The sequence below is a fragment of the Eleginops maclovinus genome, chromosome 4 (genome assembly GCF_036324505.1).
Source record: "Eleginops maclovinus isolate JMC-PN-2008 ecotype Puerto Natales chromosome 4, JC_Emac_rtc_rv5, whole genome shotgun sequence".
NCBI classification, from domain to species: domain Eukaryota; kingdom Metazoa; phylum Chordata; class Actinopteri; order Perciformes; family Eleginopidae; genus Eleginops; species Eleginops maclovinus.
In genome coordinates this window covers 10,796,643-10,868,731 of record NC_086352.1, presented here as the reverse complement: position 1 = coordinate 10,868,731, position 72,089 = coordinate 10,796,643, and the positions used below count along the sequence as shown (strand labels likewise).

At 39.3% G+C, this 72,089-nt stretch overlaps 1 protein-coding gene across 4 annotated transcripts; it reads left to right on the top strand.

Moving 5' to 3' along the window:
• The first annotated feature begins 25,026 nt into the window (after positions 1-25,026).
• LOC134863432 (putative C-type lectin domain family 20 member A) lies at positions 25,027-58,258 on the top strand. Of its 4 annotated transcripts, none has more exons than XM_063881950.1 (7): positions 25,027-25,456; positions 55,428-55,603; positions 55,802-55,837; positions 56,323-56,533; positions 56,818-57,144; positions 57,387-57,493; positions 57,717-58,258. In XM_063881950.1, the coding sequence occupies exons 2-7, from the start codon at positions 55,496-55,498 to the stop codon at positions 57,840-57,842; spliced, it is 915 nt and encodes a 304-aa protein (XP_063738020.1). In that variant the 5' UTR covers positions 25,027-25,456; positions 55,428-55,495; the 3' UTR covers positions 57,843-58,258. The 4 variants fall into 4 exon arrangements, with proteins under 4 accessions (XP_063738020.1, XP_063738021.1, XP_063738018.1 ...); XM_063881948.1 differs by lacking the exon at positions 25,027-25,456 and adding an exon at positions 55,144-55,186; XM_063881949.1 differs by lacking the exons at positions 25,027-25,456; positions 55,802-55,837 and adding an exon at positions 55,144-55,186.
• The last annotated feature ends 13,831 nt before the right edge of the window (positions 58,259-72,089 follow it).

Below are 72,089 nucleotides of genomic sequence, written 5' to 3'. Positions count from 1 at the left end.
GCAGTCAAGAGAATCTGGCATAAGGTTATCTTTTGCTTTCATATTGCAGTTGTAAGGCTGCAAAAATACAGCCCACAGCTTTGTTTGGATTCTGAAGAGACTTTCAAAAAGTGAGTGAATTAGGGTCAGTAAATACAACATCTCTTAGCGTCAAGGTAGTGTACATGTACATGTTTCGCAGCCAAAATCAATGCTTCTCTTTCTGCCACGGAGTAGTTCAGCTGCTAAGAGTTAGACATCTTAGTAAAGAAGCTAACTGGATGATCAATAGTTTATGTGTCAGCTTAGAGAGGTAAAGCACACACACTTCGACATGTCTTGCATCCACGGGACGCCTGAGTGGCTTATGTAACAGTCAGGTAGTGGTTCCTGCAAAACAGTGGTAATAACCGACCAAAGCCCCTAAAAAAATCACTCGACAAAAACTGAAACCTTGGGATTGACAGGTGGCACATGAGCCTGACCCTCAAGCTGTAGATCTATACCAAAGTACAGTACTATTTCTTCAGACCTGTACCTCAAAAATACAACAACATTTACGTCCATTACTATTACACCAAGTAGTGTGCCTCATATGTGGAGAAGTGGTTTTGTCCCGTTACAAAACTACCAGCATCTTTTTATTAACAGTAAATATTGCCTTTCTCTATCCTAAACAGTTTTAATTGTCTAATCCTGTCATCGTTTATTTCAGAATACTATCATCTTTCCCTGGTCTTTTACTGTAGGTGCATTGGAGAGAGATGGCAGGAGCAAAAATGTTTCAACATTGGACATAAAACATATATTTAATTGGATATAATCCAAGGTTTGCACACTATGTTGACGTTCTAGTCGCTGGGTTATTCCAACCGGAAAAAAAACTGGGAACTCAAGGCTGCAGTATAGTTTATTATTTGAAAACCCTCTCAAGGAGACCACTTTTTTTTAGATGACCTCACAGAAACAATGATGTGTATGATGCCCACTGAGAACATATATCATCCGAATTGAAATCTAATGTAAACTGCTAGGGAATTTTATTTTTGCAACAAAAATGAACAATGGTGGCTTAGACTGGCAGTCCAAAGAAAGTAAGGACAGAATTGTCATCTTCATCTCATTCCTGGACGGCGTTTCTTGTCTCTTTTTGTTATCACTTGTCTTTGAGAGGCAGAGACAGCGCCTGTCGTTATCAGCGTGAAACAGCCTCTGGTCAATTAATAACCAGCATCGATATTAGCATGTTTGCGTAAGGAGCGGGAGAATAAGGGCATGCATTTCCGAAGACGCCATTTCGTTATCTCTTTTCTAAGTTGACATTTTGCTCCATTGATACTCTGCCGCTTCCTCGCTGGCTAGAGATTCAAAACAAACATGGAGTCCAGTTTGCACACAATATAAAAGCTATCAATCTAATCAGGTAGACCACGTTTCCTTTGTAGATTTTGGATTTGTAATGTACTGTGAGCGTGGGTGTAATACACTGGACTAATTTACCTGCATGACTGTTTTTAGCATTGCAAAGTAAATTATCTAACGCTGTTAAACATGAGGTATGACGCAGGTCAACAGCAAGACAGTGGGTCTCGTGCAAGAAGGGCTTAAGCTAACAGATTTTCTTTGTCTCTGTGTGTGTTTTTGCTATAGTCTCTGCCCGGTCAAATATACTCCATGCCAGCTGACAGTAAAATGAACCTGTGTTAGATATTCTATTAATTATCTCAGTGAAACACATCCCCTTAACTTCCTTTTTTAAATTTTTTTAACAATCATTACATCAAACGTCTTGGACAGGATGCTTCTAACTTATCATTTGAAACCGTCTTTTTGGGGATATGAACTTTCCTTTAGTTTTTGTAATGACCTGCTTTAAACCCCCATGTTTGTGGTGATTTTATTACACATTTGTGTTTATTTTATTCTATGTTTTATCATGTATTTAATTGTTTGGCTTTGATTTGATCTAAAAAATAAATAATGCTCTATATAAATAAAGTTTATTTTTTCTTCAACTATAAACTGAAAGGAATCATCAGCCATAGAACAATTTGAATACGTGCCCTATGAACACACACCTCATAAACAGGTGGTGATGTTCAATGTGTTACACAAGGGAATTAAGTTTGTGCAGTTTAGAGACCTCCTGTAAGCCAAATAATAAATGAGGTATTGAAAAGGTGTTTACATAAAGCTCAGTGCAACTAAATGGGATTATTTCTTTAGGCTTAGTTTAACGATTGTCTGCAAAAATGCACATGCTTGCATTTTTGTGATTATTCTCATTTTCTTTTCTTTTCTTTGTTTTTTTTTCTTTGTTTTTATGACTTCAAAATCTACAGAGAGGGTGCAGAGACTTCCTACAATGTATTTATTGAGCCGATCCACCTCCTGGCTCATTTCTAAAAGCCAACACTTGATCCGAGTAACATCAACATCTATGAAGCTGCCTGCATTCTGCTACCCCATTGAAAATACTCTATGGTAATTCTTCCTGCTGAAAGCTTCCTGGATCCATACCAGCGCCTTTTATACGACTCCATAAGGAAGGAGGGTGACCTTTATGGCTTTTGAATAGCGTAAGGCGTGCATGCTCTTTGTCGCAGCCTAACCGCTTGGTATCGTGAAGCCCAGAAGTATCTGATATGATATCAAAAGACAGCAAGAGAATGTGGAAGGCATCTACGTGTGAATAGGTGAGGGAAGAGGCAGAGTGAGAGGCAAGCTGCAAGGTGCCGTCAGTGCAGAGAAATGGGAGTGAAAAGGATGAAAACCTATAAATGAAAATCAATACGAGAAGGCAGGAAGGCATAAGAACGGAGGGGGGAGGTAATAGAATAGACTAAAGATAAATAATGAGGACAGGAGGAAGGGGAAAGAAATGAGAAGGGAGAGCAGAAAGAAAGAGACAAAGAAAAATGATGGCAGAACACAATCAGTGGAATATATTTGTTATTGTGAGGCTGTCCTTGCCATCAATAGGCTGAACGCAGAAGACGGACAAATGTGTCCTCTAGCTTTGATGAGGGAAAAGTGCTCAAGTCTCCACTGTGCTTTTCTCTTTCTAAATGACTCTGATTGAACATGTTCTTGTGTAGCATTGCACTTTGAAGCTGCACCTATAATTCCTCACTCTTCAATTTGTGTTGATTAATGCAACTGATTATATTGTTTACTCACATTATTGATCTACTTGTTGTGTTAGCAAGACAAGGAGTACTGTACTGTACTGCAGTTCAACCGTTGAAAATGAACACTGCTTCCTGGGATACCATCATGTGTGCTTTCTTGGGATGTGAAAGAAAAAGAACGGAGGAGGATAATGTTTGAGTTACTCTCTCTTATATGTCTTACCTGGCGAATGATGAAGTATGCTAGAAATGAATTAGATTTAAAGTAATATAGGAAGTGTTATCTGAACTTTGTTGCGTGTCCTTTCCCTCATTTCCTGTCAGACAACCTCAAAAGTAAGAAAATCTTCTCAGTATCAACATGTAAAGATGCTCAGTTCAAACTTTGACATCTCACAATGACCTGAAAAGAATAAAACAGCTTCAGTTCTTCAAAACTGAGACACAGCTTCAAGTGTGAATGTTACCTCCTCGAATGGATGGGAAGTTTATCAAAATTCAGAACCACCTTACTGAAATGAAAGCGGATTTAACCTCGGTGCCATGAACTCAATCATTTATTGTATACATACTGTATACATGAGGCAGCTTCAACTCAGGAAATCATTAAAGAGTGGTTCTTCTGACACTGCTTTCAAATCAACAATGTTTCAGACTCAGAAAGCCTTTACTCGTCCCACAGTCGGGATATATGTCAGGCTTCACAGCAGCATGGTACGGTTAAAAAGGCAATGGGAAAAAGAGTACACTGACAGACAAAATGAAATGTTAAGACACAGGTTATTAAGAAATGAACAAATTAGTACACCATGGGGAAAAAAAGGGCCTACGGTACGGTATGGTGTTATTTGCCTCGAACGTTATTGGTTAACATAGGCGTGTAGAGGGGTGAATGCGAGGCCTATTATGTGCACATTACAACGTTAATTTGGGATGTATGACGCCAGGATACTGTGTTTTCTTTTAATGTTGAGGCCAGCAAAATGTATCAATCCTGTTCCAGTAAACCCTGCCGAGGTTGAAAAGTCTTCTGTGTTTAAACCCTGTGAGTGTCTTTAACAGGTCACTCTCTTCAGCTCAGGCTGCTTTGACCTCCCTGGAACCAGTTAACTTCCCATTGAATTACTCCATGCTGGTCTTTGAAAAGACACAGGCTTCCCGTTTTCAAATGTATTCGTTTCCAAACATTTAATTATATGTCTCTTCAATCTCATATAATAATTCGCAACACCAGCGCTGGCATTGCGCAGTACATCAACTGTATGAATCCATTCAGGTGTGTATCTATTTGTATGAATGTTTGCTTGTTCGCAGAGTGCATTTGTGTAAAAGAAGCTATTTAATTGTATTTGGAAACAGAGACGATGGATGTGAGCCTGCAGGCTATTGATATGTTTCTGTGCCTGTGTGAATGCAGCATCTCATCATACCCCGAGATATTTCAACACAACCATCGATCAGCTTCAGCAACACCCAGATCAGATGATACCGGGCCGGGTTACAGGAAGCATGCGTGTGTGTGTTTAGGCCAAGGACAAAGACAGCTGCGAGGAAAGCATCAACTTATTTCCTTATTACAGAATGAAGGAATTGGAAAATGTAAAATTAATGAGGAAGAAAAAGGAGGAATGACGATAATGTTTGAGTGTGTTGATAAGGGATAAGGAGGGTGTCTTAAGACCCTAAACCTAAACCCTTAATCATGAATAAGAGCAGATACTCCACCATCACACTGTGCAACTCTCTGGACGCAGGCCAAGCAGGAAAGGGAGGCTGGCAGCAATTACAGACACACACACACACACACACACACACACACACACACACACACACACACACACACACACACACACACACACACACACACACACACACACACTGATCGCACAGCAGCGAGAGCACAGAGCAGTGAGGCCAGTTCCATCTGTGATTCTTCAAAGAGTTTGGCTGATATTGATTTGGTGCCAAGGTTAGCAGCTCATTCAGGCAGAGTGGAGCTTTCAGGAGCAGCTGGAAGGAGCTGAGACCACAGCCGGAGACGGAGGCTGAGACCTTGAGCTGAAACACACGGCGGCAATCCTCTGTTGGGGCTAACAATGTCTCCAAGCGCACCATCACAATCACAATGCAGACAAAGACAAATAAACACACCGACACATCGGCACACATGCATAGCCTCTCTCTCACAGTCTTGAGCGCGCCGCATTGAATGTCGAGTGGGGAAGAGGGCAAAAGAGTGTGAGAGAGGGAAGAGGTGTTGTGTGTGTGTTTGTTGTGGAGATACAGAGGATTAGTTGTGTTTTTGAGAAAGTGATTGAGGCTCTTAGATTCAGCTCTCGTCCCCAGACGGAGAACCTCTGGGCCGACGCTGTGTATACAATGTTGTGCAACGGTTCCATACATCCTCTGTGGACGTATGTGTGTGGAAGTTTGTGTGTGTGCAACTTTGCTTTGATCAGGCCTGGCTTTTTTTCTCTGATGCGCTTTTTCAACATGCTAATGTAGCTCTGCTAATGAGACATTTTGTGTACGTGCGTCCAACTGCTGACATGTACGTATTTGATACCTTTCATTACAACAACAGCCAGATCGTTTCCCTTCCTGAGCAACCATCGAGAAAACAAATGGAGACGCAGGAAACTGCAGTGCTGAAATATAGAAAATGCCTGCTATGAAAACAATAAACACTTTCAATGTGTTCAAAAAACAACCTGAAATTCCAATGGAGGGAAGTTACAGCCCAAAACAAAGCTCATAGAAAACTTTTCAAAATACTTTATGGTTTCATTGTGCTAAAAAACTGAGTATTACAATGTATGTTACTATGTCATATTCATGCAAACATACATCATCTATATTCAACCCGGTCACATATTTAACCCGAATCATAGCTTACATGCCGACCTTAAAAAAACGTACAAGAGCTGGAGGGCAAGCCTCAAAGCCAAACATTGCATAATACTTTGAAGACATGCTCTTGTTTTGGTCAGAGGGTGTCAGTGTCATTAGATGTATCATTTCATAACTCGAGTTAATGTTTGCAATCTTGTTGAATTGGCAGAAAATTAAATAACATATATCACATGTCAATGAAATTTAGTGCGAAAAAGGGTATTTGTTTACACTTTTTATGAACTAAATGTGCAAATGTATACATCACATACTGTCATAGTTTCTAGTAGTAGATACTGAATAACTTATTTTGATGTACTAAAGATCACACACTTTTCTCAATGTGTCTATAACAAAAACATACTAAATGAGAGGATTGCAAAGGCTTTGAAGAAGTATGAAGTCAGTGGGTAATCATTGGGATACATTCAGGTATTTAGTTTTCTGTATATAAATACAAGATGTTTTCTGGTAAATCTTGTGGATAAGAGTCTTCTTTAATGTTGTTTCCTTTAGATGCTCCCTTTGCACACTTATCTAGCAACCATCCTCCATTAGGACTGCCGTTAAATATAACGCTTCACAGTAGAACATGATTTTAACTCAGAATTCTACCATCTAAGTACAAAGCCATTACTTATAACGTCCAATGGCTGCAAAGTGAGAACATTTTCATCGTCTTGGGAAACGCTCAAAGGGCGACTATAGCTCTACAAGGAAAAGCATACGGTCTGACATTTATATTGAAACACAACGGGGAGATAACACAACTCATGTCAGAGTCAATTGTCGCGTTGCAGTCAGCGGTAAGGAAGAAAGTTGCTGAGCACACCAGCGTTCATCTCAAAAATATGGTGTCAGTTTTTATGTTAGCTCCTGGAAAGTTTACTTTTACATTTACAAGATGTTATTGTGACAGCAGCAACACGTGCACGTGCGCCTGCACACGCTCACACGCCCCCGCACATCACCGCCTCCGCCGTCATCATTCAGACTAATCCCCTCACAGACCCCTCGTGTTGCTCTTTGAACGGAGTACAAAGCGTGTTCTGGGCTTAAAACAGCAGCACAAAGACACAAATAAAAAACCTGCTGAGACTTTTGACCTTTCGGCTGGGATTACAGTTTTCAAACAGTGTTCAAGGAATTCAGCTTTCACATCCACACAGCTTTTCAAACAGCCTGCCTGCTCCCTTCTTCTCTGCTTGCTCGCCAACTTAATGGCCCTCATTTCTGTTAAATACCACAAACATGGTGCAGAGAATTGTTTTCTGGTGGGTTTGGGGCTTCAGGGTGATAAGGTGAAATAATACCCTGAAACCTTGCTGCTTACAGTCCATTTTTAATTGTGTTATTGCCGTCTTTAGGTCTGTTTACTTATTGCAAAAAGAGTACAAATCTGTATTCAAACAACAGCTGTTTTGGTAAAAGTACAACACATGAAACACCAAAAACTGAATGTAGAAACTTCATGTTTTCATGGTGCAACAATCTTAGAAGATCACCTTGTACAACGGAATGAATTCCTCAAAACTACTACAGCAAGGTCAACTCATAATAAAAAATAAACTTGCTCCTGGAGGTATTCACCGTGGACACGATGATAACACCCAAGCACAAGCATATTTTCAGGTTGAAGCACAGTCTTACATGTGTGAAAACTGTTTTACATTTAAAGTGAATCATTTCCCTGCAGGTATTCACCAAATAATTCTCGTATAATTATGGGTGAAACAGCTCCGGGCTTTGTCTTTTGATTACATCACAGACTGGAGCTCTGCTTTTGCTGGTGTCCAGCTTTAGGAGACAGTTTTTCATGCCGGCAAATATTGATTTAATTGTCCAGCATACACTGACTAACATAAGTGAATTCTGTTTTTTTCGGGAAGGATCTTTTGCTTTAACTTGTGTTTGCCTACCAGCGGTTTTCTGAGCTGATCTTGTGATTATCACTCGGGTTGGAGAAATCAGTGTGCTTTTATGAGTAAACTAAACAAGCATATACATCAGAAAACACACTAAAACTATATATTATGAGTAGTCTGGAGGTGAGTGCAGAGTCACAAAGGTCATCACACCTGAGAACTTCAAAAAAACAAAAAACATGAACTGTATTTACAGAAAGATCAGGAACACAGCAGTGAAGGGACTGTCCCATATAGTGTTGAAGTGTGTGTGTGTGTGTGTGTGTGTGTGTGTGTGTGTGTGTGTGTGTGTGTGTGTGTGTGTGTGTGTGTGTGTGTGCGTGCGTGCGTGCGTGTGTGTGTGTGTGTGTGTGTGCGTGTCAGCACGAGTCATTGTCTGGTGATTGTACTCCAACCTACGCTCTCTGCCTCTCTTTCCTCTTTCCCTTACAGCCCATCCCCCCCCCGAACACACATTTTCTTCTCACTCCTGCTCGGCCGTTGACGCCTCTGCAAATCAATACGTGCAATTCTGGAGAAATACTGGGTCACCATGGCAACCGGGCCTCCTGTCCTATGGAGGGGAGAGGTGTGTAAACCACAGAGCCGCCTGGTTTCTGTCCCACCTAGTCCCCCTTTACTTTTTTATTTCACATTTTGGGTTATAGTGTAAAATGGCTGAGTTGTTTTTGCTGTGGGCATGAATTTTCTGTTGTTAATTGTACTGGTTTATTTCTGTTTCATATTTAATGCGAACTAAAGAAAAACTTATTGAAAACTAGTCTTTAGCTTTATGTATTTATTTCCATGTTTTCTATGCTCTTCTGTGGTGTCCCACTCAAGGCCTGATCACATAGACCATGGACTTTCCTCCTGGACAGGATACACAAAACACTGAAGGAGCATAGTGCATGTGATTGATCATTAACTGTGTCCAAACAAAGTAGATTTTTTTATTAAAATGAAGCAATACCTTGCTATGCATTCAATGTAATCAGCCCTAAATTAACACAAGAAGATTTTTTAGCGGAAGCTACAATGACATCAATCTCCTAGAACTCCACAAACGTGTGCCTTTCCTATTAACTTCAAAGCGTTTGGCACCAGTGTGTAGAGTCCTAAAGTACCAGAATGTGGACCTCTTGTTTACCCAGATGAAATTGCAATCACAAATGCAACTGTTGTGCTGTTTTAAGTTAAACTATAAGCTGATTCATTTTGTAATAATGCCACGGTACTGTAAGCCAGAGCGATGCCAAAAAGCAACTTTATGTTTCATCAGCAGCAGCAGGCCAGATTATTGTATTCAATTTATTTTGCTGACATGAGTAAAGAGTGTAATAATAAGCTACAGCTCATTTAAATTCTGCAGCAAACCTACGTAACAACAACTTTAAATTGGACCAATTCACAATCTAAATATGCCATTATGCTCACTCTCAGATCCTGCAATGTGGAAAAACTATGGAATACCATTCCCAAAATATCTGTATCAAGTTTAATGCAACATTCAAAACCATTCATTTAATTCAACTAATTTCATAAATTGTCATTTATTTATCTTACAATTTATCATTTTACTTCCTTTAGGATTCACATTACTTGTTGTTGAAGAGCTTAGAGATATGGTTTACTGTGCTTACCTTGTGTGTCTGTGTGTGTGCGTGCGTGCGTGCGTGTGGCTAATGAGGCATTCTGCCAGGGAGAGGGGGGATCTACCTTTCCAGTGTCCAGTCTCTCAGTCTCTTCCCAGGAGGCCAGCAGCCTGACAAACCTCGGTACCCTGAAGACTAAAGACAGGACGAGCTGTCATGCAGGATGTCTGACGGGAGAAGACCATAATGTTTCTTTAGCGTTTGACACGTAATCATACTATGTCTTACTTACAACATATCTATCTAATATGTTGTTTCAAACATCTTGTTATCTCTACTTCCGTTCGGTCACTTATTTGTCATATCCCTCACCTAAGAGAAGTGTGTGTGTGTGTGTGTGTGTGTGTGTGTGTGTGTGTGTGTGTGTGTGTGTGTGTGTGTGTGTGTGTGTGTGTGTGTGTGTGTGTGTGTGTGTGTGTGTGTGTGTGTGTGTGTGTGTGTGTGTGTGTGTTCCAAGGCTGAGGCCGCCACGCTTGGGAGATCTGATGGACACCAGCCATCAAAGGAAGAAAGACTGTGTGACAGATATGAAGCTAAAAATACACACATCTCTGTCTCACACCATCCTTCTTTTCTCCATCCTTCCTTTCTTTGTCCACTTCCTGCCTGAAGGAAATTTTAACTCAATAGTACCAAAATAAAAATAAAACTCTTGCATTTTCAATACAAAATCAGTTTAGTCTCTTATTTAATCCCAATTAAAACACAAAACGTGTACCTAACATTACGGGTTATACATAAAAACATCATGGAAATATATGTTTGGATTCCCCCATAAAAGAATAATATATATTCTTACTAAGGGTGTTAAATATTTTATAAGGATTATGTGACCAAAAAGAATTCAAATGCGGTTTTTATTTTTACTACCCCCCATTTGAACCGGCTACCTGTAGCTGTGGTTGGCAAATAGCCTGAGGAGAACTGCTTTATGAAAAAGAAAAATCAATGGCAAATTCATGAAGGACATGCAATGACATTCACATTGGACACTCTAAAGGAAGGATTAAAACATTCAACAGTGGCTCTTAAGGCCTTAAGAGAGCTCACACATAGGGGCTGAAAATAAAAAGGCCACAACACTTCGATTAACGGTAGAGTAAGGACGAGTCTGGACCACAACTTTCATGTGAAACTATCAAAACCTTTTTTAATTTCTGAAGATGCTGCACAAAAAAGGGATAGCTAAATCTTCTCTTAGAAAAGTTTTCCAAGAAATGTGCATGAATAGTGAGTTATGCCACACCACCCCAAGTGGACACATAACAACTGGAATTACTCAGTGGCTCATCAAAAGGAAATCAGTCCAGCGCTGTGAGGAAAATCAATGACAGAATCATCAAGGACATTCATGGAGAATCACATACAGTGTGTGAAAGGAGCCTAAAGAGAAAAACAACCAAATACTGGTGATTATGCTGCACTCTTCAAAGTCTGAGGCCGGCTACATACAGTAATGATCAATAATTCCTCATCTTTTTGTTGCTGTAATGCACAACATCTTATAGTACTTTATTCAGGATGTGCCCATCTCAGCATAAGTTTCCTCATTAAAGAGTCGGAGACAGGAAATGTGGTAGTGCAGAAAGGGATGAGGCTACATTTAAAGGAAATCACACAGCACATACAGTACAGCAGCTTTTAAATTAAATGAAGGTACAAATGTTTACTCATTAAAATAGAGAATTGGAAAATGCTCCTCAGAAATGAATTAACAGGTCTTTTACCAGCCGAACAATGAACCTAGGCTCACAGTTATCATGTAGGTTATTAATGAGAAGACTATCAAAATATAGCAATGTTATTAATGGCTACATTTCATCTGGCTTTTCATTATATTTGAAAACATACGTGACTTTCATGCTGAAGAAAATATGAATTAGTTTGGTGTTATATGTAGTTAAGTTCGTTAAGTATTGTAATGTAGTCTGTAAGGCACATCATACTGTGTGTAGTTGTGTAATGGAAATGAATATAAATTAATACTTCAAAGGATTCTGGGGCATATTTTGTTCCTTTTTTATTATTGTCATCAATTTCCTTTAACGTTTCTATAATTTAAAGTGTTTTTCTTAGTGCAAATGAACCTTTTGATGCACATTTTTAGGAGTGGTAGACATACCATCTGGTTGAAGATGTCATTAACCCCATCAGCACCTTACAAAAATGCACATCTTTTGTTCATGAAAATGTATTGAAAAAACAGAATAAGGGCAAATATCACTTAGATGCACTTTGTTCCAGTGGAGATCCAGACAAACACAAAGGCCTCAAGAAAGCCTTCTGAAGCTAATGCCAAAATAAGGATGAAGAGTGCTTTAAATGAATGTTAGAACATTCATCAACATGGAAATGTTCAGATCAACCAGAGGTTGTGGTTATATCATGCATCTGTACATTGGACATGGAATTTGTTCAGGACTGTGACTCCATCTCAGTTAACCCAGTGAACAGCATGACAACATAACAGGTAAGCCTTGGTAAATCCAACTTTCAAAATCAATGACAATGGCAAGAAACAAAAAAGCGACTACAGTGGCTGGTTTCAAATATTACTCAATAATCCTTAATAATCCTCTATAGAGTATTTAAGATCCCATTCAAATACATTGTGTACCACTACTCATCATGTAGTCTAAACTCCAGCAAAACTAATTTCTAAAATAAACATTTAATTGTATGATAGTTTGATTTCCAACCAAGCCCAGGTGACTCTGAAGGCACCTCAGACCTGCAGAGTGAAGCTCGACAGTAAGTGGAGCAGCAATACTCCAGGTTATGCATTGTAACAGCGCAGCACAAACTTGTACATTTTACACGTGCCCATTGCTCTGATTGCCTGGTTATGGAATGGAGAGCAAAGCTACTGTAAGTGAATTGGGTGTCTTCAATCTTCCCCAATCACTTAGAGCCTGTGCATCAGCGCATGTCATCCATCATGTGGACCAGAACATGCCTAGTACAAGTGGTGCATCAGCATTCTGTGGCGCCTGAGAGCTGCGATCGCTGGTCGCAGAGGCTAGTGGTCGAGGCTAAAGTCCCTCTGACCATCCAGAAGAGAGATGACCCTGCAATTACACCACAGTGATATCAGACACCTAAACTGACCTATGGCATTGCTTTAAGAGGGTTTGTTGTTTTGCTGAGTGTCAAAAAGGCTGCACAAAACTGTACCATAATCCCGCGAGAGGACGGGTGGAGTCCTTTTGGGACAAGCTAGAGAAGCCAGAGGAACACAGAGAGAGGAAATGTGAAAGATAGAGTTACCCTAGTGGGGAAGTGTGCAATTATCCCTGTGTGTGCGGACATGCACAAGTGTCTCCAGCATCCTGAGTGCAGCAGGAACCTGCAGCTAGGACAGGGTCAGCCTGGTAACCTTGGTAACATGTCACCATAGGACAGTTGAGCATATTACTAAATGCTTGACCCACACCTCGGCCCTCTCTCAGAGTGAAGGAGCCATCTCCTGATGGCCTAACCTAATCCATAGATGGAAGGACTGTTTAATGGATTACTACACCTCTTCCCCTCTCTTCCACTCTTGCTGCCTCTACACAAAGGAACGCACATACTCAAACTACCCCCCCCCCCCCCCCCCGCCGAAACACACACACACACACACACACACACACACACACACACACACACACACACACACACACACACACACACACACACACACACACACACACACACACACACACACACACACACACACACACACACACACACCACACCTTGATATCCTCTCAGGAAGGAGACTCAGGGAAATGATCAGTAGGAGTATTGAGTGGTTGATAATTGGTTGGCTTGTAACTAATAGTAAATAAAACATTGACTGTGGGGAGAGCATTATTTTGTCTTTTAGCACATTTAAATGCAGTGGTCAGCTAAGCTCTGTTTGGGGCAGCCAGCTGTTAACCATTTGAGATTAATTATGTTTTATTTATTTACAATATAGGCTATATGAATACGTATATATTTTTTCAATGACTCGGAATTCCGCACATTCATTAATCTCTAGCTATTAATGAGTTAACGTGGGCTGAAATAAAAACATATTCTTATCAGCCAACTGATTTAAATTACACATTTTAAATCCATTTGTTGCCCACTGCTTCTGTTTTAATGTGAAGGTTTATTGTGGTCAAATGGCATTCAACACAAATAGGAAACAAATACCAGTCATGACTTGTGCAGACATGTGTGTTTCCTGTTGGTGAAAGAGCAGCCTCAGTGTATGTGTGTCCCTGTGAGTGTGTGACATAGCGGTGGGGATATTAGCGAAACTAGGGGACAACAGTGTCACCCAGAGGAACCTATAGAGCCATACAGTAGCACCCCTGTTTCGACAGCATGCTGCAAAAATAAACCTGGCACATCGCAGCTTTCACTGGGCCACCTGCCCAGAACTGTTATGTGTTTCACTAACACACTGTGGCACATGACAACCCATCATACATTGCACGAGGATACTGTGCAGTATGTAACATTCACACGACTCCCAAGATTTTGACATGTGCTGCCCTGGTGAAAAACGACTTCATGCTGACTAGATTTGTCCCACACACTCACTATTCAAGACACCAAACAGAAGCAGTTTCGGGATTAAGCCAGTGTGTATCAGCGGGTCACATGGGCAAATTGTAGGCCCGTTAGATGGAAGCCCAGCACACGTTCAGACAAAATATTCCCCTGAGCACAGCTATCGACAGGACAAACATCAAGGAGTCCCCCTCATCTGTGCCTCTCTCTCCTCAGTATGTCAAAGCACACCCTCTTGACCTCAAGACTCCAGATCCTCTCCTCACACCAGTGGTCACATCAAACATTCAGAGGCTACAGCTGCCAGGACATGAGACGACACACATCCAGACGTATGCACGCTCACACACACACATATAGGACATATATGTGCACTTACATGCGTGCACAGCCCAGGGGAGCCTAACACAGAAACACACTACAGATGGGTGCAGGGGTCACATGATGACTTGGAGGGCAGACTGTAAACTGTATGTACACCAATAAAGTAGAGAAACTATCATGAAAATGTTACAACCTGTTCTTTCTTGACTGATTGCATTGACTAAATAACAATCATAATTCAGTTTGATTGAAATACAGTCAAATGCTACTTGATATTTAAACTAATCCTCAAGACACACCCAATGTGCCACATTACATAAAGCCCATGGCCACATGGTCTCATACTTGCATTATAGTGCTGTATGACAATGTAATCCTAGTGGAGAAACAGCACCCCCCCCCCCCCCCCCACCCCCCCCCCCCATCTTCATTAGTAGGAGTTTACATTCCTGCAGCCTCTCTGAGCGCGCTCCTCTGAGGGGAACTGTATCCCAAGCCACACCGGAGCAGACGGAGGTGGCGCCTCGGCAATTTCATTTTGTTTAAAAATACTCCCCAAATGTTGTTAGGGCTACATTAAAGGATCCTGTGTTAAAACAGGCAGGAGGGGAGGATTGAATCAGCTCACCGTAGGCTGGCACTCCTCACAGCTCCACTCTGCATTAAAGGCCTGTTGGGTTACACTCTCAGCAGGAGACGATGCTACAGCGGCCCACGCTAACTGCATTAATTCCTCTGTGTTGTTAGATATACAGCACCTGTGGATACAACTGCTCCGATGTCTGTAATTACTGTCTGAACAACAAAGCAATACATGCTGGCAGCCGCTGCCGCCCGGTCAAGACTGAGAAATCTCTCCTGACAACATCCAGATTGTAGCCTGTGATAGAAATCTGGAATAATTAAGGTACTCAGTGTTCGGGTGTCATTGTCAGCTAATTGAACAAATGTAATGTTCTATATGCCAGGAAACTATTGGGCTGCAAAACACCTGTTTGAGTACCGTTCAATCATTCTGCTGAAATGGATAATTTCCTCAAATTATTATATTAGTAATTTACAAAGCAAAATAATTCATTCAAATCCAAAGTAAATTTTATTCTATTACAACATTTTTAGAGAGAAATAGTTAAAAGGCCACTTATGAGACATAATGTGTCTATCTCTTAAGAGATGGACACAGACCCCACATTGATAACTGTGATTTTACAGAACATTGAACTCATATGGTTGCTTATTTTCATTATCTATTATCCTGCCAATTCATTTCTAAATCACTACTTTAGTTTATAAAATGTGTAACACTAGTAAAACATGCTCATTGCTGTATTCAATAACCCAAAGTGAAATCTTCAAATTGCTATTTTGCCTTACCTATGTGCAAAACCCAGCATTATTGTTTTTACTATCATATATGAGAGAGTAGCAGCAAATTATCACATTTGAGTTTCTGCCATGATTATTAACTGAACTTAAAGATTAGGACGGGCAAATAATAAATATGTTGTTCATCATTTAAGGTTCAAAAGACCATTCTCCTTATGAATGTAAAGATGTTGAATCTTTTAGAGAAACGTGAATCCACCCCGGATAAATTCATCTGTATGTGTCGAAGGATAATATTGATTTCCCTGCAGTCTGAGGATGGCAATGCGCTCAACCAGCGCAGCAGAGTGCAACTGGGATTTTTGTCTGTCCTGGCCGCCGTCTATTTGTCTCTCTGTGCTCTGTGAGTTCGGCCTATATCCTCTCTGGGCAGATTTGCATCTGTCTGGCTTGATGTTTTCACTTCTATAGATCCTGTGTAAGTGTCTGTACATTGTTATTTCTTGTTTGCCTGCTGTGAATTGATCAATCCATCCACTGCACTTCAGAAATACAAAACAGTTGTATCACTCGCCGTCGAAACACAACACAAAGTGTGTTTCTAGAAATGACAATATCATTGACATTCAGCTCTTGAACTGAGGCTATTCGTTGTGGTTTAGATGCAGACTAACATCTACTGATTCAACTTTATAAGACTCATCATATCAGAGACATGTCTGCTCTGTCTGCTGAACACATTTCACCAAATTGACACTCCATTACAGCCTCCCTAAGCCTTAAACACGAAAAGGCCAGATAAAAAGCAAATGTTCATTTTGTAACCAGTGACACATGAATGCATCGCCAATAATAAACCAGTGATATGATATATTGTTTTGAAAATGGCCACTTTATTTTACGACTACTTTTAGATTTGGTACTTTTATACTTTTATATATTTCGCTGTGAATGCTTTTGTACATAGATTACTTGTAATAAAGTATTCCTACACTACAGTATTATTACTTTTACATAGTACAAGGTTTGAGTACTTCTTTCACCACTGATTGTAAAGAAGAAACTTGATTCAGAAAGTCAGAATAAGGGAGAACTCCTCTTATTAATGGGTTCAACAGGATTTAATCATCAAAATATCAGTTGGCACATATTTCTGTCAAACATCTCAGTGAAAAGACACAGGAATTGTTGAGAAACCTTTGTACGCCCGCACCTGGCAAAGAAAAAAGGAAGTCTATTGCAGCCATTATTGAGAAAAGGTTTTTATCAATAAGAAAAGCTCCAGAATCTAATACACAGGATAGATAGGCCCCTTTAGGTCACGTTATAAAGGCTGAATAACCTTGAATGTCAGTGGATGCTCAGGGAGCCATTGTTACAAGCATATATAAGTGTGTATGGTTAGACACTGAGAATGTGCTGGATCTATGTAGAAGTAGAAAAAAAACACACATGGAGTTGAAGTATGAGGCCAGTGGTCTGTCTTTTCTTTTGTGTCAAGTCAAGCTAACAGATGGACATTGACCCTCCCCTTATGGACTCCGATGGACTCCTGGAATCAAGATGGATCTCGGCCTTCTCACATTTGAACTCTATGAAAATGCCCCGGGCATTCATCAAAGTGACACACTAAGAAGCCGCGGTTTGTGTATTTCCAGGGCGTTGGACTGAAATTACTGCAGAGAGCTCACCTCAACTTCAGGCAGCTAACAATGCCCTGTTATGAGCAGGATTACCCAAATGATTGATCTAGATAATACACCAATTATGTGTATTTTTGAAAATTAACGAAGCAAAATAGTATTTCGATACACTGACTGAAAGTAGGTTCTCCTGGTATTCATTCACCTTCAGGGTAAATCGCTCAGCTTAATCAGATAAGGCCATTCATCACACCGGAGCTTTTGTTAAACCTATTACGCTTCATCTTTTCATGATTAAGAGGTTTTTAACTGATTTTTTTCTTCCCTACAACGAGCCCCAGGTGGCGAAGGGAGCTGCTACAAACACAGATATTGCTTCTGCATCTTGTAAAGCGTGTGTGTGAGTGTGTCTGGCATTGTGCGAAACATAGAGTGCATGCATTACAGCTGAGGCGAGCAAAGGAGAACAAAACCCGGCTGGTTCCGAATGAGTCCTTTTATCGGGCGATCGGTGACCGGTGGGAAACCTTGAGAGCCCAAACTGTGTTTTAAGTGAGACTGCAACTGCTGGGGCCATTATCCTTTCACTCTTAAACCTTTCTCTCTGTCTGTATGTGTGTCTGTAAATGTGTGCATACATGTGTGTCCACGCCTGTGTGTGTGTGTGTGTGTGTCCTTCCCCTGCCTTGAAAGCCCTCGGAGCCTCAGGGAGCTGTGAAAAATCAATACTCTTCGGCAGCTCTGCCTCTTTATTCATTTAATAACTCACTACCATTGCATTACTGTTCCACTGATCTCCCATCACAGGGCCCAGATTGACACCTTTGTGCTCTTTTACCACACTGGAGTTTGATGTAATCAGTTAAACCTCCACCTCACGCCTGACACATGCATCAAATGGACCTTGAGTATGAACATGGGTGCATCAACAACACTGCAATATGAAAAAGAGGAGTCAAAGAGTATAGCCCAACTGTGAGGGCGGTATCTGCGTGTCATGGCGCCGGCTTGATTGTCTGATGGCGAGCTGCGCTGTAATCCTGGAAGTGGGCGTTGCACAGGAGTAATTCACACAAATAACAGGGGCAATGTGAACAGAGGGACCACCTAGTGTGCATACTGAGACACTCAAACATCAGCTGTGTGTGTATGGAAGTGAAGAAATCAGAGTTATTCATCTATAATAGACAAGGTGAGACATGATGACAGGTTTCACTATTGAGGCCTTTTAAAATGTGTCATGCTGGAAACGTTTAAAACTTTGGTATGTGTCACAGGAAGGCTGTGTGTGTGTGTGTGTGTGTGTGTGTGTGTGTGTGTGTGTGTGTGTGTGTGTGTGTGTGTGTGTGTGTGTGTGTGTGTGTGTGTTTTGCGTAAGTGTGTGTGTGTGTGTGTCTTTGTGTGTGCACATGTACAGTGATTGTGATGGTGGAGGTGGGGGTTGCCTCCCTGTGTGGGACTCGGAGCAGAGAGCAGGTGGGCTCGGGATGGAGCAGAGAATCTGTATTGATTGTTTTTTGTGCCTCAGAGCTGTTTAGCCGTTGTCAAAGCTGCCTCCACCAGCTGAGAGGCAAATTGCAGCATTTACACCGGGAGGCATTTTCTTTTCTTTCATTTAAAAAAAAAAAAATCTATTTTTTTCTTTATTTATTTTACAATGGGAGATGTATCTACAATCTAAGGTGTCAGAGTATTTTGTCTCTGTTTTTTTTTGGCAGTCTTAACAAGATGGACACAATTAAAAGAAAAGCAGCAGTGACAAGAAAGTCAAAGTGGAGCAAAAGCTGTCCAAGTTTTCACTTTGAAACTTCACTCCATATATGTATCCAAATCGGGAGCAAGAGTAAGCAAAAGTCAAAGCAATGTATAATGCAATATAATATTAAAACACAAACATTTGCATAGTTTTTGTCTTGTGACAGCTTTCTTAATTACCATGTTCTGGAGAGGCAATGTGTTTCAGAAGTAACAGTGCATTGATTTGGTATGTGTGTCAACAGTTGATATTAATTATTTGCAAGTGCAGAGCTTTCAATGTGTATTTCTCAGGAATGATTAAGGGAAGAACTTAGGTTAATTATAACAACTGCCTTTCCTTTCCTGAATCTGTGTGCAGACATCAATATGAAGAAATATTAGAGCTGCAAACATCAAGTTTGAGTGCTTTTGATATTTGTTTCTTACTAATAAAGCAAGATGATAATATTGAATATTCTTAGTGTGTCATGACAAAAGGTACAAATCTCAGTTAGGTATTTATTATTCTAGTATTGGCTCACTTTTTGTTGGAGAAAGAGTCTAAGCAGTACGGATAACTTTCAATTCATTTTCTTTGAAAAAATGGTTGATTGCTACAGTTCTGCTTTGTTAAATAATTTTACATCTAGCTACATGAGGGAGCACCATCCTGCAAAGATGGATGCTTTTTGACAATTGAATCAAGAAGAAAATGAGGAAACACGAGCCACACTCGTTGTCACAAAGTCCATATTACAGATATAACCCAACAGCTTATCCTTTATCATTTTTATTTTTTCCAGTTTAATCCTTGATAATCACCTGTTCTCTTCAACCTCAAAGAGCTGTCTTTTCCACTGAATGTAATGATGAACAATAAGTGATGCATCAAAAACAGTCAAATCCAGTTATTAAAAAAGGTACAAATGAATGCTTATTGATGTAGAGATAATCCATCAATCAAAATACGTTATTAATCCCCGGGGGAAATTATGTTTTGTGACAGTGAGAATAAAATAAATAGATATTTATATATAAATATTAGTTGAAGCAAATATACATTTACCTTAAAACTGAAACAATCAAACATGGTGAGGGGATGTTTGTCCTATTCCAGAGCTGGTAACTTTAAAATACTGACCATAGAGAGAAGAAACAGGCAATCGATCAAAAATGGAAAAGAAAGAAATAAAGAGAGACAGAAAGCAGATGTATACATTGACCACAGAGACGCACCGCTCTATTATACAGCTGTTGGTAGACACAAGATAAAGATGCGGGAAAACACAGACAGAAAAGCGATACGTCCCGTGTTTTACCACCATAAAGCTGTGATTTAGACCCACAGATCTTTACAATGTTTTATCTGATAGCTTGAGTCATCCGCCGGTTGAGGGGCTAAGTGTGTGATTTTATGACGGGTGCTCGAGCAGAATATGCACACTGCAGAGTGTTTGCTGATCCAATAACCAGCAGGGAAAGTTAATGACATGAAAGGAGCTGCTGTTTGTCAAACAGAATGAAACAGATGATTGATTGATGATAATCCAGGGAGCCTCAATGCCATGTCAGTCAATAATATAATAGCATATATCTGTAGTATACTAAAGTGGTGCATGAATACAGCCACAGAAACACTCAACAACAGGCTATTTAGCACTAATTGGTGGTTGGAAGTGTTGGGGTTGAGAAGGTGGCTGGAGACAAAACAAGTGGTATATGGTCATACAAATGGCTGGTAAAAGCTGCTTAGAAAGCTCTGTCAGAACCGCCCCCCCTTTGCATACAGCTACCACTGAGATGCTGTCGAACAAGTGCTTCAACCTAAAATGGCTCCAATGGATCTGATCAATGGGCAACATAAAGAAAGGCCAATGGAACACAAGCACCAGGCAGTTTGCAGTTGTGAGATGTGAGGAATATTTAGAAACAGAACATATTCATGCTAAAGATAAGAGATGCTTTAGGAGATCTATTTTATCTTATTTATAATTCCTTATTAGTGACATTATAAGTTGAAAAGAGTTAACGCCGTAGCCCTATGTGAGGTTGACTGTGTTACCTTTGTTACACGGTACACCAGGGTGGTGTTCTGCATTATCTAAGACATTGTGTCACTAGCCATTCTCTTTTATTTATATATCTTATTGCACTTTGGTTTTATTCATGTCTTTTTTCAATTATATTGTATGTTGTTCTGTAAAAAGGGGGCTTGGACTTAATATTTATGTTGCCAATCTATGGTGTAGTATTGTATTGTCCCTGTTTTGAATCCTTTGAAATGTGTTTAAATAAATGTGTATGGCAACATGCCAACATAAAATGACCTTTCTCTTTAGTAATGCTTTTTTAAAGGGTTGAGCAGTCTACTTAAAACTTCTCTTTGTAATTTCACTGATATTCAAGGCAAGAAAACAAGTATTTTAAAAATATTTAAAAAAAGATAGAATATAATAAATGTATCTTGTGAATTGTTTTCCCAACACTTGAAGATTCCCAAATCTTCATTTAAAAAATTGCCTATAAATTATAATTGTTTGTCTATTTCTAAAAGTACTTTACTTAAAGGAACTATCGCCATAATTGATCTGGCATTTGGACCTCATTTGCACACTTGACATTTAGGTGTACATATTTCTCACTATAGAGAGAGAGTCAAAGAGAGACAAAGAGACTCAGAGACAGAAAAGATGGAGAGGAGAGTTAGTGGTTGTGCTGCAGCTTGGCTCGACTCCATGCAGAGAGGCTGACATTAAATCATGCATTGTGCTCGTTTGCGTGCCGTGCATGTGTGTATAAGTGTGTGTGTGTGTGTGTGTGTGTGTGTGTGTGCTTATTGATTGGCTAACACGGCTTTATAGCACTCTGTTGTAAACGTCATGTTTTTACAGGCAACTGTTTGATATAAACCTGATTAAAGTATTTGCTGGCTAACACAGATTGCAAGCAGCAAATGGTTCAAATCAGACGATTACTCAGCAATTAGGAACCAACTAAATGACTATATGGCTGTCTGATCAAGCAACGTAAACAAAGTGTTTCCGTCCTCCCTCCCCCTTGTCCTCCTCAACCTTAATCTGAGTCGGAGTACTTCACCGCTCTTAAAAAGGCTGCATGTACGTATTGAATTTTAAAGCTTTGTATGCTTCTTTTTTACGTAGCCTACATTTAAAACAGTGTGTAACTAGATATAAGTGGTGGAAAGTAAATAAGTACATTCACCCAAGGACTTACAACATGAAACATTTTTTAATAAGCATTACTTTTGCTTTTGATACTTGACGTAATTTTTTTGAAAATATTTCTAGGTACTTTTACTTAAGTTTTACCTCAGGACATAAATTGAATATCCAGGTATTTCATCATTTTATATTCCATGCTCATGCTCCACTCAGAGGAAAATATTGTCCTTTTAACCATATTACATTTATTTGACAGCATTGTTACTCATTAAGTTAGAATATTTGTCAACAAAATATATAACCAAGCTCTAAAATATAATGCACTAGGACACTGGAGATTAAACTACCAGTATTGTAACAGTTTGAGAGATTGTAAAAATGCATTATACGACTTTATTGGTCCCACATGGTTAAATTCACATGATAGAAGCATATAAGAGAACTGAAAAATAACTGCTTCTGAAGGTATAAATAAAAAATAAATACAATAGAGAGATATTGAAACAATACTGTATATTCCAAACATTACATTACACAATATAACAGCTTTTTTAGGATCATTTTGCAAATAAAACAATAAGAAAGAAATCCAGCAGTGAGTGATGATGTGTGCTGGCTCCACCTTAACAAGCACCATCACTAAAAGTCTTGGAATAAGGTACTTCTTTTCTTTTTGAGTGTTTGCTACATAACTGTACCTAAAAGAAACAGGAAAATCTAAAGCAGCATTGTTGCAATCATTGATATGAGGTTACATGAGGTTATAAAACACAACACTTGATGATTTTGTGTAGTGGTTATCGAGTCATGAAAACAAATCTCGAGAAGAGAGGCTGTACTGTTTCCTTTCCATTAGGAAATGACCATTAAGGTGAATTATAGCAACCTTTTCCTCATATAATGAAAAATACTTCAAATATTTTTTATTCAATCTCACGACAATCCTATTTGTTCTTGCTCACCACATACTTTCTTTAATTATAAAATATCCAAACGATCTAACCGAGTTAACACATTTTAAATTAAGTTTGTTTTTATCCACCTGTATTGATAGCATTGTTATTGCTTATAAAGTGAAACTGTGCCCCCTCAGAGATATTGGGTGCACTTCATCCCTGAAGGCATTTATTCCCCATCTAATGACGGAGCTGCTCAGCGACTCTGTAAGAATCATCGATTCGGATTCACAGATGTGTGAATAATAGGCAGCAATGAGAAATAATTGTAGCATTTTGTAACAGCTTGTGATTAAATTGTGCAAAGCATATTTCTGTACCACTGTACTGCGTTGACCAAAAGCATCCCTGATGATAACTGTGGCTTTCAGTTTCAGAGTGCATGCCTTTTACCTGGCTGGTGTTTGGCTCTACTGTGGACTTACAGCTACACTTAGTGGCAGAAGTGCATACGTGCAACAACAAGAGAGAGGGAGAGAGAGATGTAGCACACATATTATATTTTCAATATCATTTCGATACAGTTGATGAATCATCAGTAATGTTCAATTATTTTCTGACCTTGATTTTACATCACATAATATTGTAAACATGTTTTATTTGTGGTCCTGTTGTACCACCTTGTACAATGTAATTTGGCAATACTGTGTTTTGATATGGTCATACAAATAAAGCTTATTTCAATTTGAGAGACGGTTAAAAGGGAGCGAGTGGAATTGTTTGGGAAAGACATTTGAAGATGACACTGATTTTGAGTTGTTGTGAAGCGTCTATAGTGCTGAAGTAAAGTAAGAAACTATGCTTTACATTGATGCCCTCAATCTTGTATAATTACACAAATAATGTGCAGAATAATGTGTACAAAAATGGCTTAAATGCTAAAGGAAATTATACGCTTGGGCAAAAACAAAGGTCTGCAACGTTGAACGTACACAAGTAATATATACAGCCTGACCCACTTATAAGCTATGCATTTTTGAAAAGTTATTTTTTGGTTGAGCCCAATAGCAGCCTCAGGGCAGAACACACGCCCACTCTCCCTCTTTAAATTAAATGCCAGCCTCAGCAGGAGTGTGCTGCTGGAGTTGGCCCCCCTCTAGTCCTCCTCATTTATTTTTTCCCCATGTATTACCTTCATATTCACAAAATGCTTATTCATAGCCTGTGGTTAAACATGTGAACATGTAACATCAAAACTGTGTGAACTATGTTTTAATGATCTAATTAATGCCGGGCCAAGGCAATTGGATTTCCCATGTACTAAACTAAGCTCTAGCAACGCCATTTAGTCAGACAAGCTCTCCTGTGTTACCAAAGCTAAGATAACAGTAGTGTACTACATTGTTCTAAGATTTCGCAAAGTCCAGCAGATTGTATATTTAACAGTTTACTTACTTTAATGAAACCCGTAGCTCTGCCAATTAAAGCTCCTTCTAATTCCCCTGAGATGCAAAAAGGGAATATTTTATTTTGACAGTTTATTTCAGAATCTCATCTCACAGGACACCAAGTTTGAGCAACAGCCCCACCTGCTCGCAAGTTGCAACATAAACAATGTGGTTGTAGTGGTACGGAGTAGGCCCCTAAATTATACATAACATATGATATGGTTGTATGTGGTAATATTCTGAGGAAGTATCATCCTGATCCTGCCAACAATGTGCATGACAAAAGGATGTGGAAATGAAAATGGATCGCACACATTTGATACCACATGGGTTTACCCTGATGCGATCTGATTGGCTGTTTGCCAAGTAGCGTTGTCCTCATTAGCTCGCAGTTAAAGGTTTGTTTGTTTAAAAAAAATGATAATGTTACGACAGTCCCCAAAAACGATACGGACTATAACGTTGTCCTTTTAGAGAATGAAATTAAAGTTGTGGTGCCCAACAGCCGAGAGTTAATGTTAAAAACCAAACTGGTCAAAATAAGCAGATTCGTGGTGTTTCACTAGGAAGAGAAGGCAAAAGTGAACTGATAGCTTGTCAGAACACGTGTTTTTTTTTGTTGCTTTACGTGTGTTTTATCCGATCAAGAACGGCCTTTCAATGAACCAAGCATCTCTCTGAGAGGATTAACAAACAGGAAAGTTGAACATTTTCACCAGGAAAACAGGGTATATTACTACACATCCAAATCGACAGCGCACACCAACAAGAAACTGCGCAGTATGGAACAACAGGTAAGTGCCCAGCATGACTAATAACATCTGTGTGAAACTGTGCGGGATATTATCATCTTTTGCAACTTGTCAAAGTAGGCCTAAGCCTTTCTTTTTTCCGAATCTCAGTTGTCACCCAGGGATTTCAAAGGTATTTTATTTTGAAACTGTAGCTACATCAATTGTCCTGATATTATCTGTGTGGCTAGTGGCTGCTACCATCCCACAAGTGAAATGGGTCTTTGATGGACCGTTTTTAATTGATCTTATCTAAAAACATATAGGGACGATAGCTCGCATATGCGGTTTCAAAGGTGTTTTATTTTGGAAATCATACATCAGAATGTCATGTTATTTTTGGAGTGACTTTCTATGATGGCCTTTTATCAACACCAATTGAAATTAGTCACCCAGTGGAAACGGAAGGTTCCATTTTATGATCAGGTAGGCTATGTCTTTATAAATGTATCCTTAAGTTTTCAATTGGAGAAAGTATTCACTTATGTGGTAGGGAATTATTATTGATTTCATTATTTAGTACACATTTCTTGATTTAAGTTCCAGTATATATGGATATTTTAGGTTTGTTTTTAAGTATGTCTAAGGTATATTTGTTATTGACAAGTAAGAGTAAGCGCTTTTATTTTGAAGGCAGTTTTTACAGGCCTCTACCGTAACGCATGGGATATACCGCAACGTTGCGGCTGGCTTGACCGTGTCTACCAGAGAGGAAGCTGGCTTGAACGAAGTCACCTAAACACTGAACGGCACGCTCATACTCACTGTACAACACGCACCTACACACAGCATATATATAGATCAGGCTACAGCCTTTGTATTTCATTATGTGAAGCACTATGTATTTAGGAAACATATCTTAAAGAGTGTAATGTAGGTCTGTTATATCAGCAGTTGTATTAAAAACACACGTAGCCTAATATCCGGGGGGGGGTGTCATTAGTGAGAAACAAACGGGGAAGGGCAGAAAGTTTGATGCACATTTGACCCTCTTAAATAACTTGTAATCACAAGGAGAACAGTTTGTAAAGCTGTCATAAATCCAGCCGTCATCAGTGTATCCTCGGTTATAACTCCTCCAGAGAGCCTCCTCAATGAGAAAGGGCTCTAGTTGTTGCCCCAACTTTTTTAAACCTAAAAACGCCAGTGGTAAAATTAGAAAATGATCCGTAGAAAGGCTGAATATGTAGGCTAATCGTTTAACTATCAGAATGAAAAACAATTGAGTTGACCATACATGACGTCTATTGCCTCATGGCGACGTGCAGGGTCAGAAACGGCCCTAAAAACTTGATCACAATCTAGTCCTGATGACATTTAGTAACAGTGAATGGCTTTGTTAAACACTGACTTAAAGTGCTCTTGAGTAATTGACTGTGTGGTCGTGTGTGTATGTGTGTAAGATTATCCTGCCTGCCTGTCTTTGAGTGTGCATCTTGCCTGTATGTTGAAGACTCCCTGGGATGGATCCCTGGTGATTTTGTGAATATGCAAGGCTGTCTGCATGCATGATTAATTTCTTGTGCAAATGTCAGTGTATGGGATTAAAATGTAAATGCAACTGTTCGCCTGCAGCTCGTATCATTTACCTTTTAACTTTTCTCTGCTCGTATGTCTAAATGTCTTAATAGTCCAGATATTAAAGCTATTTAGTTTGATAGATTAAAGCATTAGTTACCCATGTGCTGTGACATAATTGGTATAATATATAATGGACTGCAAGTATATGTTTTGTTGTAAAACTCCATAACGATGATTTAGTAATCCATGGCCCTGAGTGTTCATTGTATCATTTATGTTGCTTATACTGTATCACAGCAAGTATGCAAATCAATGCTGGAGTAAATAAAGGATGGAGAACTTGTATGTAATGTATTAGTGCCATCTAAAGTTGTTGCAAGGAAATGCAGCAAACCAGTAAAATAATACTTCCTATTGGCATGTCGGGTTTGAGGCAAATTTGAAGCTTATTAGGAGTAAAAGATTCATTCTAAATCATGAATGGTTTTTTTTTCATACTGACTTTTTTGGTTTAACTGTGGTGATGATACCCTAAGGTTTTTTTTTTCCTTATCACTCCTGACCAGGGAGATCAGAGTGTATGGTAAGCTGCTCAAGATATCGAACCCCCTAAATCCCCAATCACTAGATCTCCAGATAAATGCCTCTGAGGCTGGTGTCATTAACCATTTAAAGGCCCTACTGTAGCCTATTAATGAGCAAAGAAGAGGGACATTTTTGCAGTATTAAAATATATTTTTTATTGAGCTTTAGAACTAGTGATGCACAGCACTTAATAATTGGCATGGCGCAAAAGAAAACATTTTTTATTAGTGCAACACTAGTTATTATATTGCAGAGCCAACCACTCTCTCCATTGATTATGACCCAAAGTAGTGCTTGTTACAAAGAGATTTTCTGCTGTATCTGAACTGCAAATGTACTTGCAAGTGTTTCAATACCTGGCTACTCACACTTGTCATTTATGCTAATTATTTAGAATTGAATTGGATTGCAACCATTAACAGTTTCAATTATCATAACTGTAAAATATAAAACGTGCAATTTCCTATATCGGGAACAGGTTGGGTGTACCAGCTCAGTCGTAAGTCTTTTTATAGATTGTGTAGGCCGAAAGAACCCTTGTAATCAAGCACAGAGAGCCGGGGCTGGGAAAGAAGGCTTGCAAATGAACATGATGGATGAGGAAAGAAATGTATTCAGATGAGAAGAAGCTGCATTACACCAGATCTGTCGATAATGGTGTGAGTGTAATGTGAGGCAGGATAGAGAGAAAAACAAGTGAGCCACACTCCCAGACTCCAATCCCATCACGTTGATCATAAGTGAATCTAGACATCCTTTTTTCACTATCCTTATTATTATTTAACAGGGTTTCCATTACCTGTTATTCACTGGAAAATCTATACTCTTTTGGTCAATTTCTTTGCTAAAGGTCCTTGTACAGCTTGTGTAAAAAATATAAATAGAAGACTGACCTATTTTCACGTTTGTAGAGCAGATCTCGTGGCTCATATGCACTACCTATGTGCTGCTCTCACACCTGGTGTTGCAAGTGGAAGCTGTTGCAGAAACAGCTCCACAAACAGGGAATATCAGCATGTACATTTAATTATTTAACTACCATCCCTGTTAGATAAAAAAAACCCGTAATAATCACAGATGATAGCTGACCAGAACTTTTCAGAATGTCAGACACGTGAACTGATGTACATTTGTCTAAACTGAAACTCTGACTAATGTCCATGTTCTCTTGGATCAGAATCCTTTCATGCTAAATTCTAGAAATGTCATATTTTTATAATAAATAAAATGCTAATAAAAAAGGTAATGAAATTGAAATTAGCATAAAGAAGCAATTGTAGCAACACTAGAAATCTATTGGATATTAAATCACCAACATTGTAATCTTGCTGATGGCATCTGGGGACAGCGTTTCTTTAATTTATAACTATGACCTCTCTTCATTTAAAGATTTAACAAATACATGACTTTGAATGCATTCTTTCTGTCATTAGTGTTACTAAAATACATTCATTTTTTCCTTTTTTTTTAAGGTACAAAGTTTTTTTCAAACTTAAAATAAACCAGTGAACCAGCTACCAAAGAATCTGTGAACAATGTGGTTGTCAGATGATTCACAGTAAGCACAGCAAACACAAATGGGTCAACTATTCATGTCATGAAATGGCTTACGAAGGCAAGAGAACAGTCAAAAATATTGCCTTTGCTGACCGTGCCCAGAATCCACAAGAGATCATGTCAATAACAGCACTCGTGTGATTTATGCTGAAACACCGTCCTCCTTGTCCACCAGAGGACACTATTGTCTTGTCTGCTTCAGTTTCCCCACCATGCACTGCTCAGGGCGTTTTCCCAGGCCAGGGTGCAAGCTTGTACATTGTGAACCTGCTCCTCATCCCGACACGCTGCTGTTTGCTCCCTTTCTGGATGCTCAGGATGCTGCTCTGTCTTACACTCGTAATCACACTGCGGGCGGCTGGTGTTTAGGAGATAGAGCAGCGGTCAACATGTCAAATTGTGCTTGGGCAAAATACTGAACCCCAAATTGATCCTGATGGCATAGCCAACGGTGTTTGAGAGTGTGTTTGTGTGTTTGGAAATGTTTTTTGTTACAAATGAGCAGATAGTTGTTGTTATTTTGCCTCAGTCTCTGCCACCCGTGTTTTTGTGAATGGGTGAATACTGGTCGTGGCAAATACTTGAAAAAGGCACTATATAAATGGGACTGCATTTATATAGCACTTGTATTTACCATTTACTGCTTGGTTTAAGGATTTATGTGCTTTTATATTATAATGATGTAAACAAATGTTGATGGTGGGGCTAAGACTGCTTTTTGCATGATTGTTTTATTGGACAATGGTTGATATTTAACACTGGTTGTATCGCAATGGGCTTTTTTGCTTGTTTGCATCAACGAGTCACATGACTATCTAATGCAAGGTGAATTGGAAGATTGACTGTCCTACTAAGGGTTTTGTTTTATGCCTCCTGCACTCTCTGCTGTTGCATTTCGCCTTGTTCTGCAGAGTATATTTCTTGCTGAGATAGAAACAGCTTGATGCTTTCTCCACCAGCTGACTGGATCCCCACAAGGGCCCAATGACTGCTGTATTTTTTTTACCTTATCCTCAGCTTGATCCTGCAGCGATACAGGAGAGCCCTGCGTTTTGGGCAGAGCAGATGTCTCTCTAAATAAATCCGATAGAGCCTAGGCACCTGCTGAGTCCATATATTTTTCTCTTGCTGCAGGGACTTGTAAAAACGACTGCTTTACCTTTTTTTTGTTCTTTTCTCTTCTTTTCTAAATGAAATCAAATGGAATTATTATAGTACAGTTTAAAAAATAACAGTCAGTATATTATATGCTGCTTTGCGATATGATTTATTTATGTCTACATATAAATTAATTTTCACAGTGCAGAATTAGATAAAGGATCTATTGACAACACAAAGCAGTTGCAAACATTTCATCCGTGTCATCCTTGTCTGAGAAACCTTTACACCTTTTCACACGCCTAGCACAAACTATTTTGGGTCATTCGGTTAGATAGTACAGTTTGCAGTCAGTGGTTTTTGGAGAGAAAAGCTCAGAAAACTGGTACTTTCACTCGCCACAGAAAAGGTTTGCAACTATTTGGTAAACTCAGTCTCAGGCTCTTGGCAGCTTAAGAGCCCAATGCCTCCCTTAGGAGTTAGTGAAGGCCAAAATAGGACTTAAAGCAGAGGGAAAGTTGGACTTGCATTTGCCAAGTGGTCTGATACAGAAATGCTTAGTATTCACGTGATGTGTAAATAGGCAACTGTTTGTTGTATTGAATTATGGTGATTACGTGTCAATGTCATGTTAAAAACTAGCTGGGTAAGGCTGCCCACATTCAGTCAAGGAATAAAGGCTCAGGGGAAAGAAGGCGAGATAAAATCAGGCAGAAAGTCTTTGTTTTGAAGCAATTGCTCATGGCAATATCTCGCTTGCAGTTTCAGTGACTGATGTTGACAGAGAATGAATATGTGAAACTTTCACAGAAACGATATATAATGATAATGTTTGAGATTTAGAATTATTATTAATTCATAATTTCTGATGATAAAGGTATAACTCGGGGTGTTTGATGTTCAACATGATGATGATCAGATCTGTGAACACTCCGAATAGAACTTTGAACAGAACCACGATTGGAACATTCCATGGAATGGCTTAAAGACATCATAGAATGTTCGGAACATTCCTGAAGTACTCCCTGTCACTCAGATCATTCACAGTTAATTTACCGTAGCAGCGAGTACTCTCAGAGAGACTTAAAGATGAATGTCCAGAGTTCGTGTCCGTATGGCCTGAAGAGTTTGATGGAGTGTGTTTCCAGAGCCACACTCCTCTCACAACCTGCCGACATCCCTGACTTTTTACTGCAATATTTGTCAGAACTGATCAGTTTCAGAAAATCTCATCCCGAAGATGATCCGAAGGTTGTTTCCTTCAACTTCCAAGAGATGTGGGGTAAGCTACTGTTCGAATAGCTCAAATATAATATTTAAAGGGATGATTTATGATGTCTGTAGCTAATTAGATCATGTCCTTTTTGTCAAGAATCACTGAAGTTTTTACTATTTCATTAATTTCTTAAATTAACAACAGACAATCTATCCATTTTTTTCAAAGAGCAATAGCAATCAGCTTTGAATTCATGATAATATGATTAATATTATTATGTATTAGGTGTTACCTGGTCCTCAACCAACACCCCTAATGAATATAAAGGAAAACCAAATAATCAAGTGAACCCTACAAACCCCCCTGTAAAGACGTTATAACTACTAAAGAGAATGAAGTGTCATTTTATGTTTTTGTAATTGCCTTACAGAGAAGAAAGTGTTGAGAAAGACAAATACACCAATCGCCACTATCGAAACATGCGTTCCATCTCAGAGCGAGGTGCAGGTTGCTCTGAAGGTGCTCTATACAGATTTGGCGTCTTCTGCGGACCAAAAGGTTGTTAAACTATCTAAAAAGAAGCTGCCTTCTGCAACTCCTATGCACCCAACACCAGCCCATCCTCCTCGTGCTGGAAAGAAGGTACCACCACCCTCTCTGGTGGTTGAGGGAAAAGGGAAGCCTGCACCAACTCCCAAATATGTCAGCATTAAAACAAGTAGAGTGTCCAAACTGACGGTTCCTTGCCAACAGCAGAGTAAAGGAAAAGAGGATGATGCAAAGAAGACCCCAGGAACATGCCGGCTCTTACCAAGACCAACCCCCCAAAAACCAACGCCTGGAGGTAAAGCTTCAACATCTAGGGCCACCAGCCACCCCTCCAAAATGGCAGTTATCCCAGTACCAGTTGTTAGACGCAGGCTTGTTCCTCCACCAATCCCAGAAGAGAAAACCAGTGGTGGCCGGGTATCAGGTAAGGATATGTGCGAATATGGATACAAACTCAAAGGATTTGATCAGGATTAAATCCAAATTGAATCAAAAGTGTAATATAGGTTCAATGAATTGTATCACTACTTTTAAAAAGGATTAAATGTTACTAATATTATGTTTTTGTAAATTTGCCTTTACAGATAAAAACATCCTGAGTAAGACAGAGACACCAATCGCCAAAATCAAAACATCCGTTCCACATGCAGATCAAGCTTCAAAATCCAGGGCCATCAGCCAGCCCTCCAAAACCCGAGGTATCCTAGTATCAGTAGTTACACGCAGGGTTGTTCCTCCACCAATCCCAGAAGAAAAAACCAGAGGTAGCAGGGTATCATTAATCGATATGTCCCGGAAATCCAGGAAAGGGTCACCAATGAACCGAGAGGCGGAATCGAAAAAATCTAGCAGAAGGTTTCCAGCTCGCAAAACACTTAGGCCCAAAAAGGTTAAACCAAAACAAAAAATAAGCAGCGTACCGAGACCAGAAAGTGCCAAAGAATCAAAGGAAGTAGGGACAGAGAGCAACAAGCCGGAAGCTGCAGCAAAGGTCCAGCACTCGGAGAAGTCGAGTCAGCCTAACCAATCACCAGACAGGAGCAGAGGAAATAGGGTTCTGTGGATACAGAGGGAAAGGGTTAAACCAATCCTTAACTTAGAGGTTGGAGGTGTTCAGGGAACAGCGTTCCGTAGACCAGCTTTAGTAGCAAAGGGCACAGGCTCCCTTAACCTTTCTCATTTGTCAACTCCAATCCATATCATAAAATACAGACGTATGCAGATTACAGCCTCACCTTTTGGCCAAAGTAGTCCCTCAAATCACCCATATGTATCCTAAAACGCCCCAATAAGCATTCTGAAACTTGAGGGGCCAAGACAGACTAGAACAAAAGCAGATAGTATTTCAAATATTTTTTGTAACACATACAATTTGACACTACCCACATTTCGAACTTAAAATACCACTCACCAAACACTACTCTCAAAACATGCAGGTTTTGTATGACTTCATCAACATAGGAAAATTCTCTCTGCCATAGTGCAAAGCAATTAATAAGAATTGTATCAAAATCACTATAGATAGACTAACGTGTGTCAAATGACTATTTTGTATTAAGTACTGTGACGGGTTTCTGAGATTTCTTTGCCCGCAAATTATAAATTAAGACGAGCAAAGTTGTCGGAAAAAAAATCTCACTTTGGTCATTTGAATATTTTTAAGGAAAATAATGATCTCCTTCAAAACCATCACATCAGCAATTCATTAGAAATTGATCAAAATTGCAAAATAGAATAGAACATAACATCGTTTCCGTGGCAACATAGCTAGTTTGAAAGAGCCACCTTCAACACACCTCGGTAACCCCCTAATCTTGCTTTGAAGTGCACCTTTCTAATGTACTGTATGTGTTGAACTCTTTTTTTATTATATAAATGCAAGTAATTGATTTGGATTAATTTAAAAATAAATGTGAAAAATAATTTAGATATAATTTTGTGTTTCAGTGTCTGCTCTTCCTTCTTTAAATCGGCATTGAAATGAATGCACATGTATGTATGTATCGCTAATGCAATATTTCATCTCCTTCAAGACGGGGATATAACACGGAAAACTCCCAGGACAGCAGGACCTGTAATGGGTTATCAAGAGGTTAATTATTCATCTTCTACATGTTCTCCTCCTGGTTATATACTGTAATGCCCTGGAAATATGGTCAATATTGGTAATGGAGATATTAATACTCTTTTGCTAATCTCACCTCCCATCAGAGCTCTGAGACATTGCCAACTGATCAACACGTGATAAACCGGCACAAACAAGGATATGCATCACCTATTTGCATAACTGGCTATGTGTTCCTTACACTCACCAGCGTTCCAGGAACATGTTCAAACCTTCACAACAATTGTCACAGCAGTATGTAAACAAGGCATTGCACATTATTTTTGAAGATCACAACAAACAAACAGTAAATATTTACATATCAACAGTATGAAAAAAATATATACATATTGAGTCAAAGAATAACAAATATCTATCAAATATACAATATAAACCTACAGAGTTGAAGTCAGTTTACAAGACAATGGACCAATCTACAAAATGTAAACATAGGATACTATTCATATTAAAGGGGCCCTTTTATGCTTTATTTCAGGTTTCTCCTTTGAAGGCTTCAATCCCAAAGTTCTCCACTTGTTAAAATTACCTTTTAAATAATGTCATCACTATAGAGGCACAAAATACAAATGTGAAACTGAAGATTTGCTTTGGAAAACATTGTTTTGATTAAATGCGTAAGGTACAGTGTGAGAACAACACATATGAGTAAATACGGGCTACTGAAAGGGAACCAGTTAAGAAAAGAGCAACAAAAGAATAAGAAATTAAATATTTTCCTCTTACAATTATTATAATATCTCACAGGTGCATTTTCCTAACCAACGTATTGATCTTTCCCACTGTCTTCTTTGGCTTGACTATCCCCCACTTAAACTAAACAGTCCACCTTCAAAGGTCATAAGTATAACTTGGCTTTTCCTACATGGTTTCTGACCTTGTCTTCTTTGGCTTTACATATCGATCCTTTAGGTTTATTAAGAAACAGGACTATTCTGTATTTACACAAGTGTATTCCTATTTGGATTCAGTTTGCTGCATGCACAAGCACAATCTGTATCGTTTGACTTTTTATTTTAGGCCCTAAAGCAACAAGAGGTCTCTATTAAAAGGCTCACTTCAGCCTTGTCATAAGTTGTTGGGAGAGAAATAAATGAGTAGCCCGGGGTTATTTGTGTTGGTTTTCTGTGTATGTGTGTGTGGAAAGGACCACACACACACACACACACACACACACACACACACACACACACACACACACACACACACACACCATCTCTTTGTTGTGAACCATCTGTTTCTGTCCTCTTAGTCAATTCTAGGGGGAAGTTAACCTTTTCTCTGTTGACATACAAAACATCTTGCTTTTCACACATATGATTAAGCATTGAACATGAGTTACTGTAGGTGTTACTCATTCTGACATGAATGTCAAGTGTGTACACACACACACTCTATCTCTCTCTTTGCTGTGCACCTATGTACTGCAGGCTTCATATAGTCGTGACATCACCAATGTTCATCTTTTTCTACAACGTCCCAATGGAGATCATTAAGGTCATGAAAATAATTATGGTTTCAGATAATATTATCAGATCTGATCTAACATCATTTAATATGACATAATATAATCCCACACACACACAGAAGAGCAGTGACATTCTAATTTCTCTGCAAATGCAATAGAAGATTCATTTAGACGGGGCGTGAGTGGATTTCAGCGCACGTGTAAACACCCTGTATGATATGGAAACTTTTCCCGTAAAGAGAAATCCGACTCTAATCTCTTTGGATACTTGTATCCTTCTTTGTATACCTATCCTGACATAATCTTAATGCAACTAGGATTTACATGTCAAAGTAAGATTAGGCATAGGTGTGTGTTTTTGGGAAGATTTCAGTCTTTGTATTTGCATTTTTAATGCAAATCTAGAGCATGCACATTTGCATTTTTAATGCAAATTTGTATAGTCTCTTTCCAGGCTAGCTGCCTACATGTAATTGATTTAATGTGTTGTAGGATGGAGAATGTGTCATCCAATAACAGACTCCCTCCTGTAATTTGGCTCTGGTTAAAATGTCATTAGGAAATGTGAGTATAATATCAATTCAAGGAAAACGGCGTGATCCCTCTCAAAACTCCTACTGTTAGGGAAATAAGGGGGCTTAATGAGGAACATTTTTTAAAATCGAAGAAAACTGCATTTCAGCGGCTTCTGTATGAATTGGTTTTCTTAAAGAGCTATATGTGTTTGCACCAGATGCATTCGTCTGCACTTGTAAGATAAAGATTCAGCCTCCTTTTGGTTTATTCCATCTTCAATCCTCATTTAGTAGATTACTAAAACTTGTATCCTGATTGTATATCAAACTATTGGTTTTGTTATTTAGCATCATGGCAAAAAAATAAAGCCTTATTGCATGTATCGATGTTCTCTCAAGACAGCTCCTCGCAAACGCATGCCTTTAACTTGATTAAAGTAATTCATTAAGAGCTGAGCTGAATCCCGTAAATAAAACCCTCTGCTCTATTACTGCAGGCTGCTGGGTAAACATTTAAATTGACTTGTCTTGAAAATAATTCACATGAAGATAATATGTCTGAAAGCTCCTTCATTTGTTATCTTTAGATGTACAGAAACTGTGGTACAGATATCCTTGGTGCCCTAATGCTGATCCTAACATGTCAAAGTTTCAAGTGAATTATCTCAACATCTCATAAAACCTTTTGGACATTCATGATTCCCAGAGGACATTTCCAACACCTCTCGTGATCCGCCGGCTTGTCCTTTAGCCCCACTCTAAACTTAACTTTTTTGGTTCAGAGCAAAATATCTTGACAACGATGAGATGAATTTCCATGGCATTTGGCACAGACGTTCATGTCCCCCTAAGGATAAAATGTGACAACTTTATTGGTCCATCGGCTTTACATCTAGTGCTGTCCTTTAATGACATTATTTAATTGTTCCAACTCTTTGGTTTATGAGCAGATGCCTGCAGGTACAGCTTCACAGAGCTGCTAGCATACTGTAGATGTTCAGCCTGCACACGTTGAACAGGGGAGTTGAATGGGTTTGGGCTGTTTTTGCTTCTTTAAAATGTCATCCTACACTTCAGACTACATATCCATCAAGGTTTTTTACTAAGTGTGTCTGTTTTTGTATGTAGATTCCTCCCTAAGTTACAAAACACAATCTTCTCAATGTAAATAATCAACTGGGGAAGATTCATTGCGATATCTATTAGTTAAGGTTTTTACTATATTCACCTGTCTTGTATAGAATTGTATTTATACTTTACTTATTTCTCATATTCTCAATCTCTGGGCCATAAATGTCCACTTTGTATCACTTAAAGTACAAACATTAAAGGTAAACCAAAATGAATCCTGACTATCTAACTATCTGACTATCTGAAATCTATCTCTGGTATTATTTAGATCTAGCAGCATTAGTATAAAGAAAGGTGGCAGATGGTGAAATCATAGAAGAAGCAGCAGCTACATTTTCCACAGTGTAGTCGAGGTGTAGATCACAGTTATAGGGCTGACCTCTAAAGTGTCCCTCGCTGATGCTGAGGGCTTTAGGGAGTCCCTTTTTTAAGGCTATTTTTATGTGTAGGAGTTTTTCTGCACATTTCTCCCATAACTGGCTCACACATATTCACTTTGATGGGATTACAGCAGTGATTTGAAATAGATTTTTAAGCTGATTAGAAAACTCTGGAAATACTAAAATCAGCACCTAATTTTCTATAGTTTTTCCGGTTCTAAGAGACAATTCATAAACTCAAAGCTAAATATAGACAGGATATGTAGTCCCTTCAGTAAATGTTGGCAGTCATCATTGATTCAAATGTTGGTATGTTGTATTTTAACCCATTTAAAAAAATACATTTTAGCTTTCTTTGTTTTATAGACACTTCACAATACAGCCTAAAAAAACCCTGGAAAATTAAGTGTGGAGTGTGGATATAAAACCATCATGCTAGCAGACCTAAAAAACCTATTGTAAATGACTTAAGGAGCTATAAAGAAACATAGGGGTTTTAAAAGTTATGGTTTATAATGTAATGACCAAATGGATAAGTAGCCAGGGTTAGCAGGCTAGCACTGGGGCAATGTGGAGAGTGCGTTTGTTCCTGTTCAGTAATCTTGTGTCAGATGTCATGACTGTATATGATGGCCATGTGTTTTGCTGCTCTTAAAGGCTAAACCCTGATTTATCTTTATAATAATAGGGTCGATCAAGTTGATGTGCCTAAGAAATGTTACATAATGGTGGAACGATTTCTATGTGAGTTCAGAAAAGGATGTCATACACCATTGCTGTGTTACAATATTGTTACCCGGTGAAAGCATTATGAAATCCTCTTCTGGATTCTCCCTTAAGGCAAGGCTTTTTATGAAGACTGAAGTCTCTGTCCTTGACTTTTGATGTACCTGCTACACACACTGTCTTTGTTCATTGTGTAATCCTCAGTCAGTGTTTGTCTTTTTTTCAATGTGACTTGGATGCATTATGGCCTTTTCCTTTGAGAACAACACAGGGGAGTGCTTTTATAGCTCTCAATCCTTGAGGTTGTCTTGCTTATAGACCTTCCTTTTTTAAATCCAATCTTCTTCCTCTGTGTGGTTGTGGCTGCATTTCTGAGAGGAAGAGGGATGATGGACGAGAGAGTGAATAAGGAAGAAAGCAAAATAAAAACAGGAGGAGGTAGTATTACCTGCTACTGTATGACTACCCCAAGCTGATGCTGGACTGTGATGGGAGGCGACACCTTTCTGAAGCAGTAAAACTCCCTATGAATCACACAGCGCTCACCCCTTTCTCTCTCTCTCTCTCTCTCTCTCTCTGTCTCTCGTTCTCTCTCTCGTTCTCTCTCTCTCTCTCTTTGTCTCTCGTTCTCTCTCTCTCTCTCTCTCTCTCTTTGTCTCTCATTCTCTCTCTCTCTCTCTCTCTGTAGATCTTACTCTCGCTATTTATCTCCCTCCTTCTCCCCTCAGGGACCGAGTCTGTCTGAGTGACTTTCTCTCTCTCTCTCTCTGTTTGTTTCTCTGGCGTCACGTACCTGTCTCAGAGCACTATTGGCAACATGGGATGTGCCGGAGAGAAATTAAGTGCATTTGTCACTGTTTTCACATTCATACACTCCCCCTGCCACATGCAGTTTTATCTCTCGCTGTGTCTTTACGCCTGTCTTGGTTTCTTGGTCTATTCCTGCCTTAATGCTGGGTCTCATCACTGCAGTTGGTCGGTAGTCAGACAAACAGACTTTATCGGATAAAAAAAAGACAATATTCTTTTGAGCTTTCCATCTTTCACTATTCAAACAGGGAAACATTTGCGACAGAACAATTAACTATCTCTGTCAGGAGCTATACAGAGATCACATTTTCTTTGGTGACAGATGGTAAGTCATTGAAGTGAACTCAGATTTTAAATTTGATTTCCATGTTTTAATGTTCCAGAAGCTCTATATTTTTCTCATACTGCTTGTGCTGCAGCACCTCTTTTCACCCTCTGTCTGAAACCAGAGCCTCGGATTGGTTAGCTGGCCGACTTTGTTGTGATTGGTCAACCGCTTAGAGATGTCCCACCCCTTAGCCTACAATGTGTTTGAGAGCTTGCTAATAGGAGTGCAAGTGTTACATAGTGATGTCATTAATGTCATCATGTTTCAGACTTAAACAAAGGAGTCCAAGGGAGTCCTGATACAGTTTCAGGCAGGTGGGGAGTGTGGTGGAGACAAACGCATTTTCATGCACGTATATTTATGTCCTGTAAATTATTTTAAATATATTTGTTTTAATAATAGTTTTCAAAATATCTTTTAATAGTAGTTGTACATTTGCTCCTTTTTTTTTACAACTGAAGTTCTCTGATTGTGTTTATTTATACACCATTGTAAACCAAAGCATATTCCTGTGTGTGTAAACCTACTTGGCATTAAACCTGATTCTACATACATGGCAGCATAAGCTGCACACAGAACCTCCACTTTCCAGCCATGTGTGGGGGACGTAACAGTGTATTTTTCATAGTGTCACATCTATATGAACAGATTGGAACTGATACTATTGAAATGACAAGTCTTGGCAAAGCCTGTATTTGTGTACTCACATGCAAAGAGGAAAAGCAGATCTGAAATAGAATCTACTGAAGCCAGCAGCAGACAGTGCTGATAATCGGAGCCGACACGCTACTCTGTGTGGGCAGGGGCAATGGGAAACCCGTACTTAAGGCTTCTGTTGTGTCAGTGCGTATGTGTGCATGTGTGTTTTTGTTTGTGTGGCTTTATGATTTACTGTTTGAGGGCAGAGAAAAGCCTACACCAGGGGAGAGAGGAGGGAGACATTGATTGATATGAGGAGATGTGCTCAGTGAGCAGAAATAAACTCTGTCAATCCCAAATTCAGCCCTAAGATTTCTCCAGTGTTTGACCCTTTCACCCTCAACATTAAGTCTCTGTTGAGACCATGGCCCTCTTGTAAGAAACAGGTACCAGTGAACGTCTTATGTTATTCTGTGAACTGATTGTAAGCCTTCCCAGAAATCAACAAAAAGTGTACAGAATATTTTATATATGAACATAAATGTATGTTCAATTGAGTGCATGTGTGTGTGCTGTGTGAGCTTATACAGTAGCTCCCTTTTGTAATGCTCATACAGATTGGAGATCCCTGTGTGGATTCCTTGTTTTGATTTAATTAAAATGCTTTTAGAACATTTTTCCAAGCTAATTATGTATGTTCCTTTGGGCCTGTTGAGCAGATCAGGTGACTCCTTCTCTGTGTCTCCACTCCTGACTCCGTTCTGAATCGCAGCAAGCTTTAATTCTCCAGAGCATGCCCAAACAGACTTGAGGGCTTAAGGTAATGGCTTGATTGAGAAACTCCAAATTAGCCTTTTGTTAGATGCTCATGCTCAGAAGGTCAGCCACAGTTGTAAACTTCTTCCATGTTCACTATGTGCTTACTCATTTATGCTGAGGTGGGAAAGAAATCGACAAACATCCACAGGTTTATTGCTCATCCTCCTCACCCTGACATTTTATAAAGAACTGGCAATGTCTCCACTTGTTCTACGTGTGCAAGGCCCGTAAAGCTGCGTTAACATAATACATGGTAAAACGGTTGTAAAAGTTGTGTTCGTATGGAGAGAGCCGTGCCGCCCAAGGCAGACGGGCTACCCTTGGTGTCACGCACCACTCATTAATGTCGCTGAACAGTGTGCTCAAAGTTCAAGTATTTCCGCTTTGACCTTCTACCCCACTGAACTTTCAATGCTGCAACCACAACAACATAACCGGTTGTTTTCACTGCAAGGATCTAAGCCCAACATCGCGGTGAGCAAAGAGAAAATGGCATATCATGTGAATTCAGCGTAAGTGTGACACACTACCTCAACCTGCACATTATCAAGTCACTACGCACTGGACAGGGCTGGTTTGCCTTTGTTCAATCCAAAAGGACAGCACTAGATGCCACAAACACAAACATCCATAATCAATCTAAGCAACAAATCCATGATCCAACTGATTCCCCAGGGTTGTCTAATGTAACTCCTCCAAATTAATTAGTGGTTTAATTAAAAACAACATGGGATCAAGAAATACCAGCGTCTGCCATTTCATTAGTGTTTCTGAAAGTTTCTCTGTCTCCAAATGCTTGATACCATTTGAGTTGTGAGTATTTGATCGAGAATGACTCATCACAGGGGTCACAGTTGACTCAGGGCTTGTGATCTCAGGTTAGGTTGCTCATCCAGAAGCTGAGGGGGGACGATGATGATCGATCCTCTGAGAGTGTATTGAACAGCTGAGACAGGGTTATTGTCTCTTCCCACTCTCATCCACCCTGTCTTTCTCGTGCTTCCTGTCCTGCGCTCCCGTAGGACTAAACTGATGGGAAGTCTACTAGACTTTGTGCAGCTATTGATACAGACCATTGTCTCTGTCTGTAGGTGAATACAACCGTTTCGGTCTACCTCTGTGTCTGCCGGTGTCCCTGTCTGTTTCCGTCTATCCTGTCTCCTCATTCCTCCAGTTAGTGTAGTCTAACATGCAGGACTTTGCATGCATTAACATAAGTAATAAAGACCGTGCCACCTTAATTATAATTTATAGTGAAAGTTCCTTCTGGTCTGTTTTTATGGTTCCTTCTATTGTCCTTTTGTTTACTCTTCGGAAATGTGGATTTCTATATTGCCTTGTGTTTCTTTTCTTAATGGCTTTTATGTCTTAAGTAAAGTGTGTTGACTTGCGTTGTTGTAAAAGGTGCCATAAACTTGCCTCTTCTTCGAAGTTTGCTGAATTGGAAATCATAATCAAACCACAAAAGTTGGTAGTCACAAAGGGTTGTAAACTAGACACTCAATCTCGGGCCAGATGTCAATTATGCTTCGTGCATTTAATTTAAAACCTCCAACCCTTAACTCTGACTCTGCCTTAGAACTACACAACACATTATCCTCTCCAAAAAATATTCTATCTTATGAAATGGCTAGTATGATTCACTTAACATTTGAATTTATTTTTCTTTAAATGCATACATTTTACTCGTCTAAAACGTTGAAATCACCTCCTAGGGATATGTTAGTTTGACCACCGAAGCTTATACCTGTAACGATATGTGGAGTCCTCATAGGCCTCTGTTTCCCAAAAGCTAATCAAATACTCTAACTGCCACTAACTGCAACTGGTGTTACTCTACATAAACATACTTAACAATATGTTATAGTTCCCACAAGAGCAGTGTTGCTGAATTACGGATATCAATATAACAACATACTGTAAATATGACAGGAGGACATTTGAACGTGATGTATTGTTCTTGGTAGGGAGTAAAGATGAATAATGTAAGATTGATTCAAACTTTAAACGCCCATATATTTAATACTTCAGATATCTTGGGTTAGATGGATTGCCTTTGTGTTTAGGGCTATGGGCTTAGCTAGGGCTAATAGTGTCACATCTCACCCCTATACATATCATAGTTTCTACCCACTTTCGCCACAGTTTGAGTCATCATTTGTAGCATGAGAATATCTTGAAGCCTAATCTATTTATTCCAAACAAGTCCTTATATGTGCAGAAGAACCATATCTACATTGTGTTGTTCTTAATCTTTTGCTGTCTTCAAATGTAAACAATGCATTCATTAGCCACGGGCTAATTTTACAGATAAAATGCACATAATGCATATAATTGCATAACCCTGCTGCCCAGCCCTGGGGAAGTATGGGTATTTGTTTCCTAATCCTTGCCCAAATACAGTATGAAACTGTTTAGCTTATTACTGCAGGAAGAGAAAGGAGGAAGACAATTGCACCGAGGATAGAGAGTAGTGAATTTAGTGGGTGTAAGCAGAACAGAGCTATAAGTGTCAATATTTCCTTCTATTTAAAGGTCCACTTTCTACATCACAACCCTCAGTACTACTTGTAATAAAAAATCTGCTCAATGTGTTCTTCTTTTATAGAACCATTATACTCTTATTTGTCCGTTAAATTCATGGTACAGTTTTCATTGGAGCATAGTTGATTGAGAGGAATAACAAATCAAAATCCTTGAGATTGTTTTATCTGATGAAAAAGTATTTGTACCATTGCATTACGACCATATTAATATATTACCTTACATGCTATTCATTAAATATGTGAGCCAGTTAGACACCTGACAGTGAGTCTGATGAGCATCAAGAGGCTTAATTGATAGACTTTTCTTATTGAAACCTCTTCATTATAACCAATTATTTTGATGTATGCTTTACCTTCTTGTCAATGACTGTGTTCTTTCAATACTTACATTAGCACCTCCAAGATTAGCATCTGCATTTTGGATTCATGAATGGCGAAAATACTAATGAAAAACTCATTGCCAGTTTAAAAGATTCACTACTACTGAGTGTTTCTTCAAATGGAAGAATATGTTTTAGCAGAAAGGTCTGAAAAAGGAATACTATTTGCCCTTAGCACATGATGGGATTATCTGTGCTGTCTTGAATTTGTCGGTAGGGGTCTGAGTGTATTTCTGTGTGAACTGAAGGTGATATTCGTATGTGTGAGAGGCACAGGGACTAAGGGAAGCAGGCCATTGAGCACCACTGCTGCAGAGGGTATACAGTCAGAACTTGGATGATAAATTCCTCGTCCATTTTATTACACTGGAGCTGAGCCCTGGAACCTGCAGGCGCTAGGTGGAGGTGCAGATTGATTCTTCTTTGATGCTCTGCAACTTGGCAAACCTCCTCTTTAGTGATGAGAATATTAATTATGTCCTTCCTTTGCATTAAACGTGAAACTCCTCCAACTGAAGTTGACTTCTGAGGCGTACGTGCTGTTGTCAAGACATGAGGGATTCTTTTCATCTGTAATGCTACTGTTCTTTCTCTGCTGCAGTGTTCTCAATCTTAAGGGGGAATCACCTAAAATGTTAAATATATAACATTGCAAACTTATACTTTCTATACTTTCTAGGGTCAGCTAAACACACACAGTGAATGGTTGCAGCTGCTGTTGTCTTAGGTGTGTGTGATTTCTGTGAGTTGTTAGTCCTCATCTGCCCTTTAACCTGGTGATGGGTCATTAGATCTGATCTCAATTAACCAAACATTGTCTGCACGATTAACAAGGTAAACACTGATTGGCTAAAGGCTAAATCTTACTTTTATATGGATAATTCCAAGGGACAGGATGGACTTACCTGGGTAACATTAAGGTGTTGTTAATTAGCATTATTATATGACAGTACTCTTCTTAAGGCACAACTGACAATTTTGCTTCTCCTCACGAACATGAGTTTTTATTGTTCACTGCCAAATTATTTTCAATAGCAATCAAGCCATCCAAACTATCAAGTGCCATAAAGTACATTTTCATGCTGGAACTGGTACTACTCCCAGAGGAAAACCCTAGTTTTTAGTCTCTCTGCAGGCTTAACATGTTGCTGTAAAAGCCATTAATTCAAGTTGCTGAAAACAGCTGTTCTCTACGAAGGATGAAACCGCCTCAAATTTGTATCTAATACCTAAAATATTTTATAGCTTTTGGAGGATTGAGACTGTGGTCGCTTGTTTGATTCTGTGTAAGAAGATTAAACAATATTGAAAAGACAAATCGTGTGTGTGCGTGTGTGTGTGTGTGTGTGTGTGTGTGTGTGTGTGTGTGTGTGCGTGCGCGTGTCAGGCTGTCGGAAAGGCCTCTCAGAGGTGTCCCACAGCGGCCCGGCGCTCTGAGGCATGACCAGGTGTCGCTGCACCGGGAGGCTGTCAGCACACCGTGCAGAATATTAACAAGCCTGACCACACACATACGGGGAGACACATTTCTTTTTTGCACATGCACCAGGAAAAAAAACACATGAACACACATTCAGTACACAAACAGTCATTTTCAAATACTGAGACACAGTCATCATGCGTGCTTATAAACATTATACAAAAATGATATGGAAAAAAAACAAACAGTTTTGTAAATGTCACCCATGAAAATGTCATACCATAGGCACACATTTGCATGCAACCATTTATATATGCATAGACACACACACGCACGCACGCACGCACGCACGCAAACACACACACGGTCAAGGATTAAAAATGAAACCCCTTCTCACATTGTGATAACGTAGTGTGTGGAGAGGTTTTTCCCAGCTCTAGTTTTCTGTCTCTGATTGATGGAGGAGTGAACGAGAATACCATTTAGCCGTCGGTATCTGCTGCCAGAGTGCTCCTCCGGGACATTTATTCACACAAATAGGAAAACTGGAGCATACTAACGGGCACGCTCATACTCATGCACCTAACGACAGACGTGGACATGATGTCACAAACGGGGACAGACATGTTGAGTTCTACACCCACACAAACACACAGAGTTCAGACAACGACTTAAAAGGGCTGAGGCTTTACATATCTAGAGTATATGTATGTCTTAATGTATTTACAGAATATCTATGTTTCATATGTGAGGTATATTCGTGTTATGTCTTTAAGTGTTTTCATCATGAAGAAGCAGCATGACTTCATTACTGCCAAAGGCAGCTATAGCCACAGATTACAGAAAAGCCTGTGTATGTTTGTGTGTGTATAAGCCTTAAAGCATGAACATGTGCACGTGTATTCTACAGTTTGCCGTGCTGCTGTATGTGTGTTTGTAGCTTTCGGTGTAAATCCTCAGTTTGTAGGTTGGAATTACTCAACATCTCCTACATGTAAAGGGATGGTGGGATTAATGTCTTGGGATTATTTCTCCTTTAGATCCTTGTGTGAGTGTTTGAAATGCAGACGTGGTTTTCTGCACATGTACCATACCGTGTCCTTTGTTAGGTAATTGTATTGATTACCCAACATATATGTCCTATTTTAGAAACTTTCTGGTATTGTTTCTAGTCCTTATCTGAGAAGAAGATAACGAAAACAATTCTGCGTTGAATAGCTCCTAGTCACGCCAAAATATCTTAATTGCTTTTTCCAACAAGGTGATTTATGTACACATTAGCTTTAAATATACACACACCAAGTATCATTCCTATACAGCTCAAAGTATACGTGATGGAATTTGCTAAGGTGCCTACAAACTCAATCCCTGAGGGTATAGATTAAAGGGCTATTCCAGCGAATTAGTATTAGACTTCTGTAAAGCTGGGTAACTGGCAAGAGAGATATCACAAAAATAAATTGTCAACATTGATGCATTGCGCCCATCAACTCCAGGAATCCTGGATCTACACTTTTCACAATACACAATATTGTCTTTTTTCTAGACTTGCACTGGCTAGCCACTTATTTTAAACTCCAAATATCAATGTACATAATTGGCTCTTACAATTTTCCTACAGTTGCTAGTCTGTACCAGAAATCCATGTCGTTTGAACTTGAGCTGCTATGTGTGCAACACACATCTAGGTTGCTAATGTGCTTTGAATCAACCAATCATGCAAGCACCAGTAAACTCAAAATATCTAACATGCACACCAATGTATTAGTTGTACAAATAATGCGAAAACAGGACACTTTCTAGCATTTTATCACCATACACCATGTCTTTGATGCACATGTGAGCAATTTCAAATACATGCAATATTTTTCTGGGAGAATGTTAAATTGTGCTTCAATTATTAGTGTCTTCTGAATTTTCCTACTTTAGGACTAGTCAAGTAGTAAAACATGTATTAAAAAAACATTGGAGATGTCACGTAACGCTGCAATAACTGACAACCTAACAATAAACTGACCATAGACTTTGTTTTTGAAGGAAAGACTGATTTACTACATTTGTAACAGCGCATGGCCACTGGTTTCGATTGGAGGGATAATCAAAAGATTTATTTGACGGATGAGCTTGTATAGTGGATTGACAAACTGCCATGTTCTCTTTCCTTTTCACATAACAGGGAATCAATAAAAAGCAGATGCATGGTAAAATATCTGTTCCCAACCATTCCTAATCATCCCAAACCCATCCAATGCATGCTTGTATTCTTCATCTATGTCATAGTATTCAAATCCCATACAAGACAAACAAGATTTAAAGTAAAGTAATGATTTCTGACAAAGCCACCTGTTTCAGCCTTAAGAGAACCATCTATTGAATGAACCCAAAGCGGTAAATCTTTCCGACAGTAATGGTGCTCCCAGGGTCTCTTGTTGATTGAATTGACAGATTGATAGGCTATGTGCTTCTGTTTTGAGGTATAATTGATACTTTAAAGAATAGTAATTCCTCTTTACATTGATTTAGCGAGGCAGATGATATGCAAATGTGTGCATAGAAAAAGGCTATGCTCCCTCTGGCATTTCTACAACATTTATTTAGATTACATTCATATTTAAAAACTGTTTCTATACTTACTCTCACTCTCTCATGATAAATGATGATCCCAGCTATTCAAAACATTCATATTTTACAGGTAATTGGTTAAAAAATGGAGTCAGCTATGCTCAGCACAGTTTGAAATTACTGTAAAGAAGTATTTCTGCTCTCCTAAATGGCAATGGTGAATACCTTAGTCTCCTGAATTCAGTGAGTTTACGGTTTTTGCTTCAGCTTGTGTTGACATTTTAAGGAGTTAATAGTGCCAGACAGTAGATGTCACAGCCTTTAGAAAATCCAACCTACCCCACCTACATGTACCTCCATAAGGTTTGTAATGTAAGTTTTTTTTTTGTTCTTTTGGCAGATCTTGTCATAACAGATTTTGTTGATGTTGGATTCCAGTGAAGGCCGCACTGCAGAACTTAAACAGTATTGTGCTGTAGCCATAACTCTTGCCAGTGAAAATAGCAAACCTAGTACTGAGGATAAATGATCTGGTTTATCTTTGCAGTGTTACACTCACGTTTGATATTTAATTGAATAAAGAGTTTAATTTTATGGGATTGTGTTGTTTGGTTGGATGCTATAAGGCCTATGTAAAGCTTTTATGTTGAGAATAATAAACTTCTCATTGAAGATTATAGTGTTTATAGTTGAAGTACAAGCAGCAGAGGGGAAGGGGGTATACCATAAGAGCTGTGTATGTAAACCCCTGCTAAATGTCAGATACTGGGTCATGGGTAAGATATTGATTTCCTGGCAACACTGGGCTGGTCCACAGGGGCATGTTGGACATCAATATAGGTGTTTTGTGTCTTTAAATTAAGAGTACCTTTTTTAAAGGAACATCACATAGTAAAGATCGCCGCGATAAATAACGTGTACATGGTACCAGTTTGTTCGATTGTATTTAATGAATTGTGAAATTATCCGGTTTACAAAAGGTCACATGCAATTTTGCTAAGTCGACATTTGGCACAGTAACCCTAACCGTGACCTAGACCTAAGCAGTAGAACGGAGGCTCAGTGTTGAGTTACAAAACAATAAGGTCTTCAGTATGAACACATTTAAGGTTTGAACGGTTTGTGATTTTCCCTGTCTTGGAATATACAGTACAACTATAATACATTATTTTCCTCAAGTATGTTGACAAGTTAGCAGCACTATAGCATGTGAAATATAAAAGACAAAAGTGTGATTTTTTTAGATATTGTGCTATGTTTGTTTACAATTCACTGTAATACCAGTTTACTGTTATAACACTATGATTGTTGTTCATCAACTGGAAGCAGCAAAGGGCAATATGATCATGGACTAATGAGGGACGACTAAGTGACTATAGGGTAATGCATCATGTTACTATGCTGCACAAAAAGACTAATTATTAGGTAATAAGTTATAAAGGAGATGTTCATTTCCATGTATAGAATAGTCAGTATATTCATTTTGGACCAAACATACATTTCGGTAACATCCAACCATTGCGTGTCTTGCTGTCTGATCGATAAACCACGTCGTTGTTGTTGGTCTGTTCACCAGTGCAGAAAGACATTTTTTTCTTTAGCAAATTTGCCTTCAGAACATGATCATAGGATATCCTTTAGCACAATATAAGGTTTGGACATCGCAGTAGCCATGCTTGCTGTCCCTGCATTGTGACACTGTTTCCAAGACATGTACGGCCTATTCGTGTGAGTGTGATTGCACTGGAACTCGTGTCTCTGGTCTACACCCCGGGTGATGCTATCGAGGATAGGATGTCACAGGACGTTACATCACTTCTAATCCCCTTAAATCTCCTTCCATGGAGTTGAGGAAGTGTAGGCGGTAATAATGAGGAAAGAAAATGCCACCTCTAACCAGGAACACGCCTGAGGCACAGTGGTGATGTCTCACAATGGAGAGTTGACCCTAACAGAGTCAGCTTCTCACCTCCCACACAATTACAGTAATTCACAACTGACTCTTGTTTCCATCTGTTGGTTGCACATTTACAGTCAAAAAGGCTGCAAATTTAAATGGGAAGAATGGAACTCCTTGTTAATGTAGACTTAGTGTCAGATATGTTAACAAAATGATTGGTCTAGTCAATTTGAGCCCCGATAGATATCTCCCTGTAAAAAGCAAAGAGTTGTTTTTACAGTTCTGATTTTGCATTCTCTAAAGAGTAGAAGATAAAACGTGTTGGTTGGTGGATTTTGTTGCCTCTGGACAGAACCAGGCTATCAGTTTCCCCAAGAAAGCATATCAGCATGATTCACAAAAATGGCAAATTATGCTGATTTAAGTTTGTAGATAAATAAAAAAACTGCATTTACATTTGGAGATGTAATTTTGTTGGATAATATTAAGAAAATATTTGCTGCACTTTGTTCACCTGCAAACTTTGTATTTCTACTGCATACTGAGTCAGTAGCAAAACCAGAATTTATAGAGCTTTTTCAATTTATAGAGCTGATCATTCAACAGCTGATGAGAGTGAACCAAAACAAAGATGGCTAAAAGAAACAAAATAATAATCTATAATACTCTTAATGATGATCTGTAGAGCTGGGGAGAACTGCAGGGTATGGTGGTGCCATTGTTAATATTATATATTAATAATATGTATTATCCCCATTATTCACACTACCACAGGTCACATGGCAAGAAAGTATAGTGGTTTATGTTTTTCACAGTTGAAACCAAATTGACAAATGTTTTTCTCTCTGGTACCCATCTCAGTTCCAGTTCAGATATAACCTGCAAATTGGAACATTTAGCACTTCAAAGGCTATGATAACTCAGAGCTATGATACCCCCAGTATATTTGATGGGTTTGATGAGTCGACTATATTTAAATTATAATCATCATGTACTGTAACTGCTATGTGTGCGCATGCAAAGCGACCTGGCTTTAAAATGCACTTTCAGGATAAGAGGGAAAGAGTGTGCATGTATCAGTTACAATATGTGCTGTATGTCTTTCTTTATATAAAAAGAGAAAAACACACTGCATCCCTGAGAGCTGTACTTACAGGTGTAAAAAAAAAGACTTTTCAATCAATATTTGTCCCTGGGATATTTGAAACACTATATCACACTCTGGTTTATGGGTGCAACAAGTATGCAGAACAAGCAAATTAAACAATAACACATCATCACTTGCTCAGTGAGGTTGATAAAGTATAACTCCGCTGACCAGGGGAGTTAATGCGTTCAAAACACATTTTATTGTAGGAGTGATCACATTATAAAATCTCTCCTTCAGATGTGTTGAGAAATCTCCCTGAAATATGTTCTGCAAAACTCAATTGTGTTGTTTTATTAATCTTTACTTTAATTAATAAGGAAAACAGGATTCTTCAGTTCCACGCTGCTTACATGTTGCTGCTACACTCCTGCCATGCTGCTAAAGTCTGTAGCCATCTGTCTCTAATTCAAGTTTTCTGCAAAGGCTCGCTTAATTTCCACTGTCACAGGGGAGCAACCAAAACAATGATGAGATGGTGCAATGCAGCTGCAAGTGTTACATTGTTGTTACTTAATGATCTGACCATGAAAGGAAGCATGTTTACCTACTTCTTCACAGCGTTTTCTCTAAAGAGGGATTACCAGCAGCATTGCTTCCAGTCTAACCTCTTTTCCGTTAGAAGGTCACAAGGCTTGAATGTGAATGTGGGCCGGAAACTTGAAACCCAGAATTGTTTGTTTTTTGTGTTGCCTTACATAAAACAATGTATTGTTGACTTACAGACAGAGGAGCATTACGGCAGTTTCTTCTAAAAGTAAATAAAATAAAAATAATTGTGAACCTTTTATTACATATTCAGTTTAGAAACACATGTCTGCTTGGTCAATCAAAGGACAGGTCAAATGACTTTTTGTGTGATGGGTTGGGGAAAGGGATAACCGTACCCCCATGCTGGATTCAGTGTAGTAAATACTCTCCACACACAGTTGCATTACCATTGTTGCTAAACAGGGTTTCATTGCTGCGCCTCAATAGATCTGCTAAATTAAATAAACTACAGGTCTCAATTTTCTACATAGAGAATGCTTTTGCACACGTTATGTCAGAAAAAGCACTTTTTATATTTGTAATTGCACCTTAAGATGCAAGGCCGACAAACAGATATTCACAATATATCTGTATAGCTGCTGACTATCAATAGATATGCAGTCACCTAAAAATACTGGTTTTGATATGTTATAGTTGGATGACTACACAGTTCTTTTGTGCTGCTTTGTTTTCGTCACTTGTCTCATCATATTTTATGTTTGCAAAGAGGGTATGGGAGAGCTAGTGTCGTTCCAGTGATGTCAAAGCATTGGTAACACTGACTGCTCAGTGATTGTTCGGAGTGCAGAGCGGTACACTACCACCACCAACCTGCTCAGCCCCACAACAATTATCTCTGGGTTTTGTTAAACCTCCTGAGTGAATGATAATGCGGGTGCTGGAATGATAAACATCAGTAACATTAGATGATTATGACGACTGACTTATTTAGGGGAATCCACTGGGTGATATATTGTTGTTTTCCTGCATATGTTGAAATCATTGACTCCCGACGAATCTCTTAAATTGGAAGCTGTTCGTAAACTTTCCACTGCTGCTCATGACGGGACAGTGGCAGCTATGATGATGATTTGCAGTAAGCTTTTCAGAGCCTTTTTTTGAGCTGATCCACACTGATTGGATACCCAGACTGACCTTATCTAACCCTTTAACAGGAAATGGATTGTCCATAATGAAATCCGCACTGAAAAAAAGACCCAGGCATTAGGACTCATTGACAGCCGTGCCTGAGCACACTCACAGGGAGTCTTTTTCCAATCCCCCACAGTCATGCTTTGGAAACCATTACTGCAGACATGCCTCAGATGTCTCAGCGTTTCCTTGGAAACAGTATTACACAGGCTGCGCTGTCAGGACCGGTTGCTTCTGAAGTCCATGGACAGCTCTCTCAAATTTTCGGAAGTCTCCAGAAACAAGACCTCGTGACCATTGGCCTTATCGAAACTGCTTAAAATAAGTCTATTATCTAACCAAGAAAGATAAACTTTGGAGACTAATAACAACTTTCTATTACTGAAAGTCCCATATATGTGTTACATGCTGGTTGGTTGCCTGCAATTTGATTCAATTACTTAGTACATTTATTGAAAGGAATTCAGATAAGACTATGGAAAGGTCTGTGTTCAAACAGCCTGAATGCCAATGTTTAAAAGTATTTTTATGCATTGAACAAGACAGTTTTGAAGTTTACATTGGTTTGTTTTTACAACAACACACATCAACCCCTTTTCAAAGCCCATGTCTAAAAAAAAACACATAATAGCTTAAGTATTTACATGTTCTGATGGCAGTATTTAACATAATTACGCATAAAACAAGACAGACCTCAAGCATTATTACACATCCTTGCCACTGTTTTGACCTGCAGTTATATGTGAGAATATGAAGCACTATCATGTGAAACTGAATTCTATTAATCCACCATCGACTTTGAAAACGGGTATTTATACTGACATTACACCACGTTCCAAATTATTATGCAAATTGGATTTACGTGTCATAAACATTACATTTTTTGTTTTTCAATTAAACTCATGGATGGTATTGTGTCTCAGGGCTCTTCGGATCATTGAAATCAATCTGACACCTGTGATAATTAGTTTGCCAGGTGAACCCAATCAAAGGAAAACTACTTAAGAAGGACTATCCACATTATTAAGCAGGCCAGAGGTTTCAAAGCATAATGGGAAAGAAAAAGGATCTCTCTGCTGCCGAAAAGCGTCAACCTTGAAAACATTAGATATTTCACGAAAACTTAAGCGTGATCATCGTACTGTGAAGAGATTTGTGGCTGATTCAGAGTACAGACAGGTTTGTGCAGATAAAGGCATAATGAGGAAGGTCTCTGCCAGACAAATTCTTTGGATTAGGAGAGCAGCTGCTAAAATGCCATTACAAAGCAGCAAACAGGTATTTGAAGCCGCTTGTGCCGCTGGTGCCGCTGGAGTCCTGCGAACCTCAAGGTGTAGGATCCTCCAGAGGTTTGCAGTTGTGCATAAACCTACTATTCGGCCACCCCTAAACAATGCTCACAAGCAGAAACGGTTGCAGTTGGCTCAGAAATACATGAAGAATAATTTTCAAACCGTCTTTTTTACTGATGAGTGCCGTGCAACCCTGAATGGTCCAGATGGATGGAGTAGTGGATGGTTGGTGGATGGCCACCATGTCCCAACAAGGCCGCAACGTCAGCAAGGAGGTGGCAGTCATGTTTTGAGCCGTAATCATGGGGAGAGAGCTGGTAGGCCCCTTTAGGGTCCCTGAAGGTGTGAAAATGACCTCGGCAAAGTATATAGAGGTTCTGACTGACCACTTTCTTCCATGGTGCAAAAAGAAGAACCATGTCTTCAGTAGTAAACTCATCTTCATGCCTGACAATGCACCATCTCATGCTTCAATGAATACCTCTGTGTCATTGGCTGCTATGGGCATAAAAGGAGAGAACTCATGGTGTGGCCCCCTTCTGCCCCTGACCTCAACCCTATTGAGAACCTTTGGAGCATCCTCAAGCAAAAGATCTATGAGGGTGGGAGGCAGTTCACATCAAAACAGCAGCTCTGGGAGGCTATTCTGACATCCTGCAAAGAATCCCTTCAATCAGAAACTCTCCAAAAACTCACAAGTTCAATAGATGCAAGAATTGTGAAGGTGATATCAAAGAAGGGGTCCTATGTTAACGTGGGACTTGGCCTGTTAAGATGTGTCTGATTGAAATGGCTTTTGATTTCAGTAAATACTAACAAAACTCACAAACTAACAGAATGCTACAATGGGATCAGTATAACTATATGACAGTATATCTACACACCTCTGACTGTTCCTGTAGCACCACACGGTGATTAGTTCATTATTTAAATATCATGACAAACTATTGGATGTGTAACTTCATGCACACATTTATTGTCTCCAGTAAATGAACTTTAACCATTTGACCATTTTCTTTAATGTTCAAATTTCTCAAAAAATGGTTTGTTGCTAACTACCAATTACCAAAACCTGCTTATTATCAGCATTTTAGGTAATTTCTTTGTACAGAATATATTGTGGCGTGTTGTTGTAACCATAATCAAACTTGTATTTCCAGCTACATGCGTGTTATTTTCCTATGCAAACAATCGCTGCATCTGACCTATTTGCATGAAGTCAGATGACAATGGCTTACTGTAAACTATTTATGTGAAACACTATCAGCTGTAACAACAGTTGAAATCAGAGAGCAAACAAAGATGGACATAGTTCTACTGTTGATCATTGCTGCCGCAGGCAAGTCTTTTATGTGTTTGGATATCTTTTTATTAAATCAAATGTCTGATTCTTGATAAAAAAGAACAATAATTGTATTGCAGGCTGTACATGTGTCATTGTTTTTATGGTAATCTCTTAAAATGCAGTTAAAGTTAAATATTTAATTGTAAAACTGTATAATGATGATGCACACTATTACCCTAAATGTGTTTTCTTTAAAGACAAGTCATACATGTACAGTATGTTTGTGTCTCTACAGGGCTGAGAGCTGTCTCATCACATACAATATATCATCGCCAGTACCATTTAGTTAAGAAATCAAAGAACATGACCGAAGCACAAAGATACTGCAGAGAGAAATACACAGACCTGGCCACTGTAGACGGCATTGAGAGTTTGAAGCGCCTGCACAACGTTGGAGGCAAATACAGAAATGTCAGTCCCTTTTCTCTCTCTTTAATTTCAAACCTATGACTATTAGTTATAATAGTATTTAGGTTTGAAAGTGTTCAAATCTGACCCTACATAAAACACTAATAACTGAACTAAGAGACTAAGATGAACCTGTAGTGTGAAATATCCCTTTGACATGTAGTACAGTAGAAGTATGAAACCGTTTTTTGTGTTTCACAGGACAGTGTTTTACATTCAAGCTGCAGTGGAGAGACGGTAACCAATGGGGGATATTTTGTATTAGAAATACTCTAAGTCTGGAGAATATCCACGGGTAGCTTAAGCCTCATGTGGACCTATAACAAATGTTTCTATATATTTTGTATTATGTTAAAAACTATACACAGAACTAGGACTAGTAAGTGAGGAACCTCCATCACTGCTAAATGCCTTACAAAGGGATCTCTTACAGTCCAGTATTAGCTGGAGAAAGGCAGAAAAGGCAAACGATAAATCAATTATAATATTGGCATCTGAATAGAGTTTTGAAACAGTTTGAAAAAAATGTTTTTGAGTGGTATAGGATCTGGTAAGTAGTATCAAGGCTGTAAAATAAAAGTTGTATGTGCTATGCACCTTGTACCAAGGCTTACCTCATGAAGCCAAAAAAGTATCTCTTAATGAACACATAAATTTCCTTGAGCAGCTTTAAAAGCTACATCAGGGTTTGATATTTATAACACAATGAATATTGCTTTCAGTCAACCTGGATTGGGCTTTACATTGACGGCTGGAGGTGGTCACTGTCGGACACAAACTTCTACAAACCTGGGGAGACAGAGTTCAGAGGATGGTCGACTCATGAACCATCCCACACTTTGAATAAACGATGCACTATGATATGTACTGATAGATATTGGTACAGTGATTATTGTTCAAACCACAAAAAGGCAGCCTGCATTGATGTCAAAGGTAAGAATGTTAACTTAGAGGTAATATTATACATTAAAAAATGATATGAAAAACTTCTGAAATATGAAGATATTTTTGTATTCATGAGAAGAAATTGTTCAAAAATACTCAATATATTTTTTATGATTTGATTAAATTCCATATTTTAGATGTTTTTGATTTATTGATGTCGTTTCTTATGTCTCGGGGGATTTAAAATATATATTTTGTATTGTAAAGACATCAATACCACCACAGGTATTGATGTCTGTTTTGTTGTGGTGTCTACTCTGCTCCATTTTCAGGGCCGAATGTGACGTTTGTCCAAAGTGACGACACCATGAACTGGACTGATGCCCAGAGCTACTGCAGAAAAAAATACACAGACCTGGCCAGTGTGAGAAACTTGACAGACAATCAGCTGTTAACGGATATGACAGTTGCAGGGGGAAATACGTGGATCGGCCTTTACAGAGACTCCTGGAAGTGGTCGGATGGAAGTTACTCCACCTTTAGGGACTGGGCAGGAGTTGAACCTCAAGGTGTTAATATGTGTGTTGCTGCAGCTTTCAACATCGCTGGAAAATGGGAGAGCTTGGACTGTGGGTTGAGGAAACCGTTCATTTGCTACAGTGAGTCACATTCACACTTATGACAAAGCAAGTGATGATATTGAATCTACTACAAAAATAAGCCCCCCTGTAGCGTGTCGTGAGAGATGTCTGTTTTAGTGTTATACATAACTATACGTTATACAACTGTGAAAAAATGTAATCTGATATCTGTTTAAAATCACCATAAATAAAGTGGGAAAAATTTAAAAAATAAGCCCACCTAAATGTTGTGACTGATGATTTGTTTGTGGTTTTTTTAGAAAATGTTGTGCCTGTTACAATGCAAGTGATCAAAGTGAGGTTGCGGAAAACAAACTCTGCTGTGGATCCGAACGACCCCGCTTTTCAGGACGAGATGTTGGTGAAGGTAAATCATCTTTTCCACTTTTTTATTCAACAACAACTAGATTAGTTTTTAAGAGAGCATGCAATAAGGGAAATGTATATTCAATGAGAGCAATCTACAGAATAGGAGCCACCAAATGCATCAGGAAAAAGCCTTTACAGTCGAAGAAACAAGAGGAAAGTCAAAAACTACCATTTAATCTGTTTTTATTTGAATGATAAAGATGAGGGGTTTTGTGTCTCAGATGAAAAAGGAGCTAATGGACCAGAGATTGGATGAAAACAGCAAACTGACCTGGAGGAAGCAGCCAGATGGACAAGTCTTCCTTAAGGAGAAAGAGGAGAAGAGGAAGAAGAGAAATTACCTTTAGAGTTGAATTGCTGTGTGGGCTTTTATCAAAGAAAAGTGTGTTTATTTCCTCAAAGTCCTCATTTAACAGAATACAGCGGCAATAATGAGCGGATTCATCTATTAGTAGCAAAATAAGATAACATATTTAATGCTTTTTTTTGTCCAATAGGGTCTTGAAGTTAATGTTTTGGGGTGGTCTGCGGAAAAATGATAGCAGGCCTTTTTTGCTAGCTTTTTATTTGTTTATTCAAGATACGATTATAAGGAATTGCAGTACAGTATACGTTTTAATTGAAAGCAACTCCAGTGAAATCATATTGCCAATAAAGATCATCACCTTTAATGCATCTCTAAAAACTTCTTCCTAAAATGTTTTTGCATTGTAGTTTAATTGATGTACCTGTTCAAATAAAACACTAATATATCCACCAAAAAGTGTTGCAACGACATGCATTTCTGTTCACAGGTAACAGTGCTGTAAAGTAACTAAGTACATTTACTCAAGTACTGTACTTAAGTTCAATTTTGAGGGTATGATTTTAGAGTATTTCTCTTTTTGCTACACTGTAGTTCTACTCCAATTCATTTCAGAGGTAAATTTTACTCGAGTAACATTTTGATTGCAGGACTTTAACTTGTAACAGAACAGCATGCCTGCCCTCTGGTACTTCTACTTTACTCCTTCCACCTTTATGCATTTTCAACCTTCCCATGTTAAGTCATCACTGGCATCTCCCCAAGCCTCCTTTTTCTGAACACTTTAATTTGTAGTGTTGGCTGTAATATAGTGTGGTTGTCTACCAATCGGAAGGTTGTGGTTTTGATTCCTAGCCCATGCAGTCGACATATTAATGTATCCTTGGGCAAGGTACTTAACCCTGAGATGGTATGGCCAACAGTGTGTGTGAATATTAGTCTCCCTGAGCAGGTGGCCCCTCTGCTGTGTATGAATGTACTCACTTGCACTGTATATGTAAAAATGCTTTGAGGGAGTTCTAAAGACTGTAAAAATGCTTTGAGGGAGTTCTAAAGACTTTAAAAGTGCTTTGAGGGAGTTCTAAAGACTTTAAAAGTGCTATATAAATGCAGTCCATTTACCATTTGTGTGTAATGAACTGTGCAGCCTCTAGGGGCTGCGAGCAGCCATTTAGATTTTGTTGTCTTTATGTTTCTCTTCAGTCTAAATAGCATCATGAGCTGAAACCATATCCATGCCGTCCTCCTGTGCTAACCACTATAGTGGTGTAGTGGGGGGAGGGTGAAGAGCAACAGGAAACCAGAGCAATGATCTGCAAACCATTAATTCATCTTTTCCGATTTGAATACCCCTTGTGAAACAGAGAAGCACTAAGCTGGGCCATCAGGGATTTGGGAGTAGCATTTACAAGCTTGAGGAGTTGGGAGGCGTAAGAAGAGGGGAAGTGGGGGAAGAACAGGGAAGAGAATTGTTAATTTCCCATGGAGCCGTGGAAGAGACTATCAGGCTTTGGGGAGTGTGCACTGAGAGACATGTTATCACCTTTCATGTTTTGGTCTTCTCTAAACAGTGTTTTCTTATCACCACTTTCTCTACATCTTGAAATGAAAAATCCTTTTTTTGCATTTTGAAGAGCTGCATTATAAAGCATAGCAAATCCATTTACACTGGCGCTGTGCTTAAAACAACTTAGCAGAGCAGCAACCCCAACCCTTCTCCTTGTGTCTGTCTGTTTTTCTTTCCATTCTAATTGTTGTGTGCTCTTACTGTTAGTGTGTGCGTGTGCGTGGGAAGCACCACGTGAATAGTGATGCCATGGAGTTAGGGAAACAAGATGTGGGCGAGTGTCATCCCGGATTACCCCCAACCGTACTCATCACTCTGGCACCCACACAGCACAAACCTCTGACGTAATGTAAACAGTCATACGGCCTAAGGATGAAAACTATACTCATCTTCATCATTATCATCATTTTTATGATCGTAATCTTCCCACCTCAGTGTTTTTGTTGACTTTAGGTCTCTTAGGCAGAACGTAATAACTCAACAGAAGAAAGTAGGTTCTGTTGACTGGAAAAAAAAGGCACTAAAATGTAATATTACATTTATGTGAAATTACACTTCTCTTTGATCCCACACAAATACATAATGCAATAATGCTCAAGCAGCTCACTTTCATTGGAAATTCAATTCCACTTTAATGACATAAACTTCACAGAAAGGAAGAAAAATATTAGCTAAAAAAGCATGTTTTGCTTGATTGATAAACACATGGTAGAGATCTATCAAATTCTAGGTAAAAAGTATGTATTACATTGAATGAATGTATAATATAATAATTGGAAAGTGGTTTCCATGTTTTTTAAATGTTCCATGTTGTTGACTTGAGTTCCTCCTCCGACATCTAGCTCATATGTTAAATGTGTATGCATGTAATTTGTGCATAAACAGCTCCGGAAAAAGAAAGCACTCCTAATTGTTCTCAAATCTTTATCTCTACATATATGGCAGCCATTCCAGTGTCTGCTGAATTCCAACACAGAGAAAAAGTGTCAGTAGTTTATAGAATTAAATACAACAAAATAAAATAATAATAATTTAACTCAAAGACAAAAAACAAGAGAAACTGATGATGCTGAAGTGTTCTCTTAATGTATGTAGTGCTTCCTAATGAGGATCTTTTTTTATTAACTGATGGTTTTTGCACTCCTGAGACAACCTGCAGGTCTACTAAAAAGCACTATCAGCAACAACATGGGCTGGTGGGATGTTGAATATCAAAAATATTCCCAACATCATTGGCAGCTCCTTCCTCTACTGTTATATACTGTAAACTGTATGTGGCCTGACACAGGGGAGTAGAGCATGCACTGGGCAAGTCTTCCTCTTCCTGCCCCTCCTCCATAATTGGGGGTAAGGGAGTAGGTGAGTGATGCTCAACATCAAAGCAAACTTTTAGTATTGTGACCAAATATCCTGCGTCATGAAGGAACATCAGACAAATGACTCAGTCATTGGCATGTGGTGATGTTTTCCAATGGAGGAGCAAACTGGGAATATACTATATGGTGTCTGGGGCCTCCTCCAGGAAAAAAAAGTAATTCTAAACAAATTGCTTGTGTTTCTTAACCACCTTGCCTCCTGGAATAAACTCAAGAAAGGGCCAACTGCACTAGTCTTTAAAAATACACGTTTTAAAAGTGAGTTTTTACTTTAAAAACAACTATTTGATAATGATCCTATGCAAACTTCCCATCTTCACAGCCAAACACTGTACGATCAACTGCTAAAGGCATTTTGGTGACACTTCAACCCTAACATTTTTCTGAACACAGTGAGAAAAGCATGTTCATCCAACATACTCTAGTTTTCAAAGTCCTAATGACTCCTGTGGGGATTGACAACAAAGCATGCAAACAATCAGTGACATGTTCAACAGGACAGAAGATCATACGTATATAAATGCAATCATGCAGGTGTGCAGATGCATATGTGGGCCTATATTGTCTGCACAGACTGGATCCCATTAGTAAAGGGTGATAATAGATTTCAGCCCAGAGAGAAAAACCATAATTTGTTTACATAGGTAGCAGGGGTATTTGATGTTCACTGTTGTATAGGGATTAAGAAAAGGTTAGAAAAAAATGCATTAGTATTGATTGCCCTTCTAAGGAGTCGAAGCCACTTTAACTGTCTTTGTTTAATTCCAGTTTGTCCCTTTCAGCAGTATGTGCTCTTTACTGCAACCTCTAATAAGTGATGTCATCAGCCGTCACTGCTACTGATGGGAGGGCGCTCCTTTGGGACAGCCCTGTCTCGTCATTTGCAGTTAGAGAGGAACAAGGAATGTCCTCTCCCAGGGCCTTGATTACCCAGCTTCCTTTGCATTTGCAGAACTAACCAGGCCCATGAGCAATTTAGCTTCTCTCTGTCTCTGTGTGTATGCATGTCTTTCTCTCGCTCTCTCTCACACACACTCACACACACCCACACACACACACACACACACACACACACACACACACACACACACACACACACAAATCGTCACAAACAGGGTTATGTAAAACCAATACATGAATATCTTTATCATGAATCATAAACAACCACTTCCCTGGTGCATGCATACCCACACACACACATACACAAAACATTTTCATTCACACGTGCATATTTAAGTCTCTGCATGCCCCCGCTTACCACACACAGACATGCAGAGACAATCTCCCACTCACATCCAACCCAAATTGACAATTTGTGAGCTCCAGCAGACAGCTTTTGTGCTTAGAAACAAAGCGAACCCCCAGCTGTCACCCACACAAACAAACAAAACACACTCAGTGTGATTTTCCAAAAGTTAAACAAAAGGGGGCAGCATGCAGACATACGCAGTTTTTGCAAAAGTTTTTGGGTGGAAATTGTGCAGACTGCTATGATTTGAGCAAAAGGGATGTCACCTTACTGCGATTGGTCAGTCCTTGCTTGGTCACATGTGAATGTTATGTGTGCAGCAGATCTATTATCACATATGATACATTATGTGACATCAGGGTCACAATCTATTCATGCATCCTTCATGTCTCTTAATGCACTCACACTCAGAGGGGAAAACAACGTTAAAAAAAAGAACATATGGTATTGTGTATTTACCAAGGCATCAACAAGTCTGGGGCATTGGTCTATTTATCCTTCACAAGTAAATTCCTTATTGTTGTGAGTAGCCAAGCATGCCAATAGTTCAAAGCAAGACAGTATAGGTTATGCCACTGCAGTTGTTGTGACAAGGAGAATAATTGCGTCATGACCAGCGTGACGTGCATTTCAAGGAATGAGTATTACAATTCACAAGGTTCAATGGTCAGCGCTGGTCTCACAGACAAGATGCTCATCGATGCTGAAGAAGCATCAACAAACACGACAGCCACTGAGCCAAGCTGAGTCGCTCGATAAGAGCACTATGTATTTTATCACTTGGTGCTACGAATGAAGAGTAAAAAAGATTGTTTGAATTTGGGGATTTTTTTTAAGGGTCCAAAATCAGATGACAAACGAAGTCAGCATCTCATAGCAAATGCCAATCTAAGAAATCCTTTGTCAAAACAAAGCATTTTCAGCTTTTACAATATCAAATTTGAAGCTTTATGTGACATTAGGGATCATCAGGGTTTTTCCTGCCCTGTTGTTTCTCCATTATCCCATGCTCTTTCAGTAGCCATGGTGTCTTTTGTCTTGCAGCTGCCTGCTCTTGGTTAGCTTTGCTGTGTTGTTTTGAGGATCACAAACAACACGTTATCAATTGAAAGCCGTAGTTAAACATCTGCTAGGTCTTGTGTTTTAAAGTGCAGCTTAACTTTACAAGACATATTTATGTAAAGAAACTAACTTATTTTTTGTTGTTGTTCATATTACAGATTCAGCTACATCGGGTTTTATTCATTTCTTTTCAGCGTAGACTTGAGGGATGCATACTTTAAAAAAATACTGAAGTATAACAAAATCCACGAGTTAATTCATCATCACTTTTCCCCAACTCTTTATTGAACAATACAATATTACCCACAATAGCTTTCTTGCTGCAGATGGCATCATCTCCCAGCTCCTGGTATAAGAAAGATTTGAAACCCATTACAACTGCCATATTTGTTCATGTGCTATAGAGTGTTCAGAGTAAAAAAAAAAAAAAACTTGCTTGAGTGTGAATAAGGAAGATGTGGTGAAATTGCTGAAAACGTTCCCTGTTTTAAATGTCTTTAACTGTGAGTCCAGTTACTTACTAACTGTACATTAGCATGCATGCCTCTGAACTCACTGACTCACAGATCAGGCTCTCTTTAGCCCAGTCACTCTCCATCCTCTTTAAATCCATGACAAGCCTTTTGGCTCTAATTGCAAATCAACAAGCTTTATGTGGAGAGGATCGTTGTGCTTATGTATGTGCCTGCATGTTTGTATGGTCATCACATTATAGAGCTTACTTTGTAAATCAAAAAGTCCTAAGGGTTGCTGATGGGTTGTATTGCAAAGTGAGTGCTGCTGAAAACACCAGGTTGAATGTATAAAATACTAAAGCACTGGTTATTTCCTCAAGACCCAATAGCCTTGCACTTGAATACAGGAATGGGGCTTGGATTTAAATGTATCCCATTCAAAAGCGCTTACAACGGTAAGACTTGCCATCCATCCATCCATCCATCTTCCCCCAATTCTGCTCCAATTCTCCGGCCCATGTCACGCTCCATTGTTCCCTCACTCGAGAACAGGACCCAAGATACTTGAACTCCTTCACTTGGGGTAAGGCCACATTTCCTACCTGCAGCGGACAGTCCATCCATCGGTTTCCTGCTGAGAACCATGTCCTCAGATTTGGAGGTTCTGATCCTCATCCCAGCCGCTTCACACTCGGCTGCGAACCGATCCAGTGAGTGCTGAAGGTCACAGACCGATGAAGCCATTAGGACCACATCATCTGCAAAAAGCAGTGGTGCAATCCTTAGCCCACCGAACTGCAGACCCCCTCCCCCCCCCACGACTATGCCTCGAAATTCTGCCCATGAATATCACAAACAGGATTGGTGACAAAGCGGAAATTGGTCCGACGTGCTGCCGAGGACTTGGACACAGCTCTCGCTTTGGGAGTACAGAGATTGGATGGCCCTGAGTAGAGACCCCCTCACCCCATATTCCCGCAGCACCTCCCACAGTATCTCCCTGGGACCCCGGTCATACGCCTTCTCCAAATCCACAAAGCACATGTAGACCGGATGAGCGTACTCCCAGGCCCCCTCCAGGATCCTTGCGAGAGTGAAAAGCTGGTCCGTCATTCCACGACCAGGACGAAAACCGTATTGTTCCTGTTTTGTTCAATCTGAGGTTCGACAATCGGCCGGACCCTCCTTTCCCGCACCTTAGAGTAAACTTTCCTGGGGAGGCTGAGTAATGTGCTGCCTCTGTAATTGGCACACACCCTCTGATCCCCCTTTTTAAAAAGGGGAACCACCACCCCGGTCTGCCACTCCTTCGGTACTGTTTCCGACTTCCACGCAATGTTGACGAGACGTGTCAACCATGACAGTCCATCAACACCCAGAGCCTTCAGTATTTCTGGGCGGATCTCATCCACCCCCGGGGCTTTGCCACTGTGGAGCTGTTTAACTACGTCAGTGACTTCCCGTGAGATTGGAGTTGATCCCCCTTCATACTCCAGCTCCGCCTCTAACATAGAGGGCGGAGTTGTCGGATGCAGGAGTTCCTCAAAGTGTTCCTTCCACTGCCCTAACACACTATCAGTTGAGGTCAACAGCATCCCATCCTTACTGTACACAGCTTGGATGGTTCCCTGCTTCCCCCTCCTGAGGTGCCGGACGGTTTTCCAGAACAACTTTGGTGCCGACCGAAAGTCCTTCTCCATGGCTTCTCCGAACTTCTCCCACACCCGCTGCTTTGCCTCGGCCACGGCTGAGGCTGCTGCCCTTCGGGCCTGTTGATACCTTGCAACTGCGTCAGGAGTACCCAGGGATAACATATACCGAAAGGCCTCCTTCTTCAGTTGGACGGCTTCCCTGACCACCGGTGTCCACCAGGAGGTTCTGGAGAGGTGTCAGTTCACCTCCTGGACCCTGCCAAGGTGCCCTTGAGCAAGGTGCCAAATCCCCAACTGCTGCCTGATGCTGGCGAGACTGGCAGCCTTCGCTCTGGCACCTCTCCAGATGCATGTGCATGTGTGCAACCTACAAAAACTAATATGTGTACTAAATATGCACATACATGTTTGCACCTACCTGTATGTATGCATGTAAAACACATAGTGAAAAATAAAGGTTCTTCTTCTTCTAAAAAAGCCTCACCATCCTCGATTATTGTTCACAACATTGTTATTATGAAACTTTACATTTTCTGCTCATCCATCGAAACAAAACAAATGACCCTCATTATTTCAGTGTATTTTTTGTATTGTAGATATTTGCTTATTAACTACATTTCGTGTCATTTTTTCCTCTGGGCTGATAACAACAGAGTCATTTTTGGAGGTTGAATTAAAAAAATAATGACTGAGATTTCTGTACATAAAGACTTGCATGATTCCCTCCATTTCAGGCCAATTAAAAATAAAATATGAGAGCACTTCAGTCTCAAACAGCCTGCAGGGAAAATCTATAAAAATATAAACGAACAGACAGTTTTTACTGGATTAGCTTTTTATGGTGCCAGTGTTATTATATTGTAGCTTTGTGGGCATTCTTTCCTTTGGACATTTATGATAGCTGAGCGAGGTTGTGCAGGGCTAAGCTGCACTTGAACACACCCCAAAGACTGAAGAGGATGGCCGTAGAATCTGTTAACTGAAATATATCAGCAGTACATTGTTTTGTTGGTGTAGCCTTTCTTTGCACTTGTCTTTAAGTTATTTCTGTTCTATAGGTTATTGTATTGCATATCAGTCTACTTTAGTGTGAAAAGGTGCAAACCAATGCAGTTGAAATGTGTGTACATAATATTTAATCATCTGCGTTGATCAGGCTTTTAATGCTGTACAGTACTTTAAATCCACACTGTGCAAACATTCACACACAGGATTAACAAATGTGAGGAAGCATTAATACACTCTTTTTTTTGCTGCTGAAGGTAGAAGTGAAAACAGCAGTTTTTTTGATTGTTCAAGAATCTTAATCAAATACATTTACACCAAGGAACTTGACTGGGTGCAATGTGAAGGTCATTGTTCAGGCCACAGTGCACATGCATCCATCACGTTAAGTGCACTATGGTATATGAGCTGGTGTGTAGGAAACATTTTTCAGCTGGATCTTATGTGCTGTAGTGTTAAAGTATGTTGACTTCTTGAACTGAGTCAAAGTGGACGATCAAAGCTTTGAAAAAAACAAAACACATGCAAAAGAAGAAATGCTTTAATTAAAACATTTGTATTTTGAATTTTGAAACAGATATAGTGTAACACACTTACTCCGCTGATTTAAAAAAACACTTATCTCCCACCTCTGGTGATGATAGTTGTGTACGTATTGGTAATTGGTTTCAAAGTTATTTGCTAGGAAAATGGCAGGCGAAATGTGTTTCTGTTTGACATAATTATAACAAGTTTATTTTTCTGAAAACAAGTTTTGTTGTGGCCTCATGCATCAGTGGTTTTAATTAAAATGCAAAGAAGTTTCAAATGATTAATCATAATTTAGATTGTTAGCTCCTTCAGTAAGTCTCTATCAGGAGTTGGTTTGGAGTCGGAGGCTCAGCAGGCACCTTTATTGGGATCTTCCATCCTCAACGGCGTACAGCATCCTATTTAGTTCTTTCTTTTTCTGCAACATTACACTGGAGCTTCAACAATCAGTATACTTTGACAAGGGGAGGTTACACCTTCAATGAACAAGCTAATTGCTTTTTACTCTTATGAAGAATGCCTTACATCTCTTGTTGTATAAAAAGAGCTGCTCAATGGCAGGATGATGATAACAAAACACGTTCATACTTGTTGAAATGAGTCACCTTTAGCTAAGCTTGAGTTGGAAAGGTGAAGGTTATGTAATATCAGCTATTGTTAATAATTGTAAAAATGAAGCGTTCATGATTTTTCTTATTGGGAATAACAACAAGCAAGTACTATTTGATTGTCAACAGTGCCCCGGAGCTCAATTGCTTTTCAAGGTTCCTTAGTTGCAAACAAACAGGAAGCGAATATCCCACTCAACTGTGATCCTCCAACAGGCGTTTTTTAGTATGAGAATACTGGCAGTGGATATTTGTGTGTGTGTGTGTGTGTGTGTGTGTGTGTGTGTGTGTGTGTCAATGAAGCCTATGGACGAAGTCCAGAGAAAGGCCATCTGTTTCGATCTCACCTCGCCTTTCTGCCTTTCCAGCCCCTGTTGTTTACCCTCCCACGGCCTGCTCTTCTTTCTATCTCATATAACCTCGCTAAATATTGCCTGCAAGAACTCATGGCAATAACAAGCTTTCCATATTGAGATAAGCAATGAGGGCAGAGGAGGACCAGATGTTGTCAGATTTCTGAAATGGAGTTTTATTGTCTAATATTTGGTTCAAAGGTTTAAGGTTCATATGGTGATATGCACAGCTACAGTGCAGTTATGCCAGTGGGAATATTAAGTCCTGAGCTTCTGCATCTATGCAAATTATAAAAGACAACTGGATTTACTGTTGTTTTATTGATGCGTTTGCCAGTCTGAGGATTCATCATGTCTACAACTCATCTACTAATTACATCTTAAAGACTTAAACAGCAAAGCACCGAGTTTACTGCAAATCTGTAACAACAATCTCACAAAAAAAAAACTATAATAGCATTTTGATGCAGGGAAATTCCCTGAAATACACTCTTTAACATTTTACAACTCTTTTTTTTGTATGTGTGGTATTGTATGTTTTGCATCAAATCTAAATTAAATAAGGTGTAAGCCAAAATACAGTTCAAGTCGGGGGACTATTTGATCCTGCAATGTGTATATCTTTTCAAAATACTTAACCTATCATCATCAACAACCTACTTAACATATCACTTAACCTTTAAGCCATTACAGCATACACAAATAAATACAATAAAACAAATAAAAAATGAGCACAAAGCCCTGCAATGTGAACATATAGTATCTACACTCAAATATTATAGAAGAAAAGCAAACTTATCATTGATCACCATTGATTCATGTGTGTTCTTCCCGTAGTATAAATGCACAAGTATTAGACTACACACAATATGTCCCTCTTACTGCACATTCAAATGTGTGACTGACTGAAACAGTGAGCTGTGGCACTTTGCTAGTTATCCATGCTGTTGAGTTGAGTGAAGATAACTGCTGAGAAAATCCATCCCCCCATACCCACCACAACTGTCCAATATAAAGCTTTGAGTCACTGGTTTCTATACATCAGCCTATTTGTGCTGTAATTATAGGCTGCAGTAAAACCCATTGGCCAGAGATTGCTCTCTGAATAACCGCTGAAAGTGCTTTATTGTCACGGCAAAGTCAGTGAAGACATTAATAACAAGAGTGCATGCTGTAGAACTCCATGATAATTGCTCTCATAGGGTTTAGTATTTGGTGTATGTGTGCATGAGAGAGAGATAGGGAGAGGGCAAGCTATGAATGCAGCTGCACGTAAATCAAAGCAAAGCCACATTCATCACTTAGGCTGAAACATAATTAGCCTGTTGTAGCGAGGGCAGGCATATTCTCCAATGACAGACATATGCACAGACATTTACAGCTTCATTTTGCCAGGAACCATCCAGGAGGTTACGCTATTAAGCAACACATCCGTTATGTACGTGATGCCAGGTGTACTTATAAATACACAGTATCTCATTCTGTGCACTTCTGCCTGCTTGTGGTATTGTATATGCTAATTGGACTCCTACAATTACACTTGAGTGAGGACATTTTTGCAAAGTCAGGTCGTCTCGAGTTTAAGGGTTCAGTGGGATACTAGGACGCGAGAACAACTACTGTATATGTGTAAACTTGTACTGATTCTTAATGAAGCCGGTCCCATGGGTGCAGTCTTCTTATCAATAACGGTTTTTTTCACAGTGTGGATTGTACCAGTTTTACACAGCCTGTTTTCTGCTGCTGTGGTACTCATTGGAAATGGCTGTTGAACTCGTAAGGAGGTATGAGCAAAGAGCTAATCAAGCATAAACTTTTACTTTGAGCAATGGGTATGACCTTTTAAAGCGGAATGGATGTCTCAGCTTTTAATCTGGCATGCCATTCAGCTGATGTCTCGATAATTTAAACCTCACCCATACTAATGTAGATAAATGTGGCCATTCATACATTAAAAAATTCCAATTCACACCAGTGTGCCATTAACAACGAAATCTCAAAATGGTTACACAAAGTTTAGATGCTTTTGTACGGAGTTTTGCCAAGGTCTGCTGCTCGCATACAAATAGTAGGGACTGTTGGTTAGTTGCTCCATCACTTTGGTCCGAACTGAAACGCTAGTTAATATGTTGCCATTCATTTTGCAGAGACATTTGTGGTTCCCAAACAATGTATCCTCTTAATTAGGTAACCCAAACTTTTCCTTTAACGCCTCATGAGGTGACAACTGAAATATCTCAACATTTACTAAGATGGCCACACATATTGGATTCAAGATTCAAAGGCTTTTTTGCCATTTGCACAGCAGCTTCATCGTAGTCAGTGGCAATGAATTATTAAATCTCATGCTTCTCCAACATGGATTTTGAGGAGTGTTGTTATAATCATCATCCCCAACATTTGATTTGTTATAACTTGATCCACTGACCTTTCAACTTCGTGCAAAGTAGCAAATGTTAATATGCTAACATGCTAAACTAAGACAGTGACCATTAAACTACCTAAACATCTGCATGTTTTAGCTGTAGTCATCATGAACATTATTATAATGCTAATGTTAGCATCCTCACAGAGCCACATAAATGGCTGTTGACACATAGCATTGAAGATGGATAGTGAAAATGGTAGCACTACAGGCCTCAGAGCAGCAGTCATTAACTACAAAACCTCCTAAAACTAAAAATAAGGGACTGGCTATAAATCCATCAATACAGCTTCATTTCACCTTTAAATCAGCCCCTGAAACTCAAAGCCATTGTTTCATTGTACGTCGGATGTGCTGGAGTACAGAGCCAAAACAATGAAGAGTGTCTGTTCTGTCCTAGCTGCACTGAAGACTATAAATAATCCCAGAGGAAGAAAAGTGTTCCCGTAGATGTTGTGGCCTGGGGGGTAACAGATTACATGTTACCCCCAGTACGTAATCAGGATACAAAAAAAGCTGTCATCACTTACAGATACATGAAAGAAGAAGTAATTAGATTACTGTTAGATTTTCTGAAATCTCGTGACTGGGGATGGTGTGTGGACTGCTCCATGAATATGACCAATGAAAGGCAGGTTTCCCTATAGTAATCCAAAGTAACATCAAGTAATCAGATTACATTACTTTCATATTTTGATTAGTTATAGGTAACAAGTTATTGTAGATTTTTTTAAGTTACCCTCCGAACCCTGTGTATATATATTTAAAATAAATAAATAGAAATAATAATCATTAACATTTTGAGTATCTAATTCCAGCTTTACGCACACTTCACCTTACAACATTTTAAGAACTTGGATGAACCTGAAACTGGAAAGGAAACATCTCGCTCCAGACTAGAACAAACTTGTTAAATAATAATGAGCAGTTCAAGCATTTGTCCCCAGTATTTTTTCAGATTTAAAAGGGGTTCCAATATGTGCGATGTTGTTCCGTCTAGCATTGAACTCGCTGCTACCTTTCACATCCTGTGGCTTCAGGCAAAACTCCTTATCATAGAAATGTGATCGTTCATTGGTATGGTATTGGGCACAACATAAATCGATGAAGAGCACAGGTGTTGTAAACAATCTCTTTAACATTTCATTGCAGTATGAATTACCAGGTTATAGTGTTTTTTAAAAGATAGAAAGAATATGTCGACAATATCACACCTACATGTCTGTGTTTCTCTACCACTTTCTCCATCATCCCGTCCCCCTCTCATGAGAAGGGTTGTTTCAGGGAGTACTATCCTCAGTAGTAATACTGACTGATGCCACATCAGGCAACAACAGGGGCTATGGGGGCCCCAAGCACATTTTGTGGCTCTCTTATCTCCCAGCATGCTTTGTGCGTGTTGTTATCTGCCGTCTGCAGCCTGCTTTGGGAATAAACCGTAAACAGGAAGTGCTGTGCTGACACAGCCATGCCGCTAACGCTGTATTGTAGAAGCCTTTGCAGCGCTCAGAGCTAATTTTAATGATAATCAGCTATGCTCTCTTGTTGAAGCATCAGGCTTCCACACCTGAGGAACTCTGTGTGAGAGAGAAAATAACACTTGTACTGTGTGAATACTGCTATGGGATTATTTGGTATTCATTTATCTTATTACTACACTGTTGTTGTGTCTGAAAGCCTGTGTGTCACTTACATTTATGTGTAGTTTCCTTGTTGGTTGCTATTTTTTATTTTTTTTATTTGAGGTCGCTGTGTCATTTTGGGGTGTAACGATTCACCTCTAGGATTTGGTGTTGCAGGGTATGGGTAATAGTGTGTGTTTCGTGGTGACTCAGCTAGTAAGAAGAAGTAAGATGAGCTGAGGATGTGTGTGTGTGTGTGTGTGTGTGTGTGTGTGTGTGTGTGTGTGTGTGTGTGTGTGTGTGTGTGTGTGTGTGTGTGTGTGTGTGTGTGTGTGTGTGTGTGTGTGTGTGTGTGTGTGTGTGTGTGTGTGTGTGTGTGTGTGTG

What these genes read in the sequence shown, in the direction of transcription:
- LOC134863432 (XM_063881948.1), top strand. Translation starts at nt 55,150, where the DNA reads ATGGACATAGTTCTACTGTTGATCATTGCTGCCGCAG. An exon ending in CAAGCTGCAGTGGAGAGACG is followed by an intron (nt 55,838 to 56,322) that starts GTAACCAATGGG and finishes TATTGCTTTCAG; the next exon opens with TCAACCTGGATTGGGCTTTA. An exon ending in AGCCTGCATTGATGTCAAAG is followed by an intron (nt 56,534 to 56,817) that starts GTAAGAATGTTA and finishes CTCCATTTTCAG; the next exon opens with GGCCGAATGTGACGTTTGTC.